Source organism: Heterocephalus glaber, unplaced genomic scaffold, assembly GCF_053883595.1.
Source record: "Heterocephalus glaber isolate CG9 unplaced genomic scaffold, H.glaber_assembly_v1.0 deba00001509, whole genome shotgun sequence".
In the NCBI taxonomy this organism is placed as follows: domain Eukaryota; kingdom Metazoa; phylum Chordata; class Mammalia; order Rodentia; family Bathyergidae; genus Heterocephalus; species Heterocephalus glaber.
This window is the reverse complement of record NW_028258325.1, coordinates 53,379,501-53,451,589: the sequence shown is the minus strand read 5'-3', so window position 1 is coordinate 53,451,589 and position 72,089 is coordinate 53,379,501. Positions and strand designations below refer to the sequence as shown.

General features: G+C 35.8%; 1 long non-coding RNA gene across 1 annotated transcript; it reads left to right on the top strand.

Moving 5' to 3' along the window:
* The first annotated feature begins 27,320 nt into the window (after positions 1-27,320).
* LOC147825174 (uncharacterized) lies at positions 27,321-54,733 on the top strand. Its single transcript, XR_015441223.1, has 3 exons — positions 27,321-27,487; positions 30,144-30,289; positions 52,711-54,733. It is a non-coding gene; the product is annotated as an uncharacterized LOC147825174 (long non-coding RNA).
* Positions 54,734-72,089: the final 17,356 nt, after the last annotated feature.

Genomic DNA, 72,089 nt, shown 5'->3' with positions numbered 1-72,089 from the left:
AGAGGGAAGATAAAAAAGGGCTCCAGTTTATGTAGCTGGAAAGGCACATTTTGATACAGGGATTCAGACTGACCCTCCTGCAAAGGTGGGAAACCAGCTTTTGAGGATTAGCTGGCGAGATAGGGCCCAGTTGATCATTATCTCAGTCTTAGTGTCATGGTTCATTGTGGTTGAGAGATGGTTTTGGTTCCAGAAAAAGATTGTCTCTGTGATGGTCTGAGTAATTTGGGGCTTCACTGTACCTGAAATCCAGGCAAATACATATTTAGGACAATGGATATAGGCATCTGGGTGTACCAGAAAGTGCCTGTAAACCACCTACCTTGCTGTCCTCAGCCTTGAAAGAGAACTAGGTCTTGTAAACTGAGGGTGAATAAACCCTCCTATTCTTCCAGCTTGTAGATAGACATTTCGTTATGCAGAGTGCTGAAGAGATTTGACACAAGATTTACAGTAACAAAAATATAAAATGAAAGGTAAACTTTGTTTTGCTATTAGGGCTTAAGTGAAGAGTCATGGTTCCTAACAAAACTGGCTGTTTCTCACTTTCTCATGAGGAAACACAAACCATGTTTTTACTGAGTAACATGGAAGGATTGAGAGTTATGCCTATTCTTGCCCTTATTGTCCCTATGTTATGATGGTATAACTGAAACCCACCACTCCTGAGAGACTTTGTCCTCCTTAAGGAGGAAGTGACAGAAAAGCCCTCTCTCCTCTCTCTCTCTCATTTTTAAAAATGTTAACTATTTTACTCATAGGTTATTCTTTCCTTTTTGGTGTTTAGGACTGAGTAGATAATGAAAGTTAACTTCCCTTTACTATTAAAATACAGTCAAGGCTTCTCAAGAGTTACTTTTTATACACATAAAGAAATTTTTGGCTCCCTCACATCTTTGCTAGCTGTGTCATCTGCTAGGATGGGCCATGGTTTAAATTGAGCATATGACTTCTTTCAAAAGCATGGGGACATCTTAGCACAATGTACATTGGTTGCCTCTTGTTCTCTTGGATCCAACAACATCTCTTCTCAAGAGCTTGGCTGACAAATTGGAGTAGTGAAACCTTTTCATAGGGGTCATGTCATGTTCTGGTTCCTGCCCGACCTTAGAGGGCAAGGGCTAATATCTTGGCTGTTCTTTAAGCCTTTTATCTTTCTTAGATTTAGTCTCTAAGCCTCAAGTGTTGAACATCCAGAAGATCAGTCACACCTTTTGAAACATGGGGATAGTAAATCTTAATTCTATTATAATTTCCTCTGGATACTGGGAGTCAGTGTCATATCCCATCTTTCTTATAGGGAATTGCTGACCATCTTAAAATACTATTCAGCTTCTCTGTTAGAAGTAATACTCCTGAAGAATGTTAACAGGTCACAGGTACAAAATTTTATAAGAAAAATGAAAAGAAAGATAATTAAAGTAAAACAAGTTCAATTAGCATAACAGTATAAAATATAATTTATGTCTGGTTTTACCAGAATTATTCATTTTAATTTGAATATATATTGCCTCCATATGTGCCTTTTAAGTAATTCATTGTGGAATAAAACATGTTTAGAAATGTCTGTCTACATCCATTAGGAACACAACCTAAAAAATCTCCACCGTTAAAAACAATTTTGGCCCAGGTGTCTTCCTGAGCCATGTACTTTGAAAAAGTGTCTTCTTTTAAGGAATACAAGTGCAGTTAAAAAAAAAAGTCTAACAACTATTATCATAATTACATAGAAATTTTTGCATATCACCTTAGTTTTTCACTTTTGAGAAATAAATTATCATCTATGGCCCAGCAGTATAGCTATAATGATAAGATTTTTATATTTAACAGATCTACAATGGTTAACAGTATTGATAAGAAGTCAGAGAATAGTTTTAGATCTCTGACATGTTTGGGAAAAAGGATTGCTCACAAATAGACTTTATTACCTGATGCACAAGTTCATCTTATTTATATAATATCAAAATGCATATTTAAAGTAAATAAATGAAAACTTTATTATAAATGGTAACATTGTCCAAATGGGAAGTTTTTCTCTATATGAATAGCACTAAGAGCAGAAGTAAGTTTTACTACCATTTTACATGACTGAGGTTCAGATATAATGTACATTATATACAAGACAGCACTAAGGGGTTATTATGCATATTTAAAGTTTAGTTAGCTTTAGTTTTGCTGACATTATCCACTCACAGAATATTTAGTCCTCAGATTTATACATCACTCATCTCAGATCTACAATGTCAAATATAGTATAATAAAAAATAGTTGTTGGGCCAGGGATTTAGCTCAGTGGTTCCGCCGCTTGCCTTGCAACCACAAGGACCCAAGTTTGATCTCTGGTACCAAAAAAAAAAAAAAATAGATGTTTAACCAAAGTTATAAACTGACCACTTAAACAAACCTTGACTCTGTTAAGACACATTTCTTGGGTAATCAAAAAGCTAATAACAGAAAACAGAAGAAATCATTCTTTGTTTCATAGGTCAGTTTTTGTAAACTTTTACAAAGGGTGGACCAACATTTTAAGAAAACATTATTTTTTAAATAAAATGTGATTATACATTAATTTTATCAGTTTTTTTAAAAACTTCCTTAAATGATTGCTGAAATTATAGCCAACTTTACCTTACATTTCAATTTCCTCTCTTGTTTCCCCTTTAGCAAATATTCTGCAACTTATATGAGCATTCTGACTTTGTGCTCATCTTTCTTTTTTCATTCCAATAGGAAAAAATCTCACCATGCAAGATCAGATCTTTTCTTATCAAACACATTTTCTTATATATATATATATATATATTATCCTTTACATCTCTCTCTTTTTCAATGACTGGTTTCTTTTTACCTTTTTCTCAGTTATTGATGTTCACCTTTAAAAGAAACTTCACAAAGTACTTGAATTTGCCTTATTAAAGTAAAATATATTCTTTTTAAATAGAAGCATATTTTCCTTTTTAATATAATAGCACATGAGAATTTTAACTCAATAATTTTATATTTAATGAAATACCAGGAAGAAAACAATCCTAAATTCCTTTTTATATACTATTATGAAAACACATTTAATTGAACTAAGTATACTCAGATGTGCTTTTGTAAAATTTATTTCATTTATATTTAATGTAATAATAAAAACCAATATATTAGACCAACATAATTAACATTAATTTATTTTCTTGTCAAAGAAATGCATAAAAGTTGCTTTATCTGAAATTTAGGAAGCAATGGACATTGTATCTTAAATTTTAACAAAGATGAGCATTATCCTAATTAGGTAACAAGCTAAGCAAAACGTATTTTGCCAACTTTATAGACATCATAACTTTTATTTTAGCAATTTAAATTAACTGTTAAAGATTTGTATAAGTTATCTGAACAAAAATTTGGATAAATTACATGAATATCTATTTTTCTATATTTCATTACACAGACACATAAACATCTGTATATATCAACCACGATCATATATATGACCCTTAGCTTCCCAAATATAAAGGTTTTAATTTGTGTATTTTATAAAATCTTGAGCCTAGTAGTCTTTATCACAACTGGGTTTTTTAATATTCTCTTTTGACTTTTTCTTTTAAGCTCATTTTAACCACTGAAACACAGTGGAAGGACAATAGACAAATAAATCAGAAATTTAAAAAAAAATTCACAAAAGCAAAATGAAAATAAAGGTAAGCTCAAAAATGTAAAATTGGAGCAACTGCCATGGTAACTTTTGGAAATTTAAGGGTATAACTTGCTGAATTTTGAGTTAATTTTTTTTAACCCAATGCTGTTCTTAGCACATCTTAATTTGTTAGATGCTTGTCTCTTTACTGTTACATGAGTCCATGCTAGGAAGGTGTTTTGAGTCAGAATATGCTACTTATGGAGATTCTTTCTCAAAGTGTCATCAGTGGGGCAGATATCTCATTTTCTGTGTCTCAAAAAGTCCTAAATGCCAAATGTTTTAGGATAACTCAAGATTCAGGGTGACCATCATCTCATTTGTGTCTTTCAGATGAGCTATTACAGTGCTATTTAATCCAGAAATGGGAAATATTCTTCTGAGATTATTCCTTATAAGACCATTGCATGTCCTTGGGCCAGTTATCCCGCACTCTTCTGTCAAGACTCTCATCCCATGGGCCCACCCAAAGTAGGCCAGAAGGAATACTTGTCTCTTCTTTTTGGAGTCAAGAAAACCTCATGTACAAAGGTTATTGGAACCGATTCTGCAGCCATAGATTTTCAGCCTTTATCAAGTCAGTTAGCATAAACAGACAAAAGAACATATGGGAATATTACATTAAATTAACCATCACCACAAATACAAATTAACAGGCAGACAGACAAGATGTACAGAACACATAAAACAATTACATTAAAACAAAGCACAATTTTAGATGTATTAGCCATGTGGTATTACAATAATATGATTTTTGTTATATGTTTATACCTATAATTTAGAGAAGTTACCTAGAATTCTCCCTAGCAGCTTAAGAATGGTACAGACATAAATTTCAACAATGGCTTGGTTTCTTTCTGATAGAATCACTCAGGCTTGATACCTATGATGAGCATGCCAGTTCCTTTGTAGCCCAGTCAGCCCTTCTTGCAGATGACCTCCATGCAATGGTGAAACACTATTTCTGGTCTCAAATTGTCCTCCCAGGGTGTGTCTAGTGTGCCAAAACAGAAGTTCAAAAGAGCTCAAATAACAGCAAATTCCTTTGCCAAATACCAATAACCTAAGTCCCAAAGCCCTCAAAATGCTCCAAAAAAAATAGGGGAAACTTCTTTGTCAAGTAGAAATCCCCTCAACTCAGTACCCATAGAAAAGCTCAAGTGGTTAGAGAGATAGAAAGAGAAAGAGAGACACAGAGACAGAGACAGAGAGACCTGGACAGACCCTGATTCTGGTCATTCCTGACAACTCAGTTGGACAGTCCTCCCACAGGGGTTTCAGGACAGCCCACACCTTTTTGGACAGGCCTTAGCTGCTGACCTTTTGACATTAGATTTATCGTCCTCTAAACTGCTCCAATACATGGATGACTTACTCCTATGCAGTCCCTCCCTTGAACTCTCCCAACAACACACAGCCTCATTCCTCAACTTCTTGTGCCAACGAGGGTACTGAGTCTCAAAAAACAAGGCCCAACTCTCCCAAATCACAGTCCAATACCTCAGAGTTAAGATCTCATACCAGCAGCAAGAAATCACATTAGGCCGCAAACAGCTTATTGGAGACCTCCCTCCAAAGCCAAGATTCTGTCTTTTCTGGGACTCGCAGACTTTCTTCACCTATGGCTAGCCAATTTCTGTCTGCTTGCCAAACCCCTATATGATGCTTCCAAGGGGGACCCATTTGAACCTGTAGACAGCGTTTCCATCAGAGAACCATTTCATAAACTTCAGGCTGCTATCCTCTGTGCCCCAGTTTTAGCTCTTCCAGACCTTCACAAACCATTCACTCTCTATGTATGTCACTGAGCGAGCGAGGCTGGCATTGGGGGTCTTGGGACAAGACATTGAGTCACATTTTGCCCCTGTTGCCTACTTATCCAAACAACTTGACCACACCATCAGAGGCTGGCCCACATGCTTACATGCCTTGGCAGCTGCTTCTCTCCTAGCCCAAGAAAGTTCTAAATTAACTTTTGGCCAACCAACGATAGTGAAGTCACCTCATTGCTTACAAGATTTACTCATCATAACCTCTCACATCTGTTACCCTCTCAGCTATAGCTTTTCCATGATACTTTTATAGAAAACCTGACCTTTTCCCTTCAACCCTGCCCCCTCTTAATCCAGCATCACTTCTCCCCAAGGCCACTCAGGTGTTCTCCCACTCTTGAACAGAAGCAATTGAAAATCTACTTCCTTCCCTTGCCAATGTCTCTGAGGAAGCCATCCCCAATCCAGAGTTCCCATGGTTTATTGATGGCAGCTCAATTCCCACTCACATGCCAAGCCAAAAGGGGGCAGGATATGCTGTAGTCTCTCACACACATTTAATTGAGGCTAATGTACTCCCACTAAACACCACCTCCCAACAGGCTGAACTGATTGCTCTCACCCAAGCTCTCACTCTGGCTCAGAATAGGCAAGGCAACATCTACACTGACTTGAAATATGCTTACCATATCCTACATTCTCACAACTCTACCTGGAAGGAGAAAGGCTTTATGACCATAAAGGGAACCCCATTGTCAATGGGCACTTAATACATGCTCTCCTCCAAGCAGCAACTCTTCCAACCCAAATAGGTGTTGCAAAAGACATCAATACTCATCTTCTCCCATAGCCCAGGGAAATAACAAGACCAATCAGACCACCCAAGGGAGGGCACAGTCCTCCATTCCTCAAAACCAAATGTTAATTATTCCACCTCTGGAGCCCAGATACACCCCCCAGAAAAAGGACACTTACATAGAAAAGGGTCTACGCTAAGATAACTGGCTCCTCTATAGAGGACTCCATGTCATACCAGATAACCAGTTAATACCTCTCCTTATCGATCTCCACAACTCACTACACTTAGGGACTCAACCCCTCCTGTACCTTCTTAGGCCTTTTCTATATCATCCATCTCTGAATACACACACACACAACCTAAAACTCAGGCCTGTTCCATCTGCTCCACCACCAACCCCCAAGGAAGTCTCCAGACACATACGGGAATTCATCAGTCCTGGGACAGCATGAGAGGAAGATTAGCAAGTTGATTTTACCGATATGCCCCCCGCCCTGGGTCAAAAGGGTCAAATATCTTTTGACCCTGGTAGACACCTTCATAGGGTAGATAGAGGCATTTCTATGTACATCAGAGGGAGCAGCGGTGTAGTCCATGTACTCCTAACAGAGAACATTCCTTGATTTGGACTCCCAAGGTCTATCCAATCTGATAATGGAGCTGCCTTTGCCTCCCAGATCACTCAACAGGTAACAGAGGCTCTCAACGTACAATGGAAACTCCACACCTCCATCAGCCCCAGTCATCAGGAAAGGTTGAAAAGAACAATGGGCTTATTAAGAATCAGTTAACCAAATTTTCCATGGAATTAAAACAAAGCTGGGTCTCCCTCCTCCCTTTGGCTCTCATGCAGCTTCACTCAACTCCTTGAAAACCATTAAATTTAACCCCCATTGAGTTAATGTATGGGTGACCCCTCATATTCTCCAACTTACCTGATCCTTCACCGCCTCTTGCTGATTACATTCCAATGCTCAACTATGCTCATCATCTCTTTCAGACTCTAGCAGATCAAACTCTTCCTTCTCCAGACTCATTGGGCAATCTACATCCTCCTCTTTCCCCAGGAAACTGGGTATATCTCAGGACTCTTTCCCCAAAACCCTTCCAGCCATGCTGGGAAGGACCTATCACTGTCTCCTTAACCACTCCCACAGTGGTAAAACTTCAAGAAAAGGTCCCCTGGTTTCACCTCTCCAGAATAAAAAGAGTCCCTCAGGCTCTCCAGGTAGAACATTCTGAACACCAACCCCCAAACTCTCAGATATTCCTCTCTTTTTACAGGCTATCTTAGACTCAAACTCTCCCCGATCCCCAAAGTGTCACCTCCTGGGTGATGCCCATGAGTGGTCTCACCTCATGCTTCAGTACCTTCATACAAACCCTTCAAGCTGACCTCATCTGGCTCGCCACATAGGAGGATGTTGAGTTGTGAGAGCTGGTGGTCAAAACCACTTGTGAGTGGGTAACTGACAGCTATTACCAAGGCTCCTTGACTGAATTCAATCCAGAGGAGATCTCTCTCTACATATTCCTCCTAGTGTGCTGGTGGGAGGCCCCTACCCCTCACTTTTGAGATATCTCCTTGGGCTAGTTTCCCACGTCTCACATCCCTGCTCATAGGATACTGCAATGCTCTGCATACAGGCATTCTTATAGATCTCTTGTGCCTGGCTCTTCTGGTCCTTCTTGGTTATCTCCTAGGGATAGGACTCACCACCGTGATTCCTCCAGGTTGGGCTTCCCACAATAAGGGAGCTCTGATGTTAGGCTATTATAGCATCATCCATTCCTATCTGTGCTTATCTGTCTTTAACTAAGGTCCATATCCAACATGCTACATTGAACTGGTCCCCAAATCTACACAAAACCATTGTGTTTTGTCTTGGTGCTTGGGCTAATACAAACTCTTGGGAACATCCGTTCAGGACACCTTCAATTCTAGGCTCAGTTCTTTGGGACTGAGCCACACATGATTTTTAATACCACCATATGGGACACCATCACTAAGCCTGTTCACATACAGCTTGATGCTTCCCCTGCCCAAACTAACAGTCCCTGCTTTGACTCTTATTATACAAGGTTCAGAGATCTGGCCTGGGAACAGGAATACCACAGCAATAACAAGTATGTTTGCCCTGAGTGGCATCAACCACTGGGCTGTCAGGGGAGAATAAGCCACTGCAGAGACATCCTTGACTGGTTTTGTTTCTATTGAGATTGCCCAATGGACTGTGGGGGCTACCCTAATACACCCTTAATCCAGCTCCCATCAAAACCAGATTGTGAAAATGGAACCTGCAACCCAATATGATATTCCATCTCAGACCCACAAAACATGGAATGGGCAAGTGGCCACAGAATGAGCCTAAGGGTCAATGGCAAAGGAAAAGTCCCCAGAATGAGATCTTAAAGGTGTGGGTCCCTCCCCCTATCATCAGGGTCCCACAAATAAAAATCCAACCCCCTGTGCTTCTACCTGTTCCACTGCAGCAACAAATTAAGACAACACACCACACATGCATCAATCATTCTACTCCTTTTTTACACACAACACATAGCCCACAAAAGGCCACCATACCCCTGATAGACCTAGTTAATGCCACCCACAAAGTCCTCAGGGCAATAAATTACACAGTGGCTAATGATTGCTGGTTGTTTGTGCCCCTAACAAGATTTTCCTATTGGGGGTTGGACTTAATCAAACAATGCTTTCAACTGCCTTTCACACCACCCCTGTTCTACTTCACTATAAAATAGAGGTTATTAGAGCTGTGACCTGTCTCAAAGGTAATGGGACTAAACCCAACACTTCACCTGACTGCTCTGACACCCAACAGGCTGAGAGGCTTTTGCAGGCACCATATGGAGCCTTCTTAATCTGTTTTGATGGAGTTTCCCCTGTATTTGATCTCACAACCATGGGACTCTGTGCCCTGGAATATCTGATCCCTGATATGAACATCTACTCCAGACCTTATGGTCCAACAACATACCTGTCTTCCCATCAAAAATAGGACCCTATCATCTTGCCCATCATGGTGACCATTGCCATAACCAGCAGCATTGCATTGGGTGCAACAGCACTTGGTCTCAGTCCAAAACAAATCTCAGACCTAGGGAGCCAGATATACACAGAGTTTGATGCGACTCAGCAGGCTCTCAACACCCTCCAAAGTCAGATAGAGTCTCTGACAGAAGTCATCCTACAAAACAGAAGGGCCCTAGACCTCCTCACCACCCATCAAGGAGGGACTTGCATGTTCCTAAAGGAAGAATGTTGCTTCTATGCCAACAAGTCAAGAGTGGTCAGACAGATCATCAACAAATGAGAAGTAGACTAAGGGAATTCTGGGACTGCTATCCTGAAAGTGACAACTGGTGGAGCTTCCTGAGTAATTGGAAAACATAGTTAAGCACACTCTTAACCCCATTCATGGTTTTGCTCACCCTACTGACCATAGACTGCTGTCTGTTTCACTGTTTTCAAAATTTCTTACAGGAACACATGAGGACATTTACCAACCAGATGGTCATGGAGCTTATTATGGCAGGATACCAACCACTGAGACAATGAGACAACAGTTCTACCTGCCATCAGATTCAGGTCTAGCCCCAACCTTCATCTCACTGTCAGCTTGAAGCAGATGCAGAAGAAGAAAACTTTGCCCAACAAATATAAAACAAAACATGGAATAATAGATTTCTAATTAATAAGATAATAAGATACTGGCAAATAGATACAGGTGTATCTATTCTATTTGCCAGTTCTCTCTCTCTCTCTTTTATTTTGTTTAAATTCTTTTATTGGTACATTTTAGGTATACAATACGTTTACATTTATCATTGGGTGCTTGGTACCTGTACATGAGGTATCTTGGTTCTTATTTTTGTCCCATTACCTGTGCACCCTTCACCCCTCCACCTTTCCCTATTTACACATGTCATTTCCATTTTTTTTCTTTTCTCATAATTTTTCCTTTCCATTCTTTCCTTTCCCCATCTCCTCCCACCACCCCTACCCCTTTGGACCTTTTCCTATTTCAAAGTGCCAGTTCTCTTTTGCAGTTGGATCTTCCTCTGCTTTGGGGATCAAGGTGATGCTGGCTTCCAGGAATGAATTTGGAAGTATGGTTTCCCTTTCAATTTCATTGAAGAGTTTAAACAGTAGTGGCAGTAGTTCCTCTCTAATGTCTTATAGAATGCAACAGTGAAGCCATAAATACCTGGGCTTTTCTTGATGGTAAGGTTTTAATTATATTTTCAATTTTATAGATTGATATTGGTTGTTTAGAATTTTTAGGTCTTCTGCATTCAATTTTGGTAATTCATACATATATAAGAATCTGTCCATTTCTTCTGTGTTTTCCACCTTATTGGTGTATAGGTTCTCAAAGTAGGTATTGATGATCCTCTGGATTTCTGCTGGGTCCATTGTAATTTAATCCTTTTTGTTCCTAATTGTATGGATTTGGCATTTTTCTTTCCTTTTTCCGATAAGGTTGGCTAAGGGTTTATCAATTTTGTTTGTTCTTTTGAAGAACCAACTCTTAGTTTCATTGATTTTTTTGTATCATTCTCTTACTCTTCATGGCATTGATTTCTGCTCTGATCTTTATAATTTTCTCCCTTGTATGAGCTTTGGTTTTATCCTGCTCTTCTTGTTCTAGAAGCTTGAGGTTCAGCATCAGATTGTTTAATTTGGCTTGTTCTGTTTTCCTAACATGAGTATTCACTGCTCTGAATTTCCCTTGTAAGACTGGTTTCATTGTGTCCCGTAGATTTGGATAAGTTGTATTGTCATTTAATTGTAGAAACTGCCTGGTTTCTTTAATTTCCTCTGTGACCCATTGCTATTCAGAAATGTGTGGTTCAATTTCCATGTGTTTATGAAATTCTTGCAGTTTCTTTTGCTATTGATCTCCAGTTTCATCACACTATGGTCTGATAATATACAGGGGATAACTTCAATTCCTTTGCACTTACTTAAACATGTTCTATGAGTGAGCATATTATCTATTTTGGAGAATGATTAATATGCAGCTGAAAAGAATGTGTATTCTGATTTTGTGGGGTGGAACACTCTAAACACCTGTTAAATTCATTTGTTCAAAAGTTCAAATGATTTCTAGTATTTCATTGCTTATTTTTTGTCTAGTTGATCTATCTATTTGTGGCAGTGGGGTATTGGGGTCCCCCACTACAATTGTATTAGTGCTTATTTCATTTTCCATGTCTGTTAGTATTTGTTTTATATAGTTGGGTGCACTACCGTTTGGTGCATATATATTTATGATTGTCATCTCTCCTCTTGGATTGTTCCCTTTACAAGGATGCATTGTCCTTCTTTGTCTCTCTTAATCAGTGTTGGTTTGAAATCCACTTGATCTGCAAAGAAGGATAGCTACTACTGCTTTTTGGGGGGTTTTCTGTCACATGGAGTATTGTTTTCCACACTTTAACTTTCTGTCTGTAAGTTTATTTGATCAAGGCTATTTGGAGTCCCATATGGCTCACTTATCTGTATGTCAAGTTCTTTCTGCCTCCTTGGGAAGTTTTCTACCATCACTTCTCTGAACAGTTTTTTGAGGTCTGCACTCTCTTCTGTTTCTTCATTGACTCTGATCAGTCTTATGTTATCCTTCCTTGCATCATCCTGCAGCTGCTGGATTGACTTCTCATGGTTTCTTACTATTTTTAAGAAATTTTTCTTTTCCTGGTCACTAATTGCAATTTTATCTTCTATATCTGAAATTCTGTCCTCACAATGCTTCATTCTGCTGTGTAAACTTTCAATGGAATTTTTAATCTCCTGAAATCTGTTTACATCTGTTTCATGGATTCCACTTATTTCCTATGTTGGGATTCCACCATGTTCCTCAGCTCCTCTATTTTTCATCTGTGTCCTCTCTAGATTTATTAATCATGTCTTGCACTATGGGCACAATCTGTTTCTATCTGAGAAATTATTTCTGATTTCATTTTTCCAGATCTTCTTTTGTTGCCAGTTCAGGGAGTCCAGGTGGTTGAGTATCAGATTGTTCCATCTCATTTCCCTTTGGGATTGTCTTAGGTGATCTGGAAGTCTGGTTTTGAGACTTGTTTACATGTCTTCTCATTTCAATGTGAGGGTGGGTGCTGCTTGTGCCTTAGAGGCTCACCTCCTCTGTGCTGGGTGGGGCTCTGGTCCCTCTGTGCTGGGCACAGTGGTATGGCCAGCCAAAATGCTCACCTCCTCAGTGCTGAATGTGACTCTGATCCTCTGTACTGGGGGCAATGTTAAGGCAACCTGAAAGGATCAGCTGCTCAGCACTGGGGGCCTCTGTTTTTTTGTGTTGGTGGGCAGTGGTAAGGTGAGCCAAAAGGCTCCTGTCTGAAAATTTTAAAGCCTTTATTTTTCTAGACTTTGTTTTCATGTGTTTCTTCTGCACTTTTTTTATTTTCTTTTTTTTATTTGTGGATACATTGCCACATCTACTTACAGTAATATCAAATTTGCCTTCAACTATATTGTTTAAAATATTATAACTTTTATCTCTATGCATTTCTTTATTTTCTCTAATAGGTAATATTTTCATCATTATTTTATTATTAAACATTTTATGTACATTCAAAACAAAACTTATACATGAAAATTCAAATATCTATCTTATTGTTTAAATCTGGTCCTTCTTTCTTCTCTTTTCTCTCTAGAGCTTGTCATTCCAATGTGTATGGAATTAGTTTGTGGAGGATTATATCTGTTTTTAATCTCTTCATGACTTGAAGATCTGATTGGGTAACTCTTTTCTTCTAAATTTTTACTTTCTTACTTACTAATCATTATCTAGCTAGCTAGCTAGCTAGCTGTGTAGTTCTGGCACCTTAATCTGAAAGATGTAGAAAGTGAGTCCATGGTCCCATGAAGTCAAAGACTGTAGTAGCAGACAAAAGATGAAAGCTAGGAGAGTATTTATTGGAAATAAGGAGAAATAGCTCCTGTCATTGGGAATGGATTCTAAATGGAAGTCCAAATTGTGTTTTTTGTCCTTGCTCTTATATTTATAAACAAGGTTGGGAAAAGTCAGTTATTCTTCTTGTTTCAAAAAAATATATTCAAAACAAACTGCTTATCTTATATTTCTAATGTTTCTAAGTCTAATCATGAGGTAGGAAGGAACTGTGGACTAAGTTAGCATTGTCTGCCTAAGAACCTTCTTTCTGGGAGAAAATGTTCTTATCTCTCCATTCCTATCCTAGTGTACTCTTCATAAGAACCTTCTTCCTCTGTTTTCATTTCTTAGCTTACTAATTGTATGACTTGAATTAGTTCTTAAGTTTGTGTGCATGATTTCCTTTTTATTCAGCTGACTCTATTATGCCATATTACAGTCCCCCATCAGAACAAGTGTTTCTAACTACTGTTAGGGGAGGTGGGATAAGGACTTGTCCTGCCTACTTGCTGCTGCAAACAGTCAGTGTATGGGACCAGTGTGAGTTCAGGACTGCCTTCAGAGAGCTAATCTAATAGGGACTTGGCAGAAGTTTTGTCAGTGGTGTGGGCAGTTATGGACACTTTCAGAGGGCAAAATTAGTAGACCCTATTAATTTTTATTGGTTGTTTATAACTGTTTCTGTGGCTTTTTAGTCTTGTTGAACCACAGCAGTAAAAATTTACAAGCGTAGCTGGAGATGGCCTGAAGGAGTCATGTAGTCCTTGGAGACACTTTTTTATGTCTAGCCTATATTACTGTTATTTTTATTTATCTTTTAGTTGTATTCTTCTTGTGAGGTGTGTAAGACCAATTTAAAGTGAGATATGTGTTAATCAAAATTAACTTCTTTATATATCAAGGTCAGTTAAGAAACCTCAGGGGTTAGTTTGGAATCATGTGTAGAGCCTCTTTGCTCCTCCATAGTCTTCTTTTATTAGTTTCATCTGCTAGGATGGATCATACCATTACTTGATCCAATGGGTCCCTTGGAAGCATGGAAGATATTACTCTTTTTAGGTACTCTTTTTTTTTTTTTTTTTTAAGCACTTTACCTTAGTTGATTCCTACCCTCTAGGGTTCAACAGTCTTCCTTCTCTGAAGTTTGGGTGACTCAGTGAATTTATGGGATCCATTCAGAGAGCTCCCATCATGTCCTGGGTCCTGGGTGTGTTCATGAGTGATAGGACCAAAATATTAGCTATCCTCTTAGGCAAGTTATCTTTTTTATCTTGGTCTCTAGACCTCAGATACAGAACATGCAGGAGGTCAGTCACACCAGCATTAAAAATGGGAGCAATAAGATAAACTGTCCTAATCTTATCTGGATATTAACCACTTTGTGTGAAGCTCTGCAGGAACCCTCCTGCAGAGGCCAGCAGCAGCCCTGCTGGACCAGGCCACAAGGGCCAGTCGGTATCTGAATCCACACAGCAGAGGTACCATTGTGGGGGGCATAAAGGCCATAGTTATGAGCCCCAGAAGATAGTGAGCAACAGAGAGGGCCTCTTTGAGGCTACTCAATGAAAATTGAAGCCCACTGGAAAAGTGAAGAAAATCTCTTCAATAAAAGCACACTAGACCATCATGGTTGATAAGTTGATGAGATCACCACATCCCATAGAAACCTGGACTCACCCAGGGGGAGGACAGCTGGAACCTGCAGTAGAACCTTGCAGAGTTTAATTCTGCAGGAATTCAGGGACCTCAATTTGGACTTTGGAGCCAGAAATCAGCCTGAATCTCAGTAGACTACACCTGGCTTGCTGAGACTAATTGACTTAGACCTGCACACTGCTGCCCACATTGTCTACCAGGACAGCAGACATATCCTGAGGAAGATCTTTTTATATATACATATTTATTCTTTTCTTTTCCTCTCTCTCTCCCTTCTGGCTGTATATTTCTCTCCCTCTTTGTTCCTATTTCTGTCCCATTTTGAATTGTCTCTCTCTCTCTGTCCTCTTCGTTGTCATTATTATAGGAAGGTGAATACAATTTCTAGCTACCCTATTGTTATCAGTTTGTTCTGTACTTGCCTCTGTTCTTTCCTTCTGTCTTTTCCTCCTGTCTTCAACATATTTCCACAATTTTTATGATCTTCTCATGCCCTCTAGACTCATGTCTAACCTTTCCCTCTCCTTTTATCTCTCTATCCCACCTTCCCCAGCCCCTTATAAATCCTTATCAAGAAGGGTAAATTTGCCATATTGAAAGGTGTACTTACTACAAACATATTTTGTGCTAGCCCTAGAGGGTTTTTTTTGTTTATTTTGTTTTTGGTACCAGGGTCTGGGGGATCAAACCCAGGTCCTTGTGTTTGAGAGGCAAGAGGCAGAACCACTTAGCTAAATCCCCAACCGATGGCCCTAGATTTTGATCTAGTTCACATGGTTAAAGGTGACAGATTAACTGCTACCACAAATTGTCATTTTCTAAGCTGTGTTTGATGCTATTGTTGGTGCTGATTGTGTCAAATGGGCTAATGTGTCATGATTGATCTAATCAGTTGTCCTCCTTGCTTTACTGAAAATGAGACTGCCTAAGAGTCATTAGACACTCCAAGCCTAAAATGTCCAACTGTACCTGGAAGATAAATGTGAGTAGCAATAACTCCACAGGGGCTGTAAACACGAGTAATAAAGATACAATAAGAAATATTGAAGTATCAGCACATTAATTAAAGCAAAAAACAGCACCAACAACAGAATTAAAAATGAGAAGAGACCTTGCCAGGACACAAATCCAGACTTCTAGCTCACCAAAACAAAATTATGAGGAAAACAAGGTGGAAAAATATAATCAAACATCTGGACACCCTGAACTGATAACACAGGAAGTAACAAAACAGATGAATGAGTCTCTAGAAAAATTCAAAACAGGAATAATTTCCCAGATAATCACAGATATGGTGAGCAGAGTGAAAGACATGATTATAGACTCTAGAACAGAAACATCAAAAAATAGATGGGCTCAGGACCATGCTGGAAGCAATGAATGCCCAACATAGGAAAGTAATGGAATCCATGAAACAGATTTAAACAGATATCCAGTGGATTAAAAACTCCATTGAAAGTATTCACAGCAGATTGAGTGAATGTGAAGATAGAATATCAGATATAGAAGACAGAATTGCGGTTAGAGACCATGAAAAGAGATTTCTTAAAAATAGTAAGGGACCACGAGAAATCAATCCAGCAGCTGCTAGATGAAGCAAAGAAGAGTAACAAAAGACTGATAAGAGTCCAAGAAAAAGCAGGAGAAAATAAAAATGGCATAAAAAAACTGTTGACAGAAGTAAGAGTGGAAAACTTCACAGACAGAGGTAAAGAATTTGACATACAGATAAGTGAGGCACATAGAACTCCAACTAGCAAAGATCAAAAAAACTACACCTGGACATATAATTGTGAAAATCCCAGAAAACCAACAGAAGAATAAAATCCTCCAAGTAGTAGAGAAATGAAATAAATCACATACAAAGGAAAGCCCATCAGAATCACAGCAGACTTCTCAACACAAACCTTCAAGTCAAGGAGAGCCTGGAGTGAAGTATTTCAAACCCTAAAAGAAAATAACTTCCAACCTGGATTATTGTATCCTGCAAAATTATCTTTCAAAATGGATGGGGAAATTAAATACTTTCACAACAAAGAACACCTGAGGAATTTCATGAACACCAAACCAGCACTCCAAATAATTCTAAACAATATCCTAGAAAAAGACAAAGAAGGTCACAACTCCAAGAGGACCAACAGAGTGAAGCTACCAGGCAATGTGAGAAACTAAAGGGAAAGGAAAAAAATAAAAAATAAAAGACTCAACAACAGTAAAACATCATGACAAGGATGAGTCAATATTTATCAAGTATAACCATCAAAGTTAATGGCCTCAATTCACCAATCAAAGGAAACAGATTGGCAGAATGGATTAAGACACAATATCCAACAATATGCTATATACAAGAAACACATCTAATTCAAAAAAAAATTCATAGGCTGAAAGTAAAAGGATAGGAAACAGTTCTCCATGGGACAGGAACCAAGAAAAAAGCAGCGATAGTAATCTTATGTGCAGACAAAGCAGATTTCAAACCAAAACTAACTAAGAGAGACAAGGATGGTCACGACATCCTTGTGAAGGGAACAATCCAAGAGGAAGAGATGACAATCATAAATACATATGCACCAAATATGAATGCCCCCAACTATGCAAAACAAATATTAATTGATATGAAAAACCAAATAACCACTAATACAATTCTAGTGGGGAACCTCAATACCCCTCTGTCACAGATAGACAGATCATCTAAGCAAAATATCAACAAGAAAATTCTAGAACTCAACCAAGCTTTTGAACAAATGGACTTAATAGATGTCAACAGAGTGTTCCAACCCATAAAATCAGAATAGACATTCTTTTCAGCTGCACATGCATAATTCTGCAAAATAGACCACATGATACCTCATAGGACATGTTTAAGAAAGTACAAAAGAATTGAAGTTACCCCCTGTATATTATCAGACCATAGTGCATTGAAATTGGGGATCAATAGCATAAGAAACCACAAGAACTTCACAAACACATAGAAATTGAATAACACTCTCCTGAACAACAAAAGGGTCACAGAGGAAATTAAAGAAGAAAGTTGACAATTTCTACAAGTAAATGATAAAACCAATACAACATATAGAAATCTAGAGGACACAATGAAAGCAGTTATATGAGGGAAATTTATAGCAGTGAATGCCCATATTAGGAAAACAGAGAGAGCCCAAATAAACAGCCTAATGCTGAACCTCAAGCTCCTAGAAAAAGAAGAGCATGACAAATCCAAAGCTCATACAAAAGAGGAAAATATAAAGATCAGAGCAAAAATCAATGCAATGGAGACCAAGGGAATGATACAAAAAAATAAATGAATCAACAAGTTGGTTTTTTGAAAAAATAAATAAAATCAATAAACCCTTAGCCAATCTTATCAAAAAAGGGGAAAAGGCAAATCCATGCAATTAAGAACCAAAAAGGTGAAGTCACGGCACATGCAGCCGAAATACCGAAGATCATCAACACCTACTTTGAGAACCCGTACTCTAATAAAATGGGAAACACAGAAGAAATGGACAGATTCCCAGATACATACGAATTGTAAAAGTTAAATGAAGAAGATAAAAAAGTCTAAACTCCCCAATTACAATCAGTGAAATTGAAAATGTAATTAAAAATTTACCATCAAAGAAAAGCCTGGTTCCTGATGGATTCACTGCTGAATTCCACAAGACATTTAGAGAAGATTTGTCTCCATTACTCTTTAAACTCTTCAATGCAATTGAAAGGAAAGCAATATTTCCAAATTCAATCCTGGAAGCAAGGGTTACTTTGATTCCCAAACCAGGGAAAGATCCAACCAAAAAAGAGAACTACAGGCCAATCTTCCTAAAGAACATAGATGCAAAGATCCTCAACAAGATACTGGCAATCAGAATACAAAGGGCCAACAAAAAGATCATACACCCTGACCAAGTTGGATTTGTGCCAGGGATGCAACAATCCCAGGGTGGTTCAACATATTATCAATAAATGTAATATACTATATTAACAGAGCCACAGACAAAAACCATATGATAATCTCAATAGGTGCAGAAAAAGCATTCAACAAAATCCAACATGCATTTATGATAAAAACCCTACAAAAAATTGGAATAGATGGTCTCTACCTCAAACTGATAGAAGCCATCTATGAAAAATCAATAGCCAATATCATACTAAATGGTCATAAACTGAAATCCTTCACACTAAAATCAGGAACAAGACAAGGATGTCCACTATCACCACTCTTGTTCAATATAGTTCTGCAAACATTAGCCATGGCAATTAGACAAGAGAAAGAAATAAAAGAATAAAGATAGGTAATGAAGAAGTCAAATTGTCATTATTTGCAGATGACATGATATTCTATATAGAAGACTCCAAGAACTCCACCAAAAGTCTTCTAGACTTAATAACCAAATTCAGTCAAGTAGCTGGTTACAAGGTCAACACACAAAAATCAATAGCTTTCCTCTACACAAATGACAGACTCACTGAGAGAGAAATAGGGCAAGCAATTCCTTTCATAATAGCATCCAAAAAACTGAACTACCTAGGAATCAACCTAACAAAAGAAATCAAAGACCTCTTCTCTGAAAACTATAGCACTCTGAAAAAAGAGTCTGAAGACGATATCAGAAAATGAAAAGACATCCCTTGCTCCTGTGTAGGAAGAATCAACATAGAGAAAATTGTCATACTTCCAAAACTGCTATACAGATTCAAAGCAATCCCAATTGAAATTTCAGCAGCATACATTACAGACCCTGAGAAAATAATCCAAAAATTCATTTGGAACAAGAAGAGACCTAGAATATCAAAAGTAATTCTAGACAATAGAGATATGGCATGGGTATCACAACCCCCAACTTGAAACTACACTACAAAGCTACTGTGATAAAAACACCATGGTACTGGCAAAGAAACAGACCTGATGACCAGTGGAACAGATTAGAACATGCAGAAACCACTCCAGACATGCTCAGCAACCTCATCTTTGACAAAGGAGCCAAACAACTTCACTGGAGGTAAGATAGCCTCTTTGATAAATGGTGCTGGAAAAATTGGGTTTCAACTTGCCAAAGGTTAAAACTAGGCCCTTATCTATCATCATGCACTAAACTAAATTCAAAATGGATTAAAGATCTAAATATTAAAACAGAAACACTAAACCAGCTGGAAGAGAGGTTAGTAAGAACTCTTGAAGATATTGGTGTAGGAAAAGACTTTATGAACAAAAACTCAGTTGCCTCTGAACTAGCACAAACAATCAATAAGATCTCTTCCTCTTAAAAAGCTTCTGCACAGCAAGAGAGACCAGCAACAGTGTGAAGAGACAACCCACAATGTGGAAAAAAATTTCACCTGTTGTTCCTCAGACAAATGTCTACTATCCAAATTCTACAAAGAACTTAAAAAAATCAGACCTCCCAAATTTAAAGACTCAATCCAAAAATGGGCGTCTCAAAGGACCAGACAGTTCTCAGACAAAGAAGTAGAAACAACAAATAAAGGTATGATAAAGTGTTCAACATCACTGGTCATTCAAGAGATGCAAATGAAAACAGCACTGAGGTTCCACCTCACTCCAGAAAGAATGGCTGCTATCATGAAATCAACCAATAACAAATGCTGGTGGGGAGGTGAGGAAAGAGGAACTCTGCTCGACTGATGATAGGAGTGTAGACTGGTGAAACCACTGTGGAAATCAGTATGGAGATACCTCAAAGAACTAGGCATTTAAGTCCCATTTGACCATGCTACTCCCCTGCTGGGTGTCTTCCCCAAAGAATTAAAAGAATCATACCACAGTGATATATGTGCACCCATGATCATAGCGGCACAGTTTGTAATAGCTAAAGCTTGGAAACAGCCCAAGTGCCCATCAACTGGAGACAGGATAAAGAAAATGTGTTTTTTTATAAAATGGAGTACTACTTAGCCATAAAAAAGAGAAATTAGAGACATTTATTACTAAATGGATGCACATTGACGTGATACTCTTAAGTGAAATAAATAGGACACACCTGTGTAAATACTGAATAGTTTCTCTAGTGTTAGAAACTAAAAGTGTAAATAAGGACCAAAAGGTATAATAGATATTGTGAAATAGCAAGAAAAGGGGCAAAGATGAAGAGGAAGTGAAAGGCGTAGGGGAAAGGAAAGAAGGAAATGGAATAAATATTAGAAAATATAAAAATGGAAACAAAGTCATTGTAAATAGGGAGGGATGGAGGGGTTGAAGGGAGGACAGGGAAATGGGGAAAAATAAGAACTAACAGAGATTATGTAAAGGTACAAATTTCCAATAAAAAATACTCAGATAATCTAATGAGACACAGTATGAAAGAATATCAAAAGGTGAAAATTGTGGGGTCAAGAAAGAAAGAGAAAATTTAAGGACATAACTGTGGAGTTTTTGGAAATGAATAAAGGAGGAATTTTTCAAGGAGAAGTGTAGGAAGGATTGAAAAAATGAATAGAGGACTAAAGAGAGAAATGAGTAATAGGTGAATCAGAGAAAATAAGATGGAAATTCTGGAAAGTGTACGTTTTTGAAGAACACATAGGGCACAAGCAGAACACATTGAAGAATTTAACTAAAAAGGGCTAAAATTTCATAGAATGAGCATTTATCAGTTTTTGGCTGTAACAATCACTCATCTTAGAATAATAACACTATAATGAGAAAATACCTAGGCAGTATAGTAAAAAGCAATTATATTAAGCATCAATTATCCTTATCCACTCTAATGTAACTGATATTTGGAGAAAATCTGTGGGTGAAGTTGCAAAGACTAGTATTAAAGGGGGTAAAATCCTAAGGAAAATAAATTCCATTTTATTCAAAAGAGAATGAAAAGGCACAAGGGAACTACTAAGAACAGTAAAAACTTTTCCACTGACTAAAGTCATACACATTAAGGAACTTCTGTTCTATGTATTTCATCCTGAGGTGACATTTGATTGGAGAGGAACAGGAAGAAGAGTCAAATTTAGGAATAACAGCTAAGATTTATTGAAACTCTTCTGTGATAGTGATAATTAAAGCTGTTAAAAACATTTAACTATAATCCTTGCAAGAAGAAATGATGGTCTGTAATCTACTAGTCAGCAATTTAAAGCAAAGTGAGAGCAATTGAAGAGATCTACATCTGCAATTTGTGAATAGATTTATCTGAGTATGAGCATAGTGTGTAATAGTAAAAGCCCAGAAATTTGGAGATAGTTATTTTTCATACCTCATCCCATCTCATAAACTACACCAAAGCCCTAAGAGAATAAGGGTCATGATTGCTATATATGGGAGGGAAATCTTCTGTTTCATCCCAGTTGAAAATGGATTGCTTCTGTGCTGCACCCTCAATCCAGAGTATGTTGAGAAACAGTGCTTAGGTTTAAATCTCTCAATGAGTCAGATTAATTTCCTTAGTGAGTAGCTCACCTGTAACTATAATCTGTGCAGAGAGAAGTGTGCTCACAAACAATAGAATCAAAGTAGTAGAAGTTGGCATGGATACTTCGTCAAGAACTCAGAAGAAATGGGACTCCATCATGAATGGGAAGTCTTAGAGAGAATCATGTGGGTGGACACACAAGCATGCACATTCACATACGTCCTGTATTACTGACAAAATTAAAATGGCACAGAAGATGACTTGGCCAATAGAGTGAATCTGTCTCTATTCTTGGTTAGAACTATAATATTGGAATAGGTTCATTATTCTAGGAAATAAGTTTTAAAATATGGCGATTGTCCTGCAGTGTTTCCTTTTTTTGGTACCGGGGATCAAACTCGGATGCTTGCACTTGCAAGGCAGGCAGCAGAACCACTGAGCTAAATCCCCAGCCCGTGTTTACTTTTAATAAACCACATCTGAGTGCTGTCACTGCTCATTGTCAAGCTAGTCATCAACGGAGACCAAGGAGACCAATTGACCATTTGGTGGTAAGTTGATTACCTAGAGCTATATTTTACTGTTTTACTTCATTCTTTTTAAAAAAATTCATTAAGTTTATTGTTACATTTTAGGTATACAATATGATGACATTCATCATTGGGAATTTGTACCTTTACATGATATATCTTGGTTATTATTTATTTTCCCCATTCTCCATAGAGCCATTTTTTTTTTTAACTTGAAGGGAAAATATTTTCCTCTTCAGAACTGACAAGCTCTTGGGGAATGGAGAAATTTTTTCTGAATTTTGGGGAAGGCTTTCTTTTCAACTATAATTCAGTACTTAGGAAGTCCATCTGATCTACCGCTGTAAATCCTGTGTGGCTTTCCTTTGGATCATGATTATTGTTTTAAATCTTAAACATCCCACAAAAGGCCAGTGTGTTAAAAATTCAAGAATTCATAGAATCTTTAAAAGGTGAAGTCCAGTGAAAGGAAGTTAGGAAATTTAGAATGTGCCACTGAAAAAAACAATGCAACCTGCTCCTGCTGCCCTTTGCTTTCTGGCCACCATAAGGTGGGTATTCCTACTGTGACTCTCTCTGTGATGTGCTGCACTGTTATAGACAGCTAAGTTGGAGGACTATATGCAGTCAGAGAGGGACTGGGTGTTATGGATTTTTGTCTAGATGTCCATCCAAAGTCTTATGCTGTCATAAGTGGGATTTTTCAGAGGTAGCTGGATTTAGAATGTGTGATGCCAGCATCAAGGTTGTGTGATTATTAAATTAGTCCACTGATTGGTTTGGCATGCTTCTGGCTAGGATTAAGATTGCTCCTCCCTGGATGTGAGATCTACCTGCCCTAAGGGTGGTTAGCCTGGATAAGATATAAGGGACAGAAAGAGTGCCACTACTTGTTGTTTGTCACTTGCTTGCTGCCTGTTGCCTTCTTCCTTCCCTGCTTTGCAATGAACTTTTCTTCCTTGTGATACTCCTGTGCTTGGGCAACTTCCCTTGAGCCAGGTGACTGTGGACTAAAACCTCTACAAAGTGTAAGCCAAATAAACATTTACTCCTTTAACTTTGAGTGTCAGGTATTTTGTTTCAGAAATGAGAAATGTAACTAAGACACTGGACCCCCAAGGAAGTCAGCACAGATGATAAAAACATAAGAATTGTAACTGGAAGTTCATCTGATGAAGGCAGGACTCATGCAGAATGTAGGTGCAGTGGCCAGTAACTTCAAAGGATTAGGACCACATGATCCAGACATCTAGGTGAGTGACCAGAACATCTGGACCCAGCTCTTCCCAAAAATGCCTCTTCTCTTTTCATGTGCCCTTGATAAATGACTTGTTTCCCTATTTTATCACTATGATCTTATAGGGTGAGTATAGTTTGACCCATGTTGTACTCACAATGTGACTTTGTTGCATAAATTACCCCTGACAAAGGACCTCAGCCCCTCCCCCAGCATTTGAAACACCTCCTGGAGATCTTAGAGTTATTCTTCTTATGATTATTTCCAAAAATACCTTCCAAAGTTTTTTCTTTGTTTCTCAACTTCATTCCTTACTGTTGTGAGATGACAAACTTGACACATTTGACATCTGTCAGGCTAGGAGTTATAATTCTCCTATATCATTTTGGAGGCCTCACTGAGACAACTGAAAAGAATTGAGTTTCCTTTATTCAAGGCACTTCTAAATACTTTGGCTGGATTCTGGATTGTGACTGTTTGGGTATTCAAAAAATTGTCATCTGCTCTTTGCTGGTTGCCTATGCTTTTTGTTGGTTGCTCATGCCATGTTAAAATTTGAGAGCATGGAAGGTTGTGGTGCCTTCATATTTGGTGTTTCTTTGAAAGAATATCTTTTATTTTTCCAACAGAGTTTTGTTGCCCTTCTTTTACTTGTTAGGTATTTATAACTATTTGGAATGACTTTTTGGGTGGCAGCTTGAGCTCCTGGATGTGTCTAAGAATTCAGCTAGAGGCTATCAGTCAGGTTTTAGAAGTTCATCTCTGTAGTGATGTTGCTATCAGGGTTTTTTCCTTTTCAATTGTAGTCTCCTAAACCCCTTAAAATGAGTTCCTGTCTAAAGGGCACTGAAAACCAGTATTCCTTTCAAGACTGTGTACCCCCAATCCCTGGGTTAAAAGACAATCATAATTCATTCTAATCCAGGAAAGCACACCTGATGGTTGTGGCTGACACAGTGCCTTGGCAGGGGTTTCCACCATGACCACCAGCAGGAGAAAACTTTATCCTCAGACCTAAGTGGAAGAATCCAGTCTCCGAGTGACACCAGAAAGAGAGCTACCTCCCAAAGCATACATGTGTATAAGCCCAAAGCAATACAGTTTAAAGGAGATTCTCTTTCAATTTGTCCTTTGCTTTTCTTTCCTTCTATCTCATTCTTTTTCAGAAAGATAAAAAGCAGTCATTCAAGTTATTTGATTATTGATTTAATTTTCTGCTTGGCAATACTGTTGACATCAATTATAGCTTTTGACTTTAGAGCCATGTTTTGCTAAGGACCGGAGACCCACCCTGGGAAAGCTTTTGGTCATGATTGTGAGAGATAATGAGAATTTGGTTCTTGTCCCTTGCATGGAGTCATTCTTTTATTCTGATCCTGCCCTGAAAAATAGCACAATCCACAACAGCAGCATTTTATCCAATGCTATTCTTTCCTTGGTGGCTGCCAGATTCTAGGACCAGCTTTCTAAGTTTCCAGGACATAAATTTCCTTTCCTGTGATGAGTCCTTAAAAGTCTGGCTCCAGAGTGGAGCAACCTTTACTATTCCTTCTAAGTTATCCCTGGACCATGTTATTAAAAATTGGTCTAGATTTAATACTCAACCTCTCTACAAATAAATGTAAAATTTTAGTGCAAAATTATCAGCCTTTCTGCCCTTAGGAAGAAATGGAAATTAGAAATTATCTCTACTCTCTTTCTCTTCCTTTTTTTTTTTCCCCCAAAATGCTGCTTGGACAGGACAGACTGAATATATGGAGCTCATTCTAAAAACTGAAAACATTCTTAGGGACACTTAGAAGTTGAATAACAATTTTAAACAAAAACAGGGGAGCGCCTCTCTTTTGCCATGATTTCTTTCAAAAACATATTTTGGAATATAGTTTATTTTTCTTTCTGATTCTTATGAAGAGATGATCTATAAAAAAAGTTCTGATTAATCTATTTATAGTTAAAAGACAATAAAAGGCTATAAAATAGTTATTGAAGTTCAACGTGGCCTATACATCAGAGAGTGCACTTTGATTTAAATGTAATTGTCTTGTGTTTATTCATCTGTCTGTTAAATCTATGTTCATCACAAGTTAAAGCACTTGGAGCTGCCTTGTTTAAGAAAAATATTTTAGAGCTCAACTATTTATTTTTATTTTTTATAGACTATTCTTTTTGAGATTTCCACAGAAGGCAATTTATATCTTTTCAGAGTAGCCAGTCATTTAAAACATTAGCAGATGAATGCAGACAGGCTTAAGGCTTATGTAACACTTACAAATAAAAACCTTAATGTTTGATAACATAAAGTTTATAAATGATTTAGGTTAATATATATGTTTCTGTATTTTAACTTTCAGGTGTATATTATCTTCCAAATCCTCTACTTAATTTGTCTTATAAACAGACACTCAAGACATTAGCTCAAATTCTTGTGGTTCACATAGCTTAGCAATAGATTAATTCAAGTCAGTTGGTAACCATAAATATGTCTTTAAAGTTGGGAACATATTTCCATCCAGGTTGTTAGATAACCAAGATAATATAAAAAATCAGTTTTATAAATGTAATATACATTATTGTCCATACGTTATAACTTAAGAGCTTTCCTTGGTCAAAGATAATATATATAGTTTTAAAAAGTGTTAACTGTTATAATGAGTCATCTAAAATAATTGTTTTAATTATAATTTAAAAATTAAGTTTTAAATATCTAAAACAATATAGTTATCTTAAGATATTGAGATGTTCTTGGTTAAACGTACAAAATTAGATTTTAAAAGCAAAGGTTCTTTATTTCACTAAAATAGTTTCTTATGTTTTCCATTAGTAGGCTTTTGGTTAATAAAAAGTGAGCTGTAAGAATTAAAGAGCATTTAAATGTTAACCTATAAAATGTTTTTAATAATTAGTTCATAATTGGTTAATAATTATTAGTTTATGACATAACATATTTGGAAATTTATACATATGTGTGCATGTATACATCTAAAAACAAGCCATGCTATGAGTCTAAGTTTAAAGTTAAATTTACAGAGTTAACACTATATAAGTTTAATGGGTACGAAATAACAAATAGGAGCTTTCTTTCATACAATATACATTTGGACCTGAAACATACAAGTGAACAAAATTTGACATCACTTTAAATTTTGTCCTGACAGTTAAACTTGATCTACATCTATTGGTTTTGATTTAACAAACATTTTATTATTGTATAAAAGAGATACACTTGTATATTGGGTGATAAGTCTATTTAAGGTTATTAATACTATATTTACAAGAGCTCTAAAGATGTAATTAATTCTTATTTATATAGTTTCACCCTAGAAAACCTGTTAAAGGAGTCTAAAACTTGCCTTGAGTATAGAAACTAAATATGCATTAGGATTTTGTATGTAGCTGTGATACTAATTATTGCTAACCTTATAGTCTGTTAAATGATGTATTTGTATTTTCAAAGTATACAGGCCTTCAAAGATACAATTTAGAAAACATCTTATCATGCTGGAAATTACCAGGTAAAGTTTTTCTTTAATTTATTTTTATGATGATAAACATTTTCAGGCTCAAACATCTGGCTTTCATTTACTTGTATTCCAGCTATTTGTGATGAAATGTACATAACAATCCAATATCAAACAGCCAGACAGATGATGTGAGTACTTTTTCAAGGCTTATGCTTAAGTCTTGTCATGCGTACTTACTGTATGTGTTATAACACTTAGAGATAATTAAACACTGTGCCGTCCAGCCAATGTCACTCCAAAAATTAAAACTTAAATATTAATAAACTAAAAAGTACATCTATAGACAAGTACGTTTTTCTTAAATGCCACTCTATTAAAAAATAACAGATTTAAGTGAAAGTTTTATTATGTCATTCAATCTTACAATTTCATAAAGGAAACTAGTTTCTCTATACTAAGATAAAATATTAAATGTGTTTCAGAGATAATAACCAAATATAATTGTTCCAATATAAAAATGTCATGTTTGTTATGCTAAAATGTTATGTAGCTTTGGTCTCAAATTTTCTCTGTAAAACTTTATAATTCTTATTGACTTCAACTTCTAAGATATGTACGATAGATACAAAAATAACAGTTCTCTGGCCATATCATATATTTCAAGATCCTTGATATCTAAAAAAGATCATAAAAGATCATAAAATTAAACCCACTACCATACTGATGTAACTAATCCCCTGAGTGTTCAACAACTGAGGTTTAGAGAGTGAAGCTAAAAAGATAACTGGCCTAAGAGGATAGCCAATATTTTGGCCCCATTCCTTCAAGGTCAACAAGGATCTAGGACATGAGAGGATCTTTTTACAGAATTCTGCAAATTTAATTAGTTACCCAAACTCCTGAATGGGATATTGTTGGACTCCAGAGGACAAGAATCAACCAATGTACAGTGTGTTAAAGAGAATGGTCACCAGAAAGAAGAATGTCTCCCATACTTCCACAGGAAGCCACATGGTCAAACAAGACCATAACCCATCCTGGCATCTACCATCAACAAAGGAGATGAAAGTCTCTGTACATGGTTCCAAAAGTAATCCCTAAAGAGGCTTAAGAGACCTTGATATACAGCAAAAGTTTACTTTTGATTAATATAGATCTCATCTTAATTTGGTTTTAAATATCCAGTAAAAAGTACAACCAAAAGATATGTAAAATAATTAATACTAATACTACTACTAATGATAATCAAAGGCTAGATATAGAAGGGAGGCAGGTTCCAGTCTCTACAGTGATCGCTGCTAGCCGTCTCCAGCTAAACCTATAGCTCACTATCGTTATTGCTTCATGAGGCCTAAAAGCTTCAGAGCAAGCTATAAAAGCTCAGCAAGATTCTTTCAATTCCTTAGCTAAAATTGTTCTGCAAAACCACAAAACTCTCCATCATATTAGAGTTAAAACTAGAGGGACTTGAACACTAATAAATAAACCTTGTTTTCTTTAGATAAATAATTCACATTAGATTAAAAAAAGATCTTAAAAATAAAAAAAGCAGTGTCTAGACTTGGCTCCTTTCTTCAATACGTCTTTCCATTCTAATGCTCATGCTTTGTTCGTATATGCTTTAATCTCTTGGTAAAAGTTGTTTATTCTCACCAGAGCCTGCCCAATTCCAAGTGAGCATATAGATGGAACCAATGATAAATGTGCCAGACTCCTTTTACAGGGGTCCAGTAGATCAACCTTCTTAGGGGAGTCCGTAACTGTTAAACTGCAACATGACTTCTATCCAAGGCCCATCAAATTAGCTTTCTGGAGAAGGCCCCTGATTGTTATGTTTTCTGCATTTACCCTTCTCAGTTTGAAGTAGCTAGATTGAAACTTCACTCCTACCCTAACTGCAGTTAGGGACACCTCTATGGGGGAGTATTGCAGGCAGCTAAGTTACATTGAAATTAATAAATAGAGAGGAACTGGGCTCTCAGGGATATTAGCAGAAAAATAAAGACATCAGAATTGGGTCTGGAGATGCATCTGCATCTGAAGAAGCCCAAGCTTCAAGATGAAAATGGAATGGCCAAGCCTATATGCTCCCTGAGGGATAAACAGTAATGTATAATTAGGCTGTAATTAGCATCACCTGGTCCAGTAACCCCAGAGAGGCATCAGATGCTCAGGTGGGTGACCAGAGCCTCTGGACACATCCCTTTCCAAAAATGTCTTTTTATCTTTCCATGTACCCTTGCTAATTGAGTTGTTTCCCTATGAAACCACTATTAGCTAAGTGGCTATACTTGTGATCCTATAGGTTGATTATAGTTTGACTTATGTTGTATTCTAGTTGTGATTTTGCTATATAAATTAGCCCTGGCAAAAGTTCTCTGTCACCACCCCATTCAAGACTCCTCCTGGAAACCTGGAGCTATTCTTCTTCCCCTTCTTTCCAATAAAACTCTCCTAAGTTATTCCTTTGGTTCACAACTTTATTCCTCAATGCTATGAAACAACAAACTGCACACATTTAACATCTAGCATGTTGGGAGTTATGTTTCTCCTATATCTGTACTACCACAACCCTAGTGCTATCTAGCCAAGTCGACCATGGACTGAAGCTTCTCAAGATGGGAACCTAAATGAATAAATTATCTATATAATAAACTGTTAAATGATATCTATATAAATTCTTTATCTTAGGCATTTTGTCATATAGATGGGATGCTGACATCAGGTGAACAATACAATACCATAGAAGCGGAGATTGAACAGTGAACCCCTGGCATTAGACCACCTGTTCATCGTGGGACTTGCATCTTGTAATGATGGACACTCTCGTCCAGAGCATACCACTTAAATCAGGTAAAATTGAGTTTCCTTCTTGATCCAGTACCATCAGCATCAGGTAGGAAGGTATGAGAAACAAAATCCACATATCCCACCCTAGATCTACAGGAAAAGCCTTGGAGATGGGGGCCCAGTAACTAATGTTCTAACAAACTTTCCAGATGATTCCGATCAATGCTGTATTTTAACATTATCTGTTTTAAAACAACATCCATTACATGTTACTTTATCCCATTCATTAAATCACATTTTTGGGTCACAAAGGAATGGAAACAGAAGTACGTCTCATCACAATCACTTCTGTAGCTACTCTGTGAAGTCACATTTCCTTAATATCATACTGGTAAGAAAAACGATCCAGACTATCATAAGAAATTAAAGCAATTAATATATACATAACAGGGGAAAGAAAAAATGTATTTGGGACCTAGTTAATCTAGTAGAATAACAGTGTTCTTTTGCCCAGTTACATCTAAAAACTGACAAGATTAAACTGACAGCTTGATAACACAATGAAGATTCAGGCCCATGACCCTCAATGCTGCAGGCCTGATTCACCCAATTTGGCTAACCAACAAGTAAAGAAGGGGTGCTACTGATGACAGAGAGGCTTACAGAATTTGGGGGTGGAAGAAAAATGTCAGTGGGCCTGACCAACAGAAACAATGGGATATTTAATTAATCCTACTATATTGTCTCTCATGTGTTTTCCCAGAAATCTAACAAACATGAATTTTGTGGAATCTGCAGCTAGATAATTTAACAATATGATATTTAAGTGCAACCAAGCAGATTTCAGTGGATATTGTCAGCAATTTCTCTTGGTAGTCTTCACTGTTGGGTGCTCCTACAGCCCAGGTCAGTGGTGGTGAATCTATGGCATACATGCTGCAATGAGCTCTTTGAATCATTGAAAGTTCTAAAGGTTCTAAAGGTTCTTCTTACTTGCCCAGGTGACACATATGTTGACTTCCAATGACTCCCTTTTATCTGGTGCAAACTTCCTTGAAAATTTTCTTGAGTTTAAGCATATTACCCCTTCTCCACAGAGGAAACTACAGCCTTTGGCAGACTAACATGGAGTTATGAGATGTTAGTTCCTTTGTTTTAAAATGAGATCAACTCAGTTATACAAATCTCGGAGTTCTCAAAAGTATGAAACTTTAGGAAAATGCCATGGTTGCTTAGCTGTTTTTTACTGCTTTATCCTGCTGCTTCCCTTTATTTTTCTCCCATTGTGAACGAAGGACCCTAGTTAGGAAGACGGACTCCATACTGCTGCTTGACCCACCTGCCTGCCCTTTAGATGAACTCAGAAGGAGGAAGTTTAGAAACCCCCTCCGCTTAGAAAGTCTCTTTAATCAACTATTGTTTTACAAATGTTCTAAGAGCAGGACGTTCCACTTCTGTACCTTTCACTTGCTTTGCTAGTTCTATCCCATAGAGGGGCCTAGAAACTGTTGGTCGCAAAGGTGTATAAAACATGTTTGTCTCCCCCCAGTCGGGGCTCGAGTCCAGTGCTCGGCTCGGGTCCCGGGCGTTAATGAACTCCTATGTGGATTTAATATTGGTCTCTGGTTGGTTCTTTCTCACTGGGTCTAACAATGAATACTCATTCCCACATATGAAAAAAAAAAATTTTAAATAAACAATGAAGCAATAATCTTCTGACACTGTTTCCAGACAAATCAAATAAAGATAAACTTCTCTCTGCCTGATGTGGAAGCAGAGGTCTATAAACCCAAGACTAGGGAAAAAAGATGCAGGAGTCCTGCAAGTTTGAGTCCAGCCTGTGATACATTGTGAAAGCCAGTCTCAAAAGATAAAAAAGGTGTATATTTCTCCAAAAACTACTATACGATGCAAGTTACAGAAACAAAGAGTTGAACAAATTGATACAAGAATCATGAGTTGTGTTCCAGGAAAAGATGAAAACTTCTCAAGTATGAGGAAGATCAATTTCAGGAAACAAGATGGGTGAAAGATACAAAAGACACACTGAAAAATATCAAATATTTGTATAGTAGTAGCTGGTACTGCTATCAAAGTACCATTTTATAAACCATAAAAATTTGTTTCTTAGAATCCTTGGTGGTGGTAATCTGAGATCAGGGTGCTAGCATAGCTACATTCTGGTGAATGTCCATTTCCACTTTGCAGTGTCTTCTCACATTGTCACAAGGAGGGAAGCGAGCAAGTTAGGTGTCTGAGGTCCCTTTGATAAAACCACTAATCTCATTAATAAAGGATAGATGATCATGACATAATTATTTCCAGAAGACCTCAATTCATGACTGCATCACATTGGGAATTAGGATATAACTTAAGAATTTTGGAGAACTATGTCAATCCATTCTAAACTCCAAATTTTTTTTCCAAGAGATGAAACTAAGAATTTGTGATGAATTTGAACATATCAAGAAAACAACAATAAATCACACTGAAACTATGCTGAGCATGCAGAAAGCTATTACATTTACAAAAAGCTAGGCATCATTAATTTGAAGAGAACCAAAGTGTCATTTGGATGCAAAATATTATAGTAACATGGAGCTTGGTAGTATGTATTACTCTTCTATATTTGAAACACCCTTTACATTCATCTTAATTTTTTAATTAAAAGACTTAAATACATTAATTTTAATCCTTAACCTTCACTTTATAAGTTTTTATATGTTTTGAGCTTTATAATTTTAGTCTATTTGGTTTATCTCACTTGTAAATGTGTAGTAAGTTTTCCTTCTATTTCTTTGCATTTCCATACTTTTGTCTTGGAATAAATTTCTTCATTTTAAAGTTCCTTCAGTGAATTTAGTGAACTAAAGTTCCTTTAGTTCCTTAAAGTTCCTTTCCTAAATCTGAAATATAATCTTTTCCTATATTTTATTGAAAAGTAATTTCAAAGATTTTTGATAGACTTCTAAGTACAGCAGTTAGAGCAGTTGTTTTCCTCCTTGAAAATACTACATTATAGCACTGGTAAGTCTTCTTTATCAGTCTTTTGCAATTCTTACACTGTAAAAGACATATCTTTTATACTGAACAATCTTACTCTGTGTAAAATAAATATAAATATGAATAATAATATTTTTCTATTCACCTGGGATTAATTTTGTTTTGTGGATATAACTATATGTTATTTTGGTTTAAAAATATATAGGTATTAAAGGAGTAATAGCATTCTGGGAGGTAGAAGTAGGAGATCACAAATTTCAGCCCAGCTGGGGCAAATTAGTGACTTCATAAGACCTTGGCTCAAAATAAATATTAAAAAAAAGAGGGTTGGGGAGGTAGCTTAGAGGTCAGTAGGCAGATTCTGGGTTCAATCCTCAATATATATAAAATGTCTTATCTTCATTCTCTAGTGAAAGTTACATTATGGAGGGCCTTCTCACTACAGATTCCAAAGAGCTTCACTTCCTCAGTACTTTGCATTTTTTTCACTTCTGTGTTGCATTTTGAATTTTTGCTTCAGGTCTTTTTATGCTTCATTAGTTTTCGTCTTCACTTGAGTCAAATCTTCTACTTAAACCAAATCATTTTAATTTATATTTATTCATATATTTTATTTGAATTTGGGAGTTTGGGAAATGGTTTAGTTATTTTTAGACTTTTTTTAATTGTCTCATGATTCTTAGGTAAGGTTTAATTTCTGTGAAATCCCAACTGTGGTGATATATCAATAACAATTTTTGTATCTGAAATCTCTTGAAATTTGCATTTTTTGTTATTGTTCTGTTGAGACACAGTTTTACTATATACTTCAGGCTGGTCCTGAACTCGCTATGTATCCAAGGCTGGCCTTGAACCTGAAACTTGCTGTAATCCTCCTACCTCCACTTCTTGACTAGAACTACAACCTGGCGACACCATGCCCAGATGTTTGTCTATACTGAACAATAAAATTTATGATTATGTTTCATGATTTTTAGTACTTGTTAAATGAAAATGGTAATGATTTAAGTTCTGAATTTATAGTATTTTCTCACAAAGATGTTCTTTTGCTCCTGCTATATGATCTGGACAGTTAAAATGTAGAGATAATTTAGTCTTTTTGTGGGAGGTGATTCATAGACAACATGACAGGTATGAGCTTACTCTAGTTCCACCTAAAAGCCAGTTTGTAGCCACAAAATTACAGAGATACATTTTTCCGTGTTTTCTAACATAACTATTTTGATGCAAATAAATATATTTGCTTCTTGCTGTATTATATAGTATGTTTCTTTTTTTTTGCTGTGATATCCAAAGCATATTGAATATGGTCATCCCAATACATAATACACTTGGATGAGCTATGTCTGTAGACCCCCTGTGTTCCTTTTGATAAAAACATTAAGAATAAGGAATGACTAACATTGTTCCTTAAATACTTGTGATGGCTTTTTTCTTGCTGTCTGACAATTTTCTTTCCATTCTTATAAGATTAGCTGCAAATTTATCATTTAAATATATTTTGAACCAGAAATTTTATGTATTTTGTAGCAGGGGTAGTTTAAGTTATCTATCCCAACAAAATATCAGAAATTATAGTTACAAATGTGTATTTTATTCATGTTCAATAGAAAAAGTAATGTAATTGTTCTTCCCCTCTAAGATTGACTGTCCTCTGTCCCTCTTACTCTCAAATGTCTAAGAACTGTATCCACATATTATTCTTGGCAAGGGTGACTTCTTCATAAGCATTTTAATGCCAGTGTTTTCTTATTCACACATACTAATTATGCATATTAGTGGTTTTACTGTAGTATTTACACACATAAATACAGTGTTCACTGATCAACTTTAACCTTTCTTTCCATCATCTCGTCCAACAGCCTTCCTAATCTGTAGCAGTCATAAGTTCTGGATTTGATCTTCTTTGTTGACATTCTTTTTAAGTTTATTATTTTCTTGTGTAGGAAATGTGTCTTTCATCTTCTATTCTGAGTTTCTTCAAGTTTTTCAAGTTCCTGTTGAGCTTCTCAGTTACAATGACATTGAGAAATCATAAGTGACAAAAATTTAAATGTATCCAGAAAACAACCGAAGAAACAAATAAAATATTGAAACAATATTGATGATGCATTTCAAACATTAAATTATATATAGAATAAATTTGTAATTATTTTTAAATTTTAAAATTTTAGTCCATGTTTGCAGTACATAATGATTACATTTATAAGAGGGAGTTTGTACATATGCATTTTAATTCTTTTTTCATACAATGCCCTCTTCTCCTCCCACCACTGTCCATCTCTTGGTTATCCTCCCTTTTGCAAAATTCGTAATTCTTTAGTGTGTAAAATTTCCATTTCTTGATGCTTTCTCATAATCTTTAAAATCAATACATTTTATAAAAAGTTGTGTTGGAAATTTCTAAAACTTGTAGTAAACCTAAATTAACTTGCTTAAAAATACTCTTTGTATAATACTTAGATTTGTTTTTAAAAGCCACTTTATGCTTTTGGAAATGACTAATTGTTTCAGTTATCTAAATATGATTGGACATAATTTGCCATTTTGGGATTTTGTTATATTCTTTCACTGCCTCCTGCTATATGTCAAATATCTGGTCTGACATTTATTTGTAAAGGTCAGATTACAATTATTCCTCCTTTAGATTTTTTTCTCATCACTTTCTATCAGACTGTCTGGTTTTCTGTCAACCATACTATTCATGATGTCTTCTAATACATGAAGCCTCAGTCTAAATACCACCTCTTTCATTATGATTCTCTGATCTCCCGATATCAATCAATTTCCTAAATGTCAATCTGTTTCATATCCCTCTATTTATTCTCTTCACAGAGCATAACACAGTGGGACTGCATGTGAAACTTATTAGATGCTAAGTAAATATATTCAATAAGTAACCAAAACAGACTGCTATCTACCATAATATTATGGTAATTTCAAAACAGGCTAAACTATTGATCCTTACAAGGCATCTATCCCCAAAATACTTTTTAAATCATCATCTTAGTAGTGTGGTGGGTAGCATATGACACTGATAGATTTTTAAAACCATGGAGAAGAGCATTCTTCAGTGACTATGTAAGTGTGGATAATAAATCTTTAGATAGAATTCATTTTTCTTGTCAAAGCTGGAAGATTAACTGCTTTTAAGAACTGGAAAGAATAAAAATAATCAAATGAGAACGAGCTAGTGTTGTTTTATAGTCTTTGGTACTTCACTGATGATATAAAAAATTGAATGAGGCACTAAGAAGGGAGTTAAAAGTCAGAAGAGTCACTAATTAATTTCAGAAGATCACCTCACACCAGTTTGCAGAATCAAAGTAAAGATCGTTTTCCACAGTTTGTAATGATACACAAGCATTAACATAAAAATTCATCAAAACAGTTTCTGTAATGAATTTTGAGAGCAATATTGATATTTTAGCTTTCAAAATTTCTTAGTCACTTATACTATAAAAATAGGCAATCTAATATTTTGCTTTTTCCTGTGCATATAGAAAACTAAAAACAGCAAAATAACCACATTCTCCTTTTCTTATGAAACATTTATTTCAAGATTCATTTTGGGGACCACTCCCCCAAAATGTGTGATGAGCATCACTCTATAGGTTACATTTTTTTTGAAAGATATTTGGAAGTCGGAAACCTTAGCATATTTTTTATACATACATAGTTTTTAAAAATCAGTATTTTGGGGTGAAAATTCAATTTCTTTGTTTATTTTTATTCATGTGGATAGTAAACCAGGTGTTTAATTTGCTCTATTTGCGTATAGAAATGTGTTATACTAGCTCTATTTCAGTAATCAAATATGGTGAAAGCACACTATCTTGTACAAATTATTTTAAAATGCAATTTTCCCTTTTTATATTACTTATACATAACAGTGTAAAAGAGCCAGTAGACAAATACTTTTGGGACACTGTTATATAATTAATAAAGTTATTACAAATTGGTGGCCTCATACTAAAAGTCTGGCTTTTTTCTTTTGGTTTTGTTTTTTTCTTTTTTAAAAATGTCCCTTTTTGTTGTACTACACACTGAATTTAGAGGAGGCAATAGTAGAAATATGTATGTAAATGTTGTCTTCTACTTCAGAGACAATCTATGTCACTCATGATGAAGGCAAGAAAAAATGACATAAAAGAAAAATATCTTTCATTTTTTTTCTAGACAGGTTGGTAAAACAAATGTGGAGAACCTTCACTGTACTTAGACAATTCTTTAGTGGCAGAAAGATTCTTTTTTCTTTTTTATTGTGTTTTCTTTTTCCCAATAAGTTTATTGGTACATTTTAGGTATAAAATACAGTTACATTCATCATTGGGATCTTGTACCTTTACAGGAGTATCTTGGTTTTATTTTTTTCCCCTTCCCCTGCCCTCCCTTCACCCTCTCCACCCTTCCCTATTTACAAAGACTTTGTTTCCATTTTTTCCTTTTCCCATATGTTTTCTTTTCCCTTCTTTCCTTTCCCTTACCCCTCCCACTTCCCCTACACCTTTAGACTTTTTCTTCCTTTTTGGAAATTTTTTTTCCCCATTAACTTTATTGGTAGATTTTAGGTATGCAATACAATTACATTCATCATTGGGATCTTGTACCTTTACAGGAGTATCTTGGTTTTATTTTTTTCCCCTTCCCCTGCCCTCCCTTCACCCCCTCCACCCTTCCCTATTTTCAAAGACCTTGTTTCCATTTTTTTCCTCTGCTCATATTATTTCCTTTCCCTTTTTTCCCTTCCCCTAGCCCTCCCAATTCCCTTGCTCTTTTAGACCTTTTCTTCCTGTTACACAATATCAGTTATACATTTTTTAATTACAATATTAATATCTAGGAGACATTACCACAGATTTTACAGAATTTAAAAGGATATAGAAAGCATATTACAAAAATCTTTTTTGAAATAAATTTGACAACTTCTAAGAAGTAACTTAGAAGACTAATGAAACTAACTCTGGAGAAAATATAAAATTTGAATAGCACCTATTAAAGAAAGTATATTCCTAGCTTGAAAACCTACCTATATGACAACAGCAGGCTCAGATACATTTTAACTGATAAATTATATCAAACAATTAAAGCAGAAAAAAGAAGGGACACTTCTCCCCTCATTTTAGGAACTCAACATTGTGCTAATCCTAAAACTGGATAAAGATAATAGAAGAAAAAAGTATGAACATAGATAGAAGTTTGGTTAACAAAACAAACTATTAGAAGTCAGATCTGGCAGAATGTAGAAAGTGGTTTTGTTATAGAAAGTGGTTTTGTTGGTTCAGCATTGGAAGATCCACCTCCAAAAGTTATCATTTTAACAGAGGAATGGAAAAAGCCATATGATCCTGTCACTAGTTGGAGAAAAAGTATTGGACTAAATTCTACAGCTGTTCATTGTAAAAGCTATCAGGAGACTAGAAGTAGAACAGAACCTTCTCAACAGATCAAAGACATTTACTCCATACTTCCAACAAAAACTCCCTCTATGAATGGAGATGATACAATGCTTTCTCCCTAAAGTGGGGAACAAGGGCATATATGCCTACTCTTCATCTGTCCATTAGACTTTGAAACATAGGTCTAAACCAAAATAGTCTGGCAATAAAATGACACAACTAGGATAGGTTTGGCATGGCAGAAGCAAAATCTGTATATGTGGATGAAATGATCATCTACAGAGAAAATACTAAGAAACCTCTAGGAGCCCCTAGAACTTGTACTTGAATTTAGCAGGATTAGAAAACACAAGGTATATATAAAAATTCAGGTCTGTGTATACTTGCTATAAATGAAGAACTGGATATTGAAATTTAAAAGTTATGTAGGAGTACAAAGGACCCAGAAAAGCAAAAAACAAAAAAACAAAAACAAAAACAGTGCTGGAAGACATTTAGCACCCAATTTTAAGACTTCTTCTAAAGCTACAGTAATCAAGGCAGTGTCGGTGTAAGGAAAGACATATAGATCATTGGAATAAAAGAGAGAATCTACAAATAGAACCACACATATATGGTTCACTGAGTTTTGAAAGATTATTTAACATTAGCATTTTATAGAATATAAACTCAATTCAAGAGCCGAGGTAGAGATAGTGTCTTCAGCAAATGGCACTAGAACACCTGGTATCTGTATATAAAAAATTAACCTCAACCCTTTTTTTCCATACACGAAAATAACTTGAAGAGATCTATGAACCTAAATAAGAAAGCTTAAAAGTTTAAAGCTTTAAGAAGAAATTATAAGGGAAAATATTTATGAATTCAGGGTAGGCAAGAACTACCTAGGATACAAAAAACATGATGTATAAAAGAAAAAAATGATAAATGAGATTCCATCAAAATTTAGAACTTTAAATGACATCATTAAAATGAAAAGTAGTCCTTAAACAGACCACATTTACAATTCATATAACCTATGAGCAGAATATGTAAAGAATTCTTAGAGCTCATTAATAGACAACCCAATTAAAATGTAGATATAAGAAGATGATAAATAGCCAGTATAGCACAAGGAATGGTGTGCAATTCTAGAATCAGAAAAATACTAACCAGTACAATAATAAGATTGAATTATACACTCATTAGGGAGATGAAGTCAAAAGGTTTAAAAGCCTTGTCATGACTTTTTCTTTTTGTTGGATTCTCCCCCTTTGCGTTTAATTTGTCACACCCAATGTATTCATTCTGCTGGTGTTCCTGGGGCTGTGATCCTCATTGTCTTTTCCTAGGGTATTGTCTAAAATTTTTTGGAGTGCCTGCTTGGTATTCATGAAGTTCCTGAGGTGCTCTTTATGATGAAAGCATCTTATTTCTCCATTAATTTTGAAAGATAGTTTTGCAGGGTACATCAATCTTGGTTGGAGGCTGTTTTCCTTTAGGGCTTGAAATACATCACTCCAAGCTCTTCTTGCCTTGAGGGTTTGCACTGAGAAGTCTGCTGTGATTCTGATGATCTTTCCTTTGTATGTGATTTGTTTCTTTTCTCTCGCTGCTTGTAGAATTTTATTCTTCTGTTGGATTTCTGGAATCCTAACTCTTATATGCCTATGTGTAGATTTTTTTTGATTAAGGCTAGCTGGAGTCCTATATGCCTCACTTATCTGTATGTCAAGTTCTTTTTCCCTGCGTAGGAAGTTTTCTGCCATCACTTCTGTTAACAGTTTTTTTATGTCATGTGCACTCTCTCCTCTTTCTTCATTGACTCCAATCAGTCTTATGTTATTCTTCTTTGCATTGTCTAGCAGCTTCTGGATTGATTTCTCATGTTCCCTTACAATTTTAAAGCAATTTTTCTTTTCCTCCTCACTAATTGCAATCTTATCTTCTATATGTGAAATTCTATCCTCACATTGGTTCATTCTGCTGTACAGACTTTCGATGGAGTTTTTAATCTCTTGGAAATCTGTTTGTATGTGTTTTATGGATTCCATTTGTTTCCTATGTTGGGATTCCATCACATTCCTCAGATCCTCTATTTTTTTATCTGTGTCCTCTCTAGATTTATTAATCATGTCTTGCACCATGAGCAAAATCTTTGCTGTTATCTGAGTAATTATTTCTGATTTCATTTTTCCCAGATCCTGTTTTGTTGCCAGTTCAGAGAGTCCAGGTGGTTGAGTATCAGAGTGTTCCATCTCGTTTCCCTTTGGGGTTGCTGTAGGTGATCTGGAAATCTGTTTTTGAGGCTTCTTTATGTGTCTTCTCATTTCTGCGGGGGCGGGGAGGGGCTGCTTCTAGTGCCCACGCGGCTCAACTTCTGTGCCTTAGGAGCTTGGGATGGCAGCAGGGGAGCTTCCTTCTGGGTGCTGGGACAGGCTGAGCTTCACTGCCCTAGGAGCCTGGGATGGAGGCGGGGATCTTCCTTCCTGGTGCCGGGACTGGCTGAGCTTCACTGCCCTAGGAACCTGGGATGGAGTCCGGGAAGCTTCCTTTCAGGTGCTGGGACCAGCTCACCTTCTTGGCCCTAGGAGCCTGGGATGGCAGCGGAGGAGCTTCCTTCCGGGTGCTGGGACCGGCTGAGCTTCACTACCCTAGGAGCCTGGGATGGAGGCGGGGAGCTTCCTCTAGTGGCAGAAAGATTATGAGCCATGTTCTTGGTTCTGGAAGTCTGTCTGCAAAATTGCTTGGGGAACTATGTAATTGAAGAGTAGCTTTCATCATGAGATAATTTGCAACTGGAGAGAACTGGCAATGTTTAAAGGTATGTTTGACTGACTGTCACAAGCTAATAATGTGTTACTAGTATTTACTATATAGAGATCAAAGTTACTTTTCAGTACCTTATAATGCATGGGGTAGCCTCTGCAAGAAAGTATTATTCAGCTCCAACCAGAAGTTATATAAAGATCGAAGAACTCTGATCTAGAAATATCAAAATAAAACTACTCTACAAATATTAAAAATTATTCATAATTTCTGTGACATGTTAACATTCTCAGTTTCTGCTTGAAAATTTGAAATAAGGCAAATTGACATAGTGCTAAAGAATAATGAATGTGTGATAAAATCATAATATTTTTGCAGCATTTAATTCTTAAGTACTCATTCTTAGAGAGTCACAATTTGTTAAATTTTTAAAATTATTTTTAAAACAAACAATTTTGCTTACATGGGAAAGAAGTTAAATATAGAAACAGTTCTTTGCTCGTCAGGGTGACTCCAATTCTCTGCTGGAAACTGTATTATATTTCCATCTCCATGACTCCTGCGTTTGATCTCCTGGAGATTCTTTGTTTATCTTCCTCAACAGCTGGATATGCAGTTGTTGTGAAAGTATATGGTTCCTAATTGGCCAAATTCCTCATTAAGCAGTTTTCTGCTCTTGGTTGAAACATGGCTGAAAGTGTGTTGCTTTCTGGACTGGATAAAGTTACTATAAAAATGGTTTTTGTTTTTTGATAATAACTTTTTCTCAATAAAATAGTAAGCTTGTAGTATCTACTTGCTTTCTTTTAGTTTCAAGTGCAATTAACTGACCATAGATTCCTTATTGAAATAGAAATTAAACCTCTTGACTCTTCCTCATTATTTACTGTTTTTTGGTATCTGGTATATCATTTTATCCCTCACTGAAATTATGGCAAGTCAGAGACCATGAAAAAGATGCAAATAAATGTCAATCCATTAATTTTTAATAAAAATTTCTCATCATTCTGGTCACCAGTGTGTGACCAATCCTACTTAATGAAAAGCTATTTTGAAAGATCCTTGGGAAAAATCTTTTATTGCTTTGGAAATTGGATCAGGTGTTTACCCCAATTTCTATTAGAGATCTAACAAAAAATGTTTTTATTTTGGCAGAGTTTTATTTTTCAAAAAACTGCTTAAATATTTAATGATTTATTCCTAGATTATGTACTTAAATAGCACTCAGAAGACTGAGGCAAGAGAATCACCACAAGTTCAAGACCAGCCAGGCATATATCATGAATTTAAGACCAGCAAGAACTTCGTACTTAGGCCTTGTCTCAAAACAACAACATCAAAAACAGTACCTCACTAAAAATATCAATCAAACTGAAAACACAACTACACTGTTAATCTGTACCTTTCTATCATCTCCCTTATAATCATGTGCTTGAAAGATATATGATATACTTTCCAAGTTGTTATAGAATGTTTCTAAATGACTTGTCAGGGAATAACAAAGAACACCTTATTGCTAGCCAGGAATATTGACGTATTTATAGCTAATGCTTTGTTGCTAAATCATGACACACTGTTCAGTTTTTCTTGTGTCCTTACGCAACTCTCAGATAAATGAATGTATTAATTAGGATATATATACTACATTTATTTACTAATAAGATAACAAAGTGAAGAGGCTCAAATAAAATAAGAAATTACTTATTTCTCATCTAACAATCACAAAGTCTAGTAGTGCAAAGTTGAGGGCAAAGAGCTAGTTCTAGTCCACACTGTAAAATAAATCAGTTCTTTCTCTGGTAACTTCTCCCATTTCTCTGTCATCCCCTAGGTTTAGCTGTAACTCTCATGCCCAAATCACACACTTTCCATCACTTAAAATTGTTGATAGTTAGAAATTACAAATCATAACATTCCTAAATGTAAACTAAACCTCCAAATGCATACACATCCCTTCTATTCTTATCTCATTTTCCAAAAGTTACTCATATTCACATTTCTACCTGTAAAAGAGATGACAAAGCACTCAAGAAAGGGCATTCAATTGACTAGATACAAAAGATGCTGTAGAATAGAAGAATATAGAGGAAACTGGTATTGAAGGGGAAGAAGTATTCTCAGATAAAATATATTTCTAAGAAAATCAGGGGGTAGTTGGAAAGCCATGGAGGGACTTATACAAACACTGGTTGTACCAGGTCCATTTCATACGGTGGTGTGATGAAATAAGGTGCAAACTTATTCTAACAGGATTATATTTCAGCAAAGTAAGCAAAAACATATAAATTGGTTGTATGGGAAAACTGGAAGATACATATCATATTTAATATTTGCACATAATTTAAATAGTGAAGAGAGAATGTAGAGAAAGTGTGATTAATTTGGCTCTTTCACATTATTTATTGTATCACATGTTACAATAATATTTTGTAATAGTTTTAATTTGGAAAAAAGAGCAAACCAAGAAGGGCTGAAAATAATCTTACTATAAATCATCTTAAATTAAAACATGTCATTTTTTTTTTTGGTACCAGGGATCAAACTTGGGTCCTTGCACTTGTACAGCTGGCGGCGAAACCACTGAGCTAAATCCTCGGCCCTTAAAGCATGTCATTTGACTTTATTGTTCAAATAATTGACAGCTGCTCTTAATTTAGCAATTAACTGATCAGCACATATTATTTATTTATTTATAAAATGTACACCTAGGGACATATATAGAAAAATACCAAGTGTTTAAATATAGTATTACTCTTGTTCTGTTTAATCAAAGTAAGCTGAGAGCATTTGGAAGAATCACCTTAGACCAAGGGGATCAGAGTTGTTTCCTAGAGAAGCAGCGGTGAGGTGAGAGCAGAAAGACCTGCAGTAATTACTGAAGGAAAGAGTAAATGAAGGATGTCGTTCACAAAATAGCCCATATTCCTTAACACCAAACTGAGAAACAAGTGGCTAAGAAAGATTGCTGGGTGCAGAGGAAAACTATTCTGATGACCCAATTTATTTACAGATACATTTTAATACGGTTATACAGGTAGTATTACAAGTTTAAAAACCATTCTGGGATGTTAGCTTGCCAAGTGTGTATATATGTCTTGTGCTCTCCTAAAATTCATTCCACATCATCAGACATAGAATGACAGAAGTTATAGAGTGTTGAGAATCAATCAGGGGATTTGAAAGCTTAAGATTTTTACAGATCTTCCAAAAAAAAAAAAAATAGAAATGAGAAGTGATGGAAAAGCGGAAGAAAAGAAAGTTTTCCACGTGTTAAAGTTTTTCATTATATTCTTAACCCTGAGATCTGAGTTTGGAAATGGATTTCAAGGCTCTGAGACAGGGTTGACTGTAAATTATGAACCCTGACCTCAGAAAGAAGCTTCTCATTCCTCCTTGTCACTGGCAATATTTGGAGAACCCATATACCTACTCTTAGCACAGTACAGGGCTATTGTGGTGCCCTAAATATTTCTTTTTTCATTGTTTCCAAAAGAGGACACCTTCTCCCTACTTATATTCTAACAAGATGGAAATCTGAGAGGACTTCTAGGACTATGAGTTTCATCAACTGGGCTGACATATATTGTTTTATTTTTCATAATTGGTTCACAATATCAAAAAATTTGGCGTCTTTCATGCAAAGCCAGTTTTTGATACACAGAGAGAGCATAATAGGCTGAGGATGTACAAAAGGAAGACAAAATAAAAGAAATTATAACTTAGTTAAGGACACTCGTAACTAAAATGAAAGAAAATCATCTTTCACAAGTATAAAATAGCAGCACTCAGAGCCATAATCAACATAAATATTTTCCTCAGAATTTTGTTTCTTAACAACTAATGATAGTGTGATTCATGGAGAAGATGAATTAAAACTATAAAAGAGTCCTATATTCTTATTTTTAAAAGGAAGCAAATTAAAATAATTGTGGAAATACATAAAATAATTTTTAGCACTGAGGACTGAAGGAGAATTATTTAATGATAAAAATCCACGAGAAAACTTTTGAAAGCATTTAATTAAATGAGGATATACTTAGCAAATTGGAGGAGAAAGAAACTTAGTATCTCAAATCTCTTTAACATTAGTTTAGAAGGTTCAAGTATTGTAATAACAAATTCAAATAATATGTTCAATGAGTATAGATCAACTTAAATAAAATTATATTTCACATACTCATGAGTCTCAATAGATATGATAGAAATATCAGTTAGAAACTTTCTGTTATAAATAATACTCATGTACATACAATTGTTTATTTTAATACACGTAACTTATAAAATAAGGGAAAAGATTTAAAACATATTAACCAATCATGAAAAAATAGAAAGAGAAAGGTGAACTTATTAGATAAGTTACTTTCCACACATGTGGAAAATGGAATAATGATGCTAGCATCAGAACACTCACCACACAGCAGTCTGTGCACAAAAAGGCCTAGTAGGAGACAGATAATATACATTTCAAAAGATAAGATTTTAGAAAACATTAGAGATACTTGGCATAGTAGAAGTTTGAAATAAGAAGGGAAGAAAAAAAAGTGAACCAATAGGCTTAAAATTCACTTAGCAAAGAGAACATTTATATGCTAAAGTCAAAATTCTTGAGGAAAAAAAGAGATCTCTGAAATAAAAGGAATTATTGAGGTATAAAAATAATAGCCAAAAAGGAAAAATAGGTCCTAGAACATGTTTCCTGACCTACCAGCAATAAGCATGTATAACAGTCGGGAAAATGTCATCTGATGTAAAATATAATATTTCATATACAAATTTGGGAATAAGAACCTAATTTGCTATAAAGAGGGTTGGATCAATGTCAATTAGTAAAGCTTGGGACAGGAGGATAGTCTTGGCAAGCAAGTATGTGTTACTTCTTGATTGATAGGAATTGTAAGCAGAATGCAGTGGTGCCTCCAGTGTTGTCCTCCTAGTATTACTGGTCTCTGGGGAGCCCACGCATTCATTTCAGGCTCTGGCTATCCAGTTCAAAATACTGGATAGGAAAACTGAAGAATAAAGTTTAACATTTATTGAAGGTTAAAGAAAAAAAAAAGAAAAGAAGAAAAATATACCTTGCATACAGGGTGGGCCACTACAAGAACAAGAAGAAAGTGGCCATGATGGCCATCATCTTTTATACATTCTGTCTGATATCACATCTGGGCCATTCCATGTAGGGCTCCAAAGCTGCTCACTGCACGAGCCCCAGCTGTGATAGACAGATTTCTATAGTTGTCAGGTCAGATCCAGTTACCCAGCCACTTTGGCACTGTCTAATCTCCTGCCTCATTTCCCCCTGAGAATCATAAATCCACATAACTATTTATGGGTTGCTGAGGAAGTGAGGGTATTTGTCACCATTTAGCTACTTCCTGCTGAAAGGAGCATAGGCTCAACCTTAGTGTCCTAACTACTTACGATGTTGTGACTCACTGGATGGGCTGAGGAAACCCTGCTGGAAGACGAAGAGAAAAAAGTGTCGATATCTAGATAATGGTTGAGCTGACTATTTAATAGAACAGAAATTAATGAATTTTCAAGGAGAATAACTTTAATATCAGCTTGAGGATGTAGAGCTCAAATATTAGAAGGAGCAGGTCAGATTTTCACATTTCTTGTGGTGGCAAAGAGGGATTTTAGGATAGGAATAATGCTATTTAACTGTACTCAAAGCACAACAGAAGTCTTATTTTTTGAAGAGGAGCTTTACATCTTCCATTCATAAGAGTAGCTTTCATCTGCATTTGGTAATCTTTTTCCTGAGGCAGTTTAGGTGGACCTGACTTTATATTTGCCCTCTCATCCTCATCTAGATCCCAGTTGTTAAATACAGAAAAGGCAATGTATAGCAATTGGTTCATAAGGGTCTGGGAAGCATCTGAAGATTTTATAATTTGTATCAAATATTTGGAGCTGACTAATGAAATAGTGTTTCATCAGTGCCTGTTCCTCTCTGAAAGATGAATCTAGGTTTGTATATTTACAAAAGACTTCTACAAGTCAGCTGTGGAAGACAGCTGGATTTTCCACTTTGCCCTTTGGAACATATCTTACTATTTCATGATTAACAAATTTCTTAATGAATCTTTTTATTTCCATAATAAGAGCAGTTATCATATTAGATATCATTTCTAGTACACAACTTGTATCCTAATCTCAGTTGGTTCTTTCAGAGGAATAACAACTTCTCTGTGCTTTTTTTTCTTCTCTTCTTGAAGCATATCATTCATTTCCACATCTCCTAGCTTTTTCTAGGATTCTTTGCTTTTTATCTGTGTAATAGCAAGTGGCCAGGAGAAATTGGACATCTTGCCATGATAGATCAAAACCAAGCATCAAATTTTGAAACCTGTCTACAAACCTACTAGGATCCTCTGAAAGTCAGCCTAGCTATACTTTGCATTTCTTGATACCCACTCCTGCTACCACTCTCGGGGCAAGATGGGTTGTTAGTTAGAGGAGTAGGAAGCTCCACTTGGAGTCTGTTCTGGGGGCTTGAAGCTATCTGAGGAGTATGATGAGGGACTGATGAATACTGAGTTCCTTTGGGCCACCAGGCTCTCGTGGTGTTCCTGAGTCACTTGATGGCAAAGGGAGTGATGTATTAGCTTGAGGGTAGTAAGGAGGAAGTCAAGGACTCTACTCAGTGGGGTTTTTTGGATTAAACAGGTGGGAGAGATTCATATACCCCTGAGACAGGTGGGCAGCTGAGGGAGGGATCATCAATGCTGATCTTCCTCTGAGAACCATAATTTCTGGGCTTTTCCAGAGATAAAGAGCCATACAATTTTCGACATAAGAGGTTTCATATGACCACCTATGACTTTGGCCGAAATGGTCTAACTGAAAAATAGTATCATAATTTAAACTACCATCCTACACCCATCACTCTCCATTCATACTGGATCCAAACAGTCATGCAACAGTAGATAAGTTGTTCCCTCTTCAAAATGACAGGATTCATCTTTCCATTTTCAAGGACATAGACTGTTGGTGAGATCACTAAGATCTGCAGGGTGTTTCTTATGGCATTTCCCACTGTGTACCTTCGGGCAGATAAAGAGACAGAGAAGGCTAGGTCTGAGGTCTTTCAGATGATAGCCTGTGTGAAAGGAGGAAACCCATGAGTTCAGAAAACAACATCCTTTGTGAGGCTCAAGCACCAGATAGCATCTCTGTTTAAGGTGGCAGCACCAGTACCGTTTTAGAAGAGTGGAGCCCAGGAGGCCCCCATCCTTAGAGCTCTCCATACTGTTCCCCACTGACTTGTTAGGGAGAAGAGTGGGGCCCCCACCCTCCCATCCACCCAGTGGCCTTCTTGTAATCTCTCAAGAGATGAGAGTAGAACCTCCAGGAGGCTCCTTTAGCCACTTGAAAGAACAAACTCCTAAAAGACCAGGTTGTATCCCAACCAGGGGCCCCATAGCTGCCTGGGAAATAATATCTCTTACATTTATTCCAATGGTATTTAGGGTAAGTTTTTTGTACTGGGGATCAAACTCAGGACCTTGTGCTTGTGAGGCAGGTGGCAGAACCACTGAGCTAAATCACTGGGCCTATTTAGGGTATTTTGTTTAAGACAGTAGAGGTAGAAATCTCTTCTTGCATTTGAGCAGAGAGGAAAAAAACTTAAAAGGTAATTACCTGAATTTTTTAAACAAATTTGATAGTCTAAAGTGAGTCCAATATGTTCCCTGAAAGTGGAGGCTTTAACTCTTATGTAAAAGAGTAAGAAAGCTGAGAGGCTACATAATTCACTCAGCAGTTCTCATGCTCCCAAACCACAGTCCATATTCTTTCACAAGACTACAATATAAAGTAACACCTGGCTCTTTAAGCCAGTTCCTTGTACCTTATCAATAAATTCAGTGGCCAAAGGAATCTGCAGCACCTTCTCAAAATATGGTTATCTTATTTTAATAGCTCCTCAGATATTTTTCCCCAAATTCTCCAGAGCTGGAACAGCCTGGGTGTTCTGGGGTGCCAGTGTTCAGACCTCTTCTGTTCTGCATTACCCTCACTGTTCAGCCTTCTGCGGCCATTGTGTCTCCAAAGAAAACAGTCTGGATTGGTCTTCCCAGGTTGGCAGGCAAGCCCTGCCTTCATGAAGCCTAAGGGCAAGTGACCTCTTTGAGTTACTGCCTCACATTATCGGATCATCTCAGGCCTGTAGTAAACTAAGATCCTTGGGTCTTTTTCATTTCTTTACTTACACTTTTTTAGAGCACGTGTACCTATTTTTTGAATCATAAAACCAACAGGTTCAAATTTAAAAAAACAAAACTTTGGCACTAGGGGAGAACATTGCCCTCACACAGCTGTTTAGCTTTGTATGTTTCCCAATCTGTCTCTCTCCTGTACTAACTGCTTGTTTCTCTGGTTGTAATTTAGGGGAATATACATCTTGATACTTGAGTGTATAAACTGCTGCCAATTTGTATCCCAAACATATCTAGTAAAACACAATTATTTCACACTTAAAACTATGGGAAAAGTACAACAAATTAGGACACGTTATTTCAATGGGCTTGTATAAGTAAAATGAATACAGATATTTAATTTTTAGTACATAAATTTTAAGACTTAAAAAATACCTGAATTAATCAGTTGCTTTAACCATTCAAAGTTTCCGCCGAGCGTCAGTCACTTGAGTGTCACTTGGGCATCGCGTTTATGTCCTGCTGATCTTTAGAGTTGCTCAGGCAGGTGCCATTTCAATTAGTCGATTCTTGCATTGAATAAATTTGATAAAATTGTCGTTTTTATATTTCCTATTATAGTATTTTATAGAAATTATTCAAGTTTTGGTTATCCTGTATTTAAATAACTGGACTGGTAAGTGGTTAATATGTTTTAAATCAGGTAAAATTCTTACTTGATTTTAGGTTTGTAAACATTGTCTAAATTTTTCTGAACGAAACTATTTTATGGCTGTGGTGATATTTTCAGTTCCATATCTAAGCATTAATCATTTAACTGAGGGAAATGTTTTCAGTTTTTGGAAATTCACAGTATCACAATATCCCATGAATCTCTAGCAATAACTAATTAAATTGGTTTTCTTTTCTTCAAAGGGTTTAGTTTTCTAAACATGTGGTTGGCTTCTAAATCTCATTGAAAGGCAACAGCACCCCCTAATGGCCATAGGAAGGGAGCGCGGCAGAAGCTTCAGGGCTGGGCAGCTGTAGGACTGGAGGAGGAAGGAATACCAGGGCCCAAGGGATCCCTGCTGGGTGCATCTCAGTGAGGAGACAGGAGACCCGGCACATCATAGAGACTGCAGAACCACTTTGCAGCGCAGACTCCTGGGCTACCACCTTCCGAGGCCTGGCGGGAAAAGAGGTTGCCACTTGCCAGGCTCTGCCTGTGGGATCGCCGATGCAAACTGATCACGGCATGGGCGGCAGTGTGGCCAGGGTGCACGGGCTCGTGCTCGTCATTTGGGTTCCCACAGTTCAGCTGATGGAGTGGGCATGAGGGACCACAGGATGGGAGTGCGAAGCCACAGACACCCACAGCCTTGGCCGGCACACGTGGCTTGTTGCGAGACAAAGTGTGGCTCAGTGCTTCCGGGCTGCCCGCTATACAGCCACCTGGGGACGTTGTGGAATCTCAGCTGGCCTGAGTGTACGGCCCTCCCTGGCCTGGAGTTACTTAGATGCAATTTCTTCACCTGGCCTCGTGGATCTTTGGAGGCGAAGCTTAGAGGCAGGTAGGAGCTCTGCAAGGTTGTCGAGGTAACCAGAACAGAAGCCGCCTGGATCCAGCAGATCATGTGGTTCAGTGGCTGCAGATTTGGGACTAGCAGAGAGGGAAGGAGGAGAGGTGTGCCCTCCGCCAGGGGCCCACCCTTAGGGCCGGGCATCTGGGCATCCCTGCCACATGGGGAGTGGTTACTGCCTCGCTGCTGTGCTGGCATGCACCATGGGCCACATCCTCCAGATGCCCCACCCCAGTGCAGGTATCCTGTGGCCTTGACTGTGGTTTCCTGTGCAACGCAGCAGCAGCAGCCACCGCCAACCTGTTCCTGGGTCAGGCCTCACCACAGGCCCCACTCACTCCCCAAGGGAGAATGGTGGCACTGCAGGGGAGGAAGCCACCAGGGGTGCTGCCTCATTTCCATGGAAGAGAATTGGCAGGATGCCCCACCAACTTCCCAAGGGCTAGGTGGGAAGTGACTATGGCTCACGTATGTTCTCCAAGGGAGAATACCAAGAACCAGGACTGCTGCCCAAAGAGGACCCTGGACAGTGGGGGCTACCCTGTTTCCCTGAGTCTGTGATCCGTGCCTCTGTACTGGCTTTGCACACTGATCCTCTACAGGTTGGCATCAGGCATGCTAATGTAGGTGAGCATAACAGGCACTGGATGTGGCACAGTGCAGCACTGTATTATTGTGGCAGTTGCCCAAGTGCACAGTGGCTATGGCTGTGCAACCCAGCATATGTGTCCACTGCCTCATATACCACAGGAAGTGTCCACCTGGCCTTGCTGCATGGTAGTGGATTCACAAGCTGAGTCGAAGCCTTAAAGTGGTCACCTTCTGCATTCCACAGGGCAGGTTGCAGGTGCGCCCTGAAGAGCAAGCTGAGGGCATGTTTCCCAGCCCAAAGTAGGGCACAAGCAGAGGGACTTGCTCAGCTTGGCTCTGTAGTGGCATCCCAGCCTACCAGCTACATGGGGCTGCACCACCAAGTACACCCCATCCCTTCTTCATGCTCCATTGGCTCTCTGAGCCACAGAGATCTGCTCTTACCTCCTGGCTGCCTCACCAAATTTTTACCAGATTCTGGGGGTGCCCAGAGATCCTTTTCAGGCTCTTGTTGTCCTCTTCAAATAATTAAATGAGACAACCAAGAAATGTAAAATGTGAAAAAGGAAAATGAAGGAAAAAAATGCTCTGAAAAAGAGGAAGTCCTCTGAAGAAAAGAAGAAAATGGAGAAAATATGGCCCACACACAGAGCAGACCACTGTAAGAGCAAGAAGACAGTGGCCTTGAGGCCACCATCTTTTATATTCTTCTGCCGAACTCAGATTTGGACTGCTCATACAGGGCTCCAAAGCTGCTCTGGGTGTGCATCTGGGCCATGATGGACACGTTTCTGTAACTGACAGCACAAATTGCCCAGCTGATTTGCCATGCCCTAATCTCTTGCCTCAAGAAAGTTTGAGTCAAAGGCTTATATGTATTTTTAGGAATGTAGAGCAGGCACGTTTTTGTTGGTGATTTGGCCTGAAGTATTAGTTGAATTGCTTCTTTTATCTTTCCTCTCTTCTGCCCTCTGGCCTTGGAACTCAATTACGGACATTTCTGATTTTTCTCTTATCAGGTGTGACGTATGTAAAAGCAATCACTTCAAAAATTGGATACCAGAAAGAAGAAAAAGAAGAAAAGGATGAAGGATGATGATGAGGAGGACACCAAAGAAGAGGAGGAGGAAAAAAAGGAGGGAAAGGAGGTGGTGTGAGGAGGTGAAAAATGAAAACAAAGTCAAAACTTCCATTCTTTAATGAGAAATAAGAATTCTTTTCTTCAAAAAAATAAAGTAAAATTGAGATATTTGTAATAATCATATTCCTCCTCATTAGGGAACAGAATAAAAAAACCAAGCAAGAAATCTGATTCTTTTTTAGAGAAACTGAGTAGCTTAGACAATTTCTACAATCTGATGTTGAGGTTGCTTAATGGCCATCTTAATTTTCTTACTGAAAAATTGAATTCTCAGTGTTTTTAAAGGACTTCTGGAATACCTAAAATAGATTTCAAAACTTTGCATTTCAAATGTATCATGAAGCCTTTTCTTCAATGTAAAAGAGAGCCACAACATAGTAAAACTGCCAAAATGGATTAATGTAAAAGTAGGAACTTTTGCAAACATCACAGCAGTGTTTGGCATGATACTCTGCAAAAGAGGTTGGCTAACCTTTGATTTTGAAATTACTGTCTGTTGGATGATGCTTTCATTCACTTTGTAAAGCTCTGATAGCTATCCAAGTCTAACTGGCATCATTCTTGCACTTGGACGTTCTTATAGTCCCTAAAGCCATTTCCAAAGTGATGAAGAGTCCAAACCTCATACAAAATAGAACTGTCACATTATAACAGAACAGCTTTCTGGGGAATATGTGTTTAACTTGATTGTTTTTACCTCCCCTCTCCAGTCTTTCTCTACTCTTCTTCTTATTCTTTTTATAAACCAGTCTTTTCACATCACACTCTAAATTTAAAGAGATGCCTCTTTAAAACTTCCATTTCTCCTCAGCTCATAATGAATTTGCTTACAAAAAAGTAATAATCTGTCTGAAAACTCCCATGTAAGCTCCAGGAAATTGAGGTGCAGTTCTTTTTGATGAAAAACTAAAGGAAAAACAAGCACTATAAAGAGGATCATTTCCTCTCAACAGGGGTATTCCCTGCCCATTTTCTCACTGTATCTCCATTTCTCCCTTAAAATCCCTTTAAGCCCTTGAGTCTTCTACGATAGAGATTTGAGGTGACAAATGTCCTCTCTGTCATCTTCTGGCTCAGCTTTGAATAAACTTGCTTCCTTTCACTAAATAAAGTCATGCAAGTTTTCAGTTGAGTGTCAGATGGAAAGGACCTTAAAGTCTGGTGACATTATGACAAGCAGTGTGGGAGACATCCTGGTCTTATGTTCACAACAGATAGGATGCCTTCTGGATCTGGGAGAGTGCAAGAGCAACCTGCTCTCACCATATTTCTTTGACATTCTGACATGACTCTAAATAATTCACTTCTGCCCTTGTCACAGTTCTTTGATCTCTGGTATGACTTTGAGTGTGCACTTCAACTGTTTTAGAGTAATCAAGGGAAACCCTGTGGACATTATGATATTATTAGCATTGTATTGTGGGCTTTAATAGACATGCTTGTTCTGACTATGCCCATGAAAATAAAAATCTACCCCTCCAAACATGAGCGTGGGGACTCAAAATGAATTGGACAGAGTACGCTTGGTTATTACTACCGTTCACTCCTTAAATTCTAGACAAACAAAAGAAAAGCCAAACCTGAAACTTGCTGCCATTGCCATCACTAGCTCAGCTCACCCTCCACTTTTGAGTTACAACTGACAGTTGACATCTCTGGGTACTGCCTAGCTGGAACTCTCTCAAGTGTACATTTAACTTCAAAATTAAAACAGGGGCTGCTCTGAGTCAAAGGCACCGCTGAGTTTTCCCATTGTTTTGCTCCGGTTCTGTGGAGCATGATTTCCAGTTAATAAATCTCTGACTTTCTTGCAGCATCTGTGTGTCCTGTTCAATTCTTCGTTTAGCATACAAAGAACCTGAATATCATAAGGTGAGCCAGAGACACCTATCCAGTAACAATAAGACAAGTTATATTAATTCTTTTCAAATCAGATGTGATAGAATAGGATAATATAAGCCTACTCTTTTTTTACAGTATATCCAACAAGAGATAGAATAGTGTGCTGTGTTAACAAATGCAGTTGTATAAATTCTGAATCACTAGCATCTTATTTGTTAATGAATTTACTTTATTTAAATTAAAAATTCAAGCCAAAGCTAAGGTTCTGGCTAAGATTTATCTGCGCTAAATACATAAAGCTTGAAGTAGTTACACGAAATTAACTGTATTGATATATAAATATTATGGATTTTAAATGAAAGCTAATTCTTCACTCCAAACCAGAAAGAAGATGTAATTTACACTTGGCTGGCATGCTTTAGTGAACAAATCTGTGTTAGTTCATTTTAGGTTTTTTTTTTTTTTTCACTATAAAATGCTATAAAATGTAATGGAAAGAAAGGAAAAAGAAAGAAAAGAAAAGAAAGAAAGAAAGAAAGAAAGAAAGAAAGAAAGAAAGAAAGAAAGAAAATTTAATTTGTAATGGACACTCTTACTCTTTTCCTTCTGAAGTTTTGGGAATTTTAGTCTATGAAAATAAGTGACAATTGAAAGTAGAAAATAGAGCATAGAAATTTTGCTATGTGGTTAAGCATAAAAGCCATATGCACTCTGTTTGAAGCTAAAAGAGTGGTAGTATGGCTAAGTTTGTTTAGAGTTTAACAAAGGGATGGGGGCCTGAGCTCCTGGGTGAAGGAGATGTCATAGTTAATCAGGCAACATTGTCTTCTGATGTAGGTGAAGTTTCTCATGGAACAGCAACCTAAAGTAACCTCTGTCTGGACAAGTTGTCAGAACTCCATTTTTTTCTTATTGGGGAAAGATTTTTTTCCTAGACAAAAAGCAGAGTATCAGAAAAGTTTATGCCTGAGCACTTTGGTATTTGGACAGTGTAATAGGAAGCTTTCCCATCACTGGGACAAAATACCTGACATCCACTAGTTAAAGGAGGAGAGATTTAATTTGGTTCATGGTCTTGGGGGAATTGATGTCTGGCTCCAAGGGAGACATATCATATAGAAGGGCATGGAAGAGTAAAGCTACTCATCTCATGGCAGCCAGGAAGCAGGGAAAGACAAGAGGAGCCGATGTGGGAGATACTCTCTAAAGCATGACCCAGTTATATACTACTTTCAACTAGGCCCCACCTCTGACAGCACATTTAAGGATAAACTCATCACTGATTGGATCAATTCACTGATGTTCAAAACCCTAGTTTTGAACATATGAACCTTTGCAAGGGACATTACATATCTTAACAACAATATTCATCCCCTGGCCCTCCAAAGTCCTATGTCAGTATCATTATGTAAATATATATTTTAGCCCATCTCTAAGAGTCATCATAGTGTTAAAAGTGATAGCCATGCTGAAAAGTCCAAGTCCAAAGTCTCCTCAGAGGCAAAATCTTAACTGTGAGCCCCTTTAATAATGAAAAGGAAAAATCAAATACTTCCGGTATACAATGGCACAAATACACTAGTATATAGTCTCTCTGAATAACCAAGTAAGAGTGTCCCAAAGAATTAAATTTGAATAGGTATTTTACTCTCTCTTCATAAAGTTATTACAATTAAATTTCTTAATACATACAATTTGAACACTTATTCATGTTAAATATTATTTTTAAGTGTATATTGACTCCAGGGCCTGGGATTTAGCTCAGTGGTTTCGCCGCCTGCTGTGCAAGCTCAAGGACCAGAGTTCGATCCCGGGTACCCAAAAAAAAAAAAAGAATATATTCATTCCAGTATATTTCAGGTTATGTAGTTTCAACATGAATGCATTGCATTTTAAAATTTTATTCACCATTATAGGAGATGAGTATGCATACACTGGTATGAACTGAAGGTTCATCCCTCCTAAAGCTCTTGCAGACAATTTGACCTTGGCTAATTAGAATATCAGGATTTTTGAAAACATGGAATATTGTAAGTTAAGAGCCAAAATTATCTTGGTCTACCTTAGGCCTTTTAATAATCACTTACTCTAAATCTTGTATATAAAATAACATGAATCTAGCATTCATGTTATTATCATCATGTGTTTCTAAGCTTTAGCTTTCACCAAACTTAAAACTAAGAATGCTATGATAATATATAAAATCTCCAAATCAGATTTCCCTACTTTGCTTTAGCTCACTTACCTGATTTTTCCCAGCAAAGTAATAGATAAATATGTTGATTTATGACTTTTTCTTTTACTGTGACTACCAAAGGTCTTGTATCCTCAACCATAGTGAAATATATCATCCAGGGTAACTTTAGTTCATGTTCTTATACTCATGTTTCTCATATGTGGCTCAGAATAAACAATTTTCTTGTTTTCTTTAAGGCAGTGTTGTTATTTTATGTAGTCCCCAGAATTACTCAAATTGAAGTCATTTAATGTAACAGTTAATGGGAGTGAAAAGGAAAATTACGTGATTCAGAAAATTTCAAAATATAAACTTTTAGCAAGAAATGTACATTTCATTTATCTTGCTAATTTGTATGTACTTGTCAAAAATGAAGCAAAATAATACACTGATAATTTAATCTCTAAATAATAGGATTTTATGCTCATTTTATAAATAATGATTTTATATTCATTGTAAAACAACTTCCTTTGGAGAGTAAAACTCAAATAAATCCATTGCAGCTACATTCAGATGAAGATAGAAAGATGTGAAGATATCATACAACCATTCTCAAATTAGTATCACAAAATTATAACTACTTAAAACTAATTGCTTAGCAGCAGATATTTTTACTTAGTTATACTCTTCTGTGGCATTCATCTGCACTAAGGATACAAAGTTTATTTTCTATTGCTTTAGTCAATCAGTCAGTCAGCCTGTCACCCTTTTTCAATGTTCTTTGCTTCTAAAATCTTGGTTTTCTGAGTGGACCACACCTCTTTTATCTAATGTCACATTCTACACATTCTCCAAGACCTATGCATTTGACATCTTCTTTGAAATTTTCATGTTTCCTCTGAATCATAGGGATGTCATGAAACCTTTACTCCTTCCTCTCTGGATTCTCAGCTTTTTGATGTCAGAGGCTAAATTCTCTTTCAGCTTTTTAGAAGATTGCAGCTCCAGTCCTCAACATATGATATGTATATTCATTTCCCTTTTTATTTAAATTTAATATCTTCAATTTACAGATGAGAAATAGCAGATCACTTTAAATTATTATTTTGTTTCATTGTGAGCTATATAAACCCTTATATACTGTGTGAGAAAATGATAAATACTAATATAAAGAAATGTAATTAGGTTAGTAAAGTCAGATGCTGAGTTGCTATCATTGTAGAGTACGCTCAATAAATACTTGACTAAGAGATGTGATTGATAAAATGATAAGTAGAAACTTCGAGGAAAAAGACTTATATGTTTTTGGGAAATGCAATTCAACCCATAACATGATCCATGAGTTAGAGAGTATTTCGACCATGAAATTTGACTGGAGCAATCAAAGACTCAAAGTTGCTAAATATCATAAGTACCCTTCCTTCACCTTATCCTTCCATTCAACATTCAAAACAGATTTAGCAATTTGTTCAATTTATGAACATTTCCAAAGACCGGGGACAAGATAGCCAAACATTCTGCTATATGAATTCCTGATTTTAAACAAACATTTTTGACTGGCGGTGGTGGTATAGTGGTGAGCATAGCTGCTTTGCAAACATTTTTGAGTATACATTTCTTAAAGGCTTGTAATTTCCTTAGTATTCCAGGTAAAATTTTTACAAAATACTTAAAAATTAAGGGGTTAAATCATCATTTCATCTCTGGTATGGTAGTAAACAAGTAACTTAACTTGCACATTTTGACCAACCAGTTTTTTTTTTTAATTCTGGACATTTGATTTTAATTTTATTCACCAATTAATTAACATGAGCAACTTTCTAAGCAATTTGACAGTTGAATGTCTGTACTCTGTAGAACACAAGATTTAGTATGAGAAAACAGAAGGACCTCTCTGTGCCTTGAAGTGCTAATATATGATAGAAGGGATGAAATAAAAAATATTTTTGTATTTCATTGCCTGTTGCAAAGACAGTATACACTGTAATCATTTTACAAAAAATAACTTATGACCATTGGAAAAATGTGGCTGGCTTCATGTCCATATCATTGCACTGTGCCAAGCTCAGATGCTACTGCAAAGTAAGGGCTCTAAAGTGTTTGTCAATTAAACATTCATGATATTGACAGGACAGTAACATAAAAAGCAAGGTCTCACTGGATACCACATTTCTCCTCACTGACAAAGAATCTCAGGAGAATTAATAAATACGAACAGACTGTGCTAAGGTCACAACAGGAGGCCTTGTGAGATGTGTGGGGTTCTGACATATTGCCTTATTCATGTAGCAAATACTATCCCATGACACTGGGAATGCAAAGTTAAGTGATATCTGATCTTTATACCTAATTATCTCACATATTCTGGTCTCAGAGGCAACCATATAATAATAATACATAGCACCTACTGACTCCACAATATGTGTCAGGCATTGTTTTAAGTAACTTACATGGAGTAATTCCTCTAATACTTACAAGTTTATAGCAATGGAAGCACTAAGAACCTAGGAAAACTACCAAGGTCACATAGAGTGTAAAAGATAGAGTTGAAGCTTGAATCAGAGCAATCAAGTTCCAAAATATGCACTTTCAACCGTTATGGCTTTTTGTCAATGTATTTCTACTGTTGTGCAGTAAATTAAATCACAAATCCACCTATACATTAAAAAATAGGAGAGCTAGAAAGAGATAGAAATGAAAGTTCCTTCTATGAAGTGGCCAAAGAAGGTTTCACTGAGATGGAGTCCACATGATAGTGTTTTGAAGATTAAATGGGAATTTTGTAGTAATTAACAGTATCTTTGGGTTAAGTATGTTGCATTAAAGAGAAGCTTTGACTCTGAATCTTCCCCATCTCCTAAAATAAATGAAATATTTAAAAATTTTTGTTCTTTGTTAATTTTGAAGGTGGCATAAACACAGGAAGACCAACACAATATCAGAAATGGCAGGAGAACAAAATTAATAGAAGCTAGACAACTCAAACAAGTATGTGGGAATTGTATTATCAGACACAAAAAATGGGTTTTTTTGGGGGAAGATATTGGGCAAGTACCTGATTAATAAAATGAAAGTTTCCTAATATTTAAGACTTCATGCATAAATTTGGTAGTTTCATAGCCACCTATCAATTTTAGATACTTTTATAAGATGTGGAGTTTATTTTTCCAATCATTGAGTATTATTATGGCAACTGACCACAATGTATTTCTCCTTTGAAGAGTACAAAGCCAATAAGCACAACAAGGGATAAAAGACTGAAGAAAGGTTTATTACTTGTAGTAAATAAGGGCCATACTGGAGATAATTCTTGAAGCAGTACCTCACTAAACAAGTTATCAAAGGCCTTTTGTTGGAGAAACTTAAACATATTTATATAGGGAACACTCGTGATTACATTTAAAGGGAAACATATTCTTGAGCATTCCTAGTTGAGATCATACACTGCACATTCAAAAAACGACAGATGGAAATGCCTCAGGACAGATAATTTAGTACTGTAATGAGCAAAATTTAATCTAAGCCACCTAAATAGCATAAATAAGAGTGCACTGGTGATTTTGGCTGGTTTGTGTTTCTGAAGGGCCTTATTTGAATTAAAAAAAGAAAACTTTGAAAGATCATTAACATTTAGAGTGAGTTCTCCTCCTCCTCCTCCAAAAACAAAAATGATTTCTAGTGAAAATATCTGCTTAGTGGCTAACATTCTGACTCATTCTGACATTACATGGATGTGCAGTGACACTGTGTGGGGCCGAGAGACCATGTGGCTTCCTTTATTGACTGCTTTCAGTTATTCTGACAAATGAGCTAGTTTGGGCTGAAGAACAAAATTATGTCAGTCAGATGAATCTACAGTATTTGGGGCAGGAGTGTGAATGGGCTGCTAGATATATAGAAATGATCTTTGAAGAGAATGATTGTAGTAGAATGTTGCATCCGATGAGATCTGAGAATTAGTGAGTATGCAGTTATTTAGTTGCCTTAAGACTTAATCTTTTATTCTGATGAAGATGGCAAGTTATTGCAGAAGCGAAGTGTGGCAAGCTTTGACTCGTGTTTCAAAGGGGTCCCTCTAGCTACTGTGTCAAAACTAGGCTCTGGGGAACCAAGAGGCCATGAAGATAAACTGATAGGCTAATGAATATTTCAAAACTGAGATGTCGAAGGCTAGGACTAGAGGAATAACAAGTCAGAAGTGAATGTATTTCAGAGTTAGAACTGAAGGACTTTGCTGCAGTAGTATATAAGACACTTGAGAAAGAGTAAATAAATGTAACATTAAGATGTTGGCCAAACAACTTGAACATGTTACTGTTCATTGAAATTTAGAGGCGGAAAATCAGAGTTCTGTTTTACAGTTTTACTTAGGAGGAGTCTTTTGAGGTAAAATTAATTCCCTGAAATTTACAATATAATATATATTACCATATTATATGTACCAGAATTATATATTATAGTATTATACATATTATAAAATATGTTACACTATTTTATATTACAGTTATATATATATATCTGTGAAAGAGAAACTCAGGGTTCAGATATTTTAAGAAGTTATAGAAAGTTTTCTAACGAGTTTCCCAATTTTAATAAATGCACAAGCATACACACATAGCCATAAGGTCAAATATTAAGAGTATTGATCTGATTTCAGGTTAATATAAAATTGTTAACTTGTTATTTTAAGCGAGAGTACTTAAGTCAGGCACTTAAAAACCGTTGCTCTCCAGAAAATAAGGGTTTTCTGGATCCTGAGCACAACAGATGGTCCTACAGCATGGCTTGATAGTGAGAGGATGGCCAGAAAACAGGTTGGCCTCATGGATTAGGACAGAGTACAAGAGCAAGGGGAACACTGGCCTTCACGCACACAGCCCAGCTCTCTGGGAAAAGACGTGCACAGACTAACCAGCTTCCTTCTCCTTTGCTCAATGTGGGTAAAAGCAGCCAAATTCGTAAACATAAATGAATCACTTAACTTCTCTACTCACAATGGCAAAAGGTTGTTTATCAACACATCTGCTTGGGAATTTCATCTTAAAGAGGGAATGGTTAGTTTGTGATTCATCTGAAAACCTTAGAAGTAAAGTTATACATAACATCTTTTCCTCGGTATTATTAAAAATAGATTTAATAAATAATGAATTTAAAAAATAACTAGGACATGCTATTTAGGATACAAGTTTATGATTATTATTTGGGAAAGTCAGGAAGCAGGTATATTTTTATATACATTTCAGGACAGGAATTTCACAACTCTAAATGTGTACACAAGCATGTGTGAGTACACATTGTAGCAATAAAGTGAAGAAGATGGCTTTTCTTTCTTAGAATATTTGGTTCTACTTCTAGATCATTTTTAGGACATCCATTTGATAAAGAAACAAATAAAACACTGTGTGGCACTTCTCCGAGCTCAGTGGCAAATAGAGCTTAGATTTGTGAAGTTGACTTTACTGAATAGAATAAAATGCAGCAATGAAATTATTGAGTACTTGTTTTTGAAATTAGTGATATTATTAGGTATTACTTAACAATATTTAAATATGTATGCTGTGTACTCTGACATAAACATGGTACTATGAACTTTTAATTGATAATTTTGATTATCCCAGACTTAATTATTTCAAGTTTTTATCTCTTTTAAAATAATTTAATTTCATTTATAAATTAAATGTATGCAATATAGTATTTTGATCTACATACACATAGTGAAATATTTACTATAATTAAGCAAATTGATAAAACCCTTACTTCATATAGTTATTTTTAAAAATTGTTTTATGAAATGATTGCTTAAATCTACAGTTAGGTGATTTTCAGTATATAACGCAATATTATTAACAATAGTCTTTGGCCTGTACACTAGAGGTTAACATATTCACCTCATATAACTACAGTCTTACATCTTTTCACTTATATTTCCCTTTTGTACCTCTGCTTCTCCCCTAGTGACCACCATTCTACTCCATTTCTATGTATTTGACTATCTATTAAAAAATATGCTATATACACATACTAACTCCACATAAGTTATGTAAGCATTATATACTGCAAACAAAAATGAAAAAAAAAACTAAATAAAGAATTAAGAAGTCCAAGGAAAATCAAAGAACTAGAAACTACAACTAGCCAAAGATCTAGAAAAAGCTAAGCTTAATAAAATAGAAAATATTCACACAAACAGTGCTCTATGCCAGCCAACAACAACAACAAAATGTTGGCCTATTCTCACTAAATCCATCAAAAGCTCAGAGGGGAACCCAGGTTCCTATTCTTAAGTATTGGTAACCCCAATGTGCTGTGCTTAGAAATGCTGAAGTAATATTGATATTTTATTTCTGCTATCAGTAATATATCAGTAATATAAGTACTGATGCCTACTTCTTTCAACACAGTGTCACTGGAAACCACCTGTGAAACATGGGTATCATCATTAACTTGGCAATTAAAAGGTACTCATCACTAACCCATAGGGGTAAATTCAGAGGAGGACTATTATAGAATAAAGATTTTTCAGCTGAAAACCAATCACAGTGGACCACTCTACTGACTCAATCAAATTCATGGGCCAAGGTGAGATCAAAGCACAAAACGAATGTCATATAAGATCTCCTGGTAAATTTGCTTAAGACCTCAACCAGACATCCTAGTTTTTAAGGAAATGAATTTTATGATGAAATCCTTTAAAAAACCAGCGAGAAATAAGCAAACAAACAAAACAAATAAACAAACAAATTCTGGCATTTACTGAGTACCTGGTATATGTTCAATAAATAAACTTAGGATTTATGGTCACGAAGCATAGTTTTCTGAAGAATAGAAATTATAGAGTCAGTCATTTTGTTATATTGTTAATATGTCTAACTATACTCAGGAAGCACCCCAAACCTAGAGAGCTTATTTGGCAAAACTATATTCCTTCCACTGCAGTGTATTACATTAAAATAAAATAATTTATTATAGGAGTCTGAGAAAATTTTATCTAAAGAAAAGGGGTCCCTTTGAAAATAAACACTGTTTGTCCTTGTGTTTTATTTTATTCATGAAATAGAAAAAGTTGGTGTTTAGACTTACATTTCTTTGAGTTTTCTTTGACATTTCCAAACATGGTAATAAGATAGTAACCTGAGCAACTCGAAAAACTAAGTCATTCCTTCAAATGATTATCCATTTCTCAGCTTCAAAATATTTAGAATGTAGAACTATTCAAGGAACAAAACAATTACCAATATTGTATTCATATCTCTAAAAATCGTTACAATTGTCTATATTTATAATTAGATTTTAAATTAATTAAAAGTGCTAAAGCAAAACTAGTTTTGAAATCATAATTTTAATATATTTATTATCAATTTAAAAATATTTTCATGAATAATCTTTTTCAAATAGAATACATTTTTGAAATGTTTTCAAATTTTTAAAATTAAGTCAGAGGATCATCATATATTAATTTTTTTAAGTTCTACTTGCCATAATGCCTGTCACATCTAAACACTTCAATAATTCTGGATGTTATTTTAGGACTGTGAAAACAGACTTATAGACCTTGGGCTAGGCCTTCATTTTTAAATCTCATCATTTAGGGATGAAGGATTTGTTATGGCATTTTGGTACATTTGGTGGCAGCTTTTGCCAAGGCCTGCTTTTTTTTTTCAAATTTATTTATATAGAAAACAGTCTTGGAATATAAAGACAGGGTCTCCCTTTCAGGGCAGAGACAGTCTCCCTCTCTCCTCTGCCCTCTCCCCTCTGCCATCCCCTTCCTCTTTCTTTCTGTCTCCTCTCTCCTGGCATAAGTAACATGATCCTGTGAGTCTTTCCAGTATTTACAAAGCTGTTAGCAGTCTAGTCTATAGGAAGGATAAAGTTGCATATCCTTTACAGTTCTTAAAGTAGTATTGTATTTTATTAGGAAACAGTGTTCACAACACCTACTTTATATGACAGTTTTGTGATTTGATACTATTATGGAATTAAAACACTTCTATAAATATGAAGCAATCTATGTAATATATACATTATTCATTTTAAAAAATATGAAATAGAACTGATAGTTTGTTAAACTTATGAATAATATTCAAAATTCATTATAAAAAATAAATGGAATAGTTTTTAGAGTTAGTAAAGTGGGAAGTCTTTGTATCAGAGCCATTTTTCCTTTTCTATTACAAAAGGTAAGACTTTCAGTTGATTCGTACATAGTTCAGGGCAAAATAATAGCTATGCAAATATGAATTTTTGCGAATGATACACAGTGAATATATATATAACAAAATTTCGCTGTAGTAAGAAATAAGAGAATTAAAAAATAGCAATGACTACTATGCAAAATATGTATAGTACATTTGTTATAAAAATAGTTTAAAACTATCAAAAGATTCTTGTGAAATGATCATTTTTTGAAAAAGTGAGTTTTGAGTTCTTTTTGAAGTGCCTGGAATAAGGGCAGAGTGAATGCTACAAAAGTCAAATGCCTTTTGCAAAATTCTCTTTTTGTCATGTGTGTAGCATGTGTACGTATGTATGTATGTATATAGACATGTATAAATATGAGAATACTGAAATTAAATTAAAGAAAAAATAGGAGAAATTATGCATTAGAGTGATAAGAATAGCCTTTCTATTTCAAATAACAATTTGTGATACAAGGAAGTGGTCTATAAAAGAGCAGTTTGTTCCATCTTGTTAGATGAATTGAAAATGTGGAGAAGAAAGAGCTAAGTAGGATTATACATGTTAGCTAGATTACTAGTACATTATCTTTTTTAAAAAATAGGAATTTTCTGATTTTAATGAGTACATGGAATGCTGGATTTTATGTTTTTGAAAGACAGAGGAACTTGAAGTAACATTTGCAACAAGGACCTATTGTAAATCTACTAGCTTGGTCTGGGTGAGATAAGAAAATGATAAGACTAAATATTGAGTTGCCATTTCCCCCTAATTGCAAACGGGAAGCAAAAGAAAATGTGTGCTCTCCATCAACTTACTAAAGAATAAACCTTAGCAAGAGTAGTACAATATTTTACTTGTAAGATTATAAGTTCATAACACCAGAAAATATTTGTAAGATTTTAAATTCATTACATTTCAAAACCAAGATTTTAAGATTGGTATGTGATTACACCAGGAAGAAAGTTATATTTTTTTCCTTTAACAATTCACAAGACTTAGGCTTTAAATATATATGTGAAATATATTTTTAATTGTGTAACTTAGAAAATGAATACTAGGATGCAATATAAAACAGGAAATACAAGAATGAAATGGAGCTCTTTTGTTTTTCCCCCATGCAAGCATAAACTGCAACTACCCTTTTATTGGTGTAGACACTGATAAGGGCAAATCGGATTAGCAGGACTGCCCATTGGAGTGTCTGAAGCTAACAGATGCAGAATGTACTAAGCAATTCTCTATGTAATGATTAAAAATTCAGCAAAGTGATGTGCTTGTCACATTTAATGGAAGGCAGCATTCAAGATAAACAGATTTGCGTGCACATTTGTGATATTTTTCTTCTCTTAAAGAAGACCTGGCATCAGGGTCTTCACATTAACGCAAACATGATTCAATGAAAGTTCACACTTAGACATAAATCAGAGATTGGACTCACATGCCAACTTGCACAGACTTTTGGAAATACTACAATGCTAACATAAGCAAAATATAATTAAAATGTTGAAAAATATCCAATTTAATTAGTCAAAATTTTTGAAATGCCAAGTTCAATTTGGTTTTTTAATATAATTTTATGTAATATTGATATGGGGGAAGAGATATAACTCCCAAACCTACTAGATATCCAAAACGAGAGGAGTTCATGTTCTCTAAAATTGAAGAATGAATTCTAGAAACAATGGAGGTTAAGAGTAGGAAAAGTTTATTAGGAGAAAGAAAACTTCTGCCTAAGAGAGACAGAAGGGGGACTGGAAAGTGGGTTGCCTCCTCACCCCACTTTTCAAACATGTTTTATACAGCAAAGCCATGTGGTGAGGCAGGTACAAAGTGGGACAAAACTATAAGACCCAATGGAAATTTACAAGGTGGGCATGAGGTGGGACAAAACCATGAGCAACCAATAAGTTGACAAATGCAGTCACCCAGGTAATATTGATTAAATGGGGGTCAAATGGGGGAGCAAGTCATGTAGCAAGCATACAAGGATTTTCAGTAAGAAGGGGGTCAGGGATATTTCCTGGAGAGGCTGGGTTAAGACCTTGACCCTCCACCCAGATGATTGATACCTATTTAGAATATCAATCACTGCTATTTATCCACAGGGGAAGCACAAGGGTGTGTAGTTTCTCTCCTTTTACAATTTTGGCCTTCAGTAAATGTGTCTTGATTGTCCTCCATGTTGGCTCCTTGCTGTGTTGGCTCCTGGAGGGTTGGTCCTGTCTAACTGCACACAAGATGTCTAATTAACTTACCTATCTGCACTAATATGAAGGATTGTAGGAATTACACTTTAAATGGGACATAAAATATTGTTTAGAGAGGATCAGTTATGATGAAAATTTAGAATGCAATAATGTAATACAGTCAAAAATTTCATTATACTTTCATAAAAAGGAATTTTGGAGTTTTAAAAATTTATAAATATCTGCAACTTGGCTATCAAGAGAATCATGCTCTCTCTCAACTTAAACATTTCTCAGTAATGGAGAGCAATTCAAGATGATTTCACTTCAAAATAAGTAAAAAAGTTTCAAATTTTGAATGATGTGTTTAGAACAGTGGTACTTTCAACAGGAGAATAAATTTACACTGTCACAGAAGGAATTGAGCCTCATTGTGACTAACATTAAAAAAAAAAAGTCTTTTTAAAAAATAGTTCCCCCAAATGGATTTCACTGTTCCTGAGAAAATGAGTGCAGGTTCCTATTTACTGCTGAAGGATCCACTAATGGAATCCATAAAATATTATCTTTTAGAAGATGAAAAACCTGAGGGTCAGGAATCATTACTTTGAGTGTCTAGAGCTCAATTTAATTTTGGGAAAGTAATTACTAAAACTTCTCAGAGTTGATACAGACCCATTTAAAAAAAGAACATAAAAAGCACTTCTGGTTACCAAAGATAGAGTATGAATCAAATGTTTATAAAACATTATTATAGAATTTATTCTCAAATCATGCAAATATTATGAGGAATCTGAGACTAAAAATCTTATTTTTTCTTATTGAGATTTCTTTGTTGTTTGTAGGGCTGCTGTTTATTTGTGAATAAGTTGACAGATGGAGAAAAAGGGCAGAGCCTAAACCTTTCAGTTTTTCTTGATTTCATTTATATTGACTAGAAATTTTTACCTTTAACTCTGTTCATTACATTTTCTGAATTTATTTTCATTCTTAAGTCTTTTCAACCATTTTTTTTACATAAGAAAACAAAATAGCACAAATATACACATGATACACACATATTCTTCCTTTAGTTTAGTGTACTGGGATTAGGTAAAGGACATAATAGAATGAATGAGATATTCAAAAGTAATTAAAGTCATAGAAATTCAAAAGAATTTAAGATTTAGAGAAAAAATTATATGATGTTGGATATTACCAAAAATGATGTAAGTGCATCAGAAACTTCAACTTTCAGTTATTTGCATGCAATTGTTATAGACTATAGTCTCATTTCAACTTTATAAACATAAATTTGAGCAAATACATGCTACTATCTAGGAGTCTTGGCCTTTAGAATCTGTTCTGTGTTTGTGTGTGTGTGTGTGTGTGTGTGTGTGTGTGTCTGTGTAAGCATGTGACCTCCATAAGTATTTTTGTTGTTATTCTTGTTGTTAGAGCAGTTTTATGTTCACTGTAAAATTGAGAATGCACAACTGTTTGCTCTATAGCTCCTGTGTTCCCCCATGCTAGACAACCCCACTATCAACTTCCATCATTTGTTGCAAATGATTCACCCATACTGACACTTGAGAGTCATCCAAAACAGTTAGTTTACATTCAAGTTCACTCTTGGGGTTGTGAAGTCTAGATTTGGATCAATGTAGAAAGACATGTGTCTGTTGTACTCTATGACACGCACAATATTTTCATTACCTTAAGAAAAATCCTGAGTGCTGCCCATATTCATTTCTCTCCTCTTCCTCTTCCCCTGGCAACTACTATCCTATAGAATATCATCTCAAAATTATATAGTATGTACCAATTTCCAATTAGCTTTGTCTCTTAGTAATTCCATTTATGTTTTCTCCATATCTGTACATAGTTTACCACGTTATATTCTTTTAGTACTGAATAATATTCTATTATCTGTATGTATCACAGTTTATTTAGTCATCCACCTACAGAAGGGCTTCTAGATTGCTTCTATGTTTCATTAATGGCAAATAGATGATCAGTGTGCAAGTTTTTGTGTGCACATAGGTCTTAAATGTTTTTGAATAAATACAAAGGAGCACAACTGCTCCATCATAATAAATCTAGCTTTGTAAGAAACTGCTGAATTATGTTCCAAAGTGGATGTACCATTCTACTTTCTTAACAGCAATGAATGAAATTTTCTGTTGTTTCAAATTATCTTCAGCATTTTTGTTACTGTTTCAGATTTGGCAATTCTATTAAGTGTGCAATGATATCTCATGTTGTAAAGCACCTTTTTATATTTTTATTTGTCATCTGTGGGTCTTTTTGATGAGATTTCTTGTAAGATCTTTGATATATGTGTTATTCTAGTTACTTATTTTCTTATTCTTGAGTTGAAAAGGTCTTGTGGATTATAGATAATGGTCTTTTAACTGATGTGTCCTTTGCATATATTTTCTTTCAGTTTGGTTTGTCTTCTCATTCTTGCTCTTGTGGCAGACTCTTGTTTCAAAATACAGTTACTATGTAGAATTTATATAATATTTCAGACATACTCCTTATAATTGCCCAAAATTTACTTACCCAGATCTGTGAAGAATACTGTATTATAATTAAGAAAAGTGGGAATGGGTGTGGTGGCTCATGGCTGTAATCTCAGCTTTGGAGAAGCTTGACATAAGGATCAAAGCAAGTTCAAAGCCATCTGGGCTACAGAATGATTTCAAGGTCAGCCTGAACTACATAGCAATACCTTGTCTCAAAATAATAATAATAATAAAAGTGTAACAATAATATATAATGTATCGGGCATATTGCTATACACTTAGGATTATTGTATGCATTTTTTTCTTACAGTATTTAAATTTTTATTGCTACTAAATCAAATGAAGTAATATAAAACTTTTGTAAATACAATTTGGAGTTTTTCGTCATGTTCTTATGACAGATTAATTATTGTGTGTATTTTTAAAATAAGTAGAGATTATACTATGGTGTTTACTTTCTTCTTTGCTTAGCTTGAGAAAATAGGTGGTTAAGTGAAAATTTGTTCAACTAATGCTCTTGTTGATTTTGTTTTTAGAAATGAGAAAAGTAGAGAAAATTATGTAAAAGATAAAGAGTCAAGATATTTCTGAACTACACAGATTGGAGGATATTTGTTTGAATCCCTATATGGGAGGCCTCCTCTAGTGTACCATACAGGACCTGAACATACCACACCACTGTTTTACATAAAGCAAATCTTCATCTCTTTAGAAAGTGTAATATAAAATATCCTTCCTAAAGAATATAATAGCCAATTGAATATCAGTATGAATTTATTTGATATTAAAATTTAAAAGAAATTAGAGGAGAAAGTAAAAATTTTCAAATAGGTTAAAAGTGCTCTATTGAAATGAGAAGTAGAAAAGATAAGGAAAAGACCCTAGCTTACAAGAAGAAGTAATAAAAATCTGAGAAAAAATAATGCAAATACACAAAACTGACGTACAAAACGCATTGATATATGAAATCTGGAAAATTGTTGTGAGCTTGGAACTTGGAAGACAATTATTTAGAATTTACAACCTGGCCTTTAATAGTGATAGTGTCAAAATAAAACTTTAAAGTGTTCTTTTTGCCTGGTGAGTATGATAAAAATATGAATTCTTAAATAAATTTATGACTATGCAGTGTTTCTGATATGTCTTCCTATTTATTATTTCTTTAGCTGCAATGCATTTTGAAAACCCATAACCTGGTAAAAGTGTCAAATATTTGTTGAAATAAACATTTCTTAAAGGAAATTTATGTTCTGGATGTAGTTATTTACTTTTCAAAATTCATATTGTTATTTTTCTTAAGCAGTATAAATTATGTTAATACTGTTGGGTGACTGTTGAGATCACATAATTGTTTTATTCATGGGTTTCTAATAAATATTCTTATGAAACCTAGTTTATTACTTGTTATCAAACAGATTATTCTAATATGTTTTCTTAGAAGTTAGTAAAGATCTAAAGTATAAAAATAATTAAAATTTTAATTGAATATTTATAAACACAAAAGGATACATTAATTAGTAAAATATATATTTTCTTGGTTTCTCATTATAAGATCTACTTACTTTGTAGTATTGTTATGTGAATGCAATCAAGTAAATAAGAAAATAATAAAATAACTTACTAACATTATAAACTTTATCTCACTCCATGTGAAACATTTCATCAAAACTTTCCTGATGATTTTTGGTAGAAGTTCTAAGAATAGAAGTTAATTTCCAAGTGTGTTGTACAGTTTAAAAACTCTATGACAGCTATTCATCATAATGTGTGGAGGTGTTATAATGTTTTCATCCAGTGAAACTATTTGTTACATTTTACTATATTATGAATCTCTTCAGTAGAATTAGGTACTAAACTCTATATTTAGAATTTGCTTTAATATGGATTTCCTCTAAAGTAAAATTTACAGCACTATACTTAGAGCACCTCTTGACTCAGCGAGCATGCACTGGCATTAAAAGTTAAACCTTATTTAGAAATGCTTATATCTTAATTATAAATTATAAAATTATTTTATTTTTCATTTATTTTATGATATGATCTTAATGTTCATATAAATTAAAATGTCCCTCCCCAGGATACCTACTTCTCTGACATATTTATTATACTCACATTTGCTGGAAGAGAAAAAAAAACAGTTCTGGAAATGAATACGTAGTGGAGGAGAATGTGAGAAAAGATAATTTTCTACTATGATGACATGACATGACCGCTCTTTCTCAGTTTCTCATTTTTGATGTTAAAAAGTATTCCTTTATTGATAACTTCAATATCTAAATATTGTATCAGTGTAGTTTTCTTCAGCCTTTTGCTTTGTAGACCATGGTTTGATAATGCACAAAATACCTTAGTTATTACACTAAAG